The sequence below is a fragment of the Miscanthus floridulus genome, chromosome 10, assembly GCF_019320115.1.
Source record: "Miscanthus floridulus cultivar M001 chromosome 10, ASM1932011v1, whole genome shotgun sequence".
NCBI lineage: Eukaryota > Viridiplantae > Streptophyta > Magnoliopsida > Poales > Poaceae > Miscanthus > Miscanthus floridulus.
The window spans coordinates 140,619,772-140,691,729 of record NC_089589.1 but is presented as its reverse complement, the minus strand read 5'-3'; the positions used below and the strand labels follow the sequence as shown (position 1 = coordinate 140,691,729).

Below are 71,958 nucleotides of genomic sequence, written 5' to 3'. Positions count from 1 at the left end.
CAGGCCTGTACAAGTCGCCGCGGAGTCAAGAGCGTGCAACCAAGAGAACGGCCGGCCCTACGCGGGAGCGCAAGTGGGGCGGCTCACGCTCAGTCGCTCAGTTCCTTACATTTGGTTTTCAGAGCTTTGTATGTTCGAGATCCTTTATTTTTTCCGGTGAAGAGTCTGCATGCTGGCGCTGTGAAGCCACCAAGGAGGCTGAGCAAGGTTGAGCAGCAGATGGCGTCGACCATGGAGTGGGCCTTGCCATCGCGAAGGTGGAGCTCAATAAGATAGGCCATATTCGCTGGGCTGATAAGCCATGGCTGAAAGTACTGTTGACTGAGTTGTTGTGAGAGAAAAATATTGTCCATTGGCTGAAAAAGTACGGATTATAAGCCAAGCAAACATGATATCCTTTTTTCTGTGCTTCTTGTTGGTTTTCATCTGTAGCGTAGCCAACTTTCTTGGGATAAAGGTTACTATAGCATGCGTGTGTGCGTGTAGAGCCATTATCCTTTCAAGGGTGGTAGTGTGCATGCACTTGTTTTCTTTTGCAGTGTTCTGTGCCTGCAATTGTTTTCATCAGCTAATAGCTATGTTATGCAAATCAGTGAGTTGGTGGTATCACCCTTAATTAGTCGTTTAAACCTTAGTCATGTGAGCATCAGTTTTGGTACTTGTATGGTTCAACTTTGTGCTGCTATTCTATTTATAATTTGGTACTTTAGTTCTTTGACGAAATATGGACATATTTCTATGCCTGAACTATTTTCACTTGCAACTGGCATAAATGATTCGGGCTGAGGCTAAAATCCCCCTTTATATGTTGTTGTTCAGTTTTTAGAATTTTAAACTCTGAACTCAGGAGTGAACATATTTGTCTATGTGGGAACTGTATAACATTTGCAATTTCGAAAGCTAACTGATCTAAACACATGAAACGAAGTAACCTAATAGATATTCAGACAACCTTAGTTATGGGAGTTCTGAGATGTAAGACCTTTTCAAATTTCCTTAGATGGATATATAGCTGGCTGTTAGATTCAGATGTGAGTTTCTGCTCAAGAAAGAAACACATTGGTTTTCTATATATGTCCATCTTTAGTTCTTCAGCGTTTGCAATCTAAATTTATTTCAAAATTGATGTCAGCTGCAACATTTTTTATCAACTTTGCTGCAATCTTTAGTTCTTTAATCAATGTCTAGTGCTATGAATTCTTAGTTACGTGTAAGGATGCAGCCTTGCAGCCACTTCATTATGGTAACTAGCTTCTTCCTTCATTGTGGCACAGAGATCTTTCCTATAATGAATTCTCTGGACCAGTTCGTCTTACTATTGGTGGTCTCAAGCATCTTCTTGAATTGTAAGTCAAGATTAACCTATTTGCTTGATTGTTTGTTGTTTCTATCCTGTTTGAACCCCTGTTGTATGAGTATGAGATAATTGTCAGTGTTCACTTTGCTATTTCGGCTAGCAAAGCACGCCGTGAAGCAGAAATTGTATTTTTTAAAATCTTTATATATGTTGCTTGTGTCCTGTATGGATATTTTTCTGACTGAACTGATATCATCACTTCCCTAAAATTCCAAATGGTGGTGAGAATGACTGGGCAAACCCCTTCTCTGCCTTACTGCACCAATGCTTGCAGTTGAGGGCGTTTGGCTGCAGAGAATGGTGGGGAGACATTTTCGCTGCTTGCTACTTAAGTGCTTAATCTAGCCAAGCCAAATTTTGGATGCTTTATTTTACCAAGCCAAACTTTAGTATAGTTTGTGTTGTTATGCTTTGCCTATGCTGCTACATGATGTGGTGTCGATTTGCTTGATTGGTAAAATCTTCTAACGTGAGGAGGTCATAGGGTTAGATATTGGTGGTGTTTATGTTTGTTGTGTTGGGTTGAGCGAGCTAGCTACGGCCCTTGCTGCGCACCATGGTGTAGCAGTCTGAGTATTAGGGCGATTTGTTATTGTTATTTGTGTGCAATGATTTTTATGGTCAGCAATGGTGCTTGCTTTTCTTTGCTTGGGTTAGCTCAGCTATTGGATCTTATTGCTATTTTTTTGACCGAAGGATCTGATTGCTCTTGATCTATAGAACTGGTTTTTGCTTGTGATGCTTGTTCAATGGTTTATTTGATCTATAGTTGAAGAGAGGACTATACCACAACATATTGAAAAATCGAAAAGGGCTACTCTCTACCTGAATGTGCTGCTTACTGATCTATTATTGGTTTTTATCCTTAACAAAATGCTCTGCAATATAGACTATCATCATATATGTGTGAGGACATTTTTTACATTTACCAATGCTTGTGTTTTTAGTTTCATTTTTTTTCAATAGTCAGATTTCTTGCTTTTGGTTGGTGGTCTAGCCATGATTTATCCTTGTGCAGGTCCTCTACTGAACCTATTTCCTGATCTATCTAAATAAATTATTGGTGTTTCATGTACATGCACAGTTTATTTCAAAATTATTCCTGATCATTAGTTTTGTATTGTTAGGCTATCTTGTGGCTGTTGTAGTAGAATAGTAGGAGCTCACATCTTTTAACTGTGTGCTGCATATACTGCACAATAAATATGTGTGTAGTATCCATTTCTTGATTGCACATTTATAAGTAGTAAATTGTACACTTAAATTACTGCAATTATGGTGTTTAACATGTGTAATATCTAGTCTTTTAACTATGTGTTCCATTCTTTTTTGTTCATTTCAGATTCAGATACTAGTTCTGATTTACAGTAGTTGTTCGATAACTTGATCAGTTTTAATTTTTCTTTTTGTATGGTAGTGAATTTCCATCAGAGTACGGTTCTCTGTTGAGCCTAAAAAAACCCCAGAATTTTGGTAGTACAGTGTCATGTCTAAATTTGGTTTCTTTGCCAACTAGTTTAATACATACAAGAATGAACCTGAACTTGCTATTCTGCTAAAAAGAGCTGTGCGTGGGAGCCATGCAGCCCTCCAGATATTTCATTTATAATTTAAGATGTTCAACCTCCAGAACTAATATTTACATTCAAACTGCTTTAAAGAATCATGCTCCTGCTTGGTCTGTAACCGAATTGTCTTAATGCATTTGAGTTTGTCCAGGTATGTCAATGATGAAAGCCCCTTTGGCAAAGTACCTTCCGAGTTATGGTTGTGTGTTTATATGGTTGCAGATTGGCGCGAAGGCATTACTTGTGGCGGGCATTTGCTCATTACCTACCAGTGATTTATGCTCTCACCCTACCTCAGGTGCAAAGGCAAAATTGCAACTAAATTTGTCTGTCACTGCTACTTTTGTTGACATTAGAACTAGAAGGCTAAATTGCTATTTGACTTGTCTATCTTACAAGTAACATGATCTTGTGGTCAATGGCTGTTTGTTAACAAATCAGTAACTATTTCTAGGTTAATGGATGATTACAGATTTAGTAAGAATATTTCAACTAATTGCTATCTTACTAATTTGCTAAATTGCAGACTTATTCACTGAAAATAGGCAATAATGTGCTATCTTACTAAATCTGGAATATTCTTATAAATAGCTACCATGTTCAATGGATGCCCCCAAGTATTTATGGAAAATCTAAAATAGGCAAAATAGTCATATTGGGAGTTTGAGATGTATAGGACAAGTGGCAACTAACATTATCTTTTGTTTTCCTATATCAAGTTACCACATCTAACACTAGTCTGTAGTAATTCTGACTGAATGAATACAATTTTTGGTTTTTTGAACTTTCCGTTTCCTTGTCAAACAGTAATGTGTGCTTACTGATTTTTCAACTCAACTTTACTGATTTTTAACTCAACTTTACCTTGTAATATTGTAAGAGCAGAAAAGAACTATTTCATCTTATATGAACAGTCCTTTCGCAGGTTGATGATGTATTGGAGTCAAAGTTGGATAGAAGATTTGAACTTGTCATGGATGAAAGGACTCTTGATGCAATTGGGCTCCATCCTGATGAACCTATGATGAAGAGCTAAATGCATGTTTCCTGTGTAGATCTGGATGTGTTATGAGACCACCTTCTATGGTTTTCTTACATGTCAAACTATATAGACATGTTGCTATTTATCTAGGCAACAAGTGTAAAAATGACATGACACCAGAAACATAAAATTCGAAAACCCAAATTTAGATATACACTCTTGCAATTCTGAAAACCACTCCTAGTGTAGAGTTAAGTTCAGATTTAAGTTATCAAATAATCTTGAATGGTGAGACCACATGTAAAATCTCAGGTCAATCGCATTTAGTTTGATTTTTGGAAATTTCTCAGAGGGGCTGCTTGTTTGTTTATCATTCTGTGTGACTTCTGTCTGTCGGGCGTGCTCATGCTTGTTTTCTTTTTTGCTTTTGAATAATTGTATAGTGACAGTTTCCTCTTGTTTTGGGCATCCATTTGGTTTCTACAGCAGTTCAGTCGAACTGTTGTAGCTAGTTGACAGTTTTTAGAGTAAGTTATCAGCTTGTGACTTAGCTCTTGTTGCCTTGTTTTCCTAGTTCATGTAGCTATTCTGTTTCTAAAACTCCTATAATCCAGAGCAGCAATAGCTCTGCTGCAATGTGTTTCAAAGTTTCAGTATAGAGCTTCAACAGCATCTTATTTTTTCAGTTTTCGAGAGCTTGGCTTGACTGATTTGTACAGGGACGCAACCTTTTCGGTTTGGTCATCATTTGATCTTGTTAAGGTGCTAGCACAAACCACATTTTTGTCCTTGTCCTTTCATAGAAAAAAATTGTTTCTTGTGTTTTGTGCTAACACTCATTTTCATCTGCTTATTGTGATTTGTGCCTGTCCACACCAAGTTTTTGTCCTTGTCCTTCCATAGAAAAAAATTATCTCTTGTGATCTGTACTAACTGCTAACTCACCTTTTCCTTTTGTTTATTGTGGTTTGTGCTTGCCCAAGGCAAGTTTTTGTCTCTGTCGTTGTTTTGGAATTGAGAGTTGTGGTTTGTGGTGCGTGTGGATGCATGGGTGACGCAGTCTGTTGATGCCCACTTGATTGTACTGGGAGAATGGTTGGGTTATGTGTTCCGCCTATGATGATTGAGTGCCAAGTGAAAATGAGGGTCTCAGGCTGTCTAGAATTCATATTGCTTGTCTATAAGTCTGGATACCTTGAGATTGGTCTGGTTGATTTTCTTTATCGTGCTAAGGAAATAGTGAATTCTGATAAGGCCCGATGGTTATACAATTGCAGATTGCAGTTGATAAGTTAATTCATGTGTGACATATATGTCAGCCCCCCCTCTCTTTCCTGGTTTCTCTGCATTGTATTCTGTTCTAGAAAGATTGTCAGAAAAAGGAAATTTTTTGTATTTTACTGTTGAACCCTTTCAAAATCCAAGTGACCACATGAGGGGTTTATGCAGAACTCTCCTTTGGGTTTGTTCCATTTTGTGCTTTTTCGTCCTATCTACCAAGTGCTAACTAATAGGCGCATTCTACCATAGTCTCATAGCCATATATAGGCATGGTGCGGTTAACATAATAACAATTTGACAATGGCAGTGGCATTTGACAAGTGCATATATGAGGTGAAAAGTTCATAGCTGTTGGATTGTTCCTTTTTACGCTCTCATATCCTTTTTTGAACTGTCAAAAATATCTTCATGAATCATTACGTGTGGCATAATTTCTGTTCTTTAGGTACACAGGGTGAATGTTAAAATTATGACAAACAAATGCTCTTGTTTTATTATGGCAAATTAATAGCTTCTAAGCACATTTCATGTTACAATTATACTGTGTCGAAAGAGTGTTGCTTGCAGAACTGAATTGCAGTTCTAGAAACTACTAATTGATGCATTTTCTTCTGCAATTTGTCCTTTGCTGTTGTCTCGAGTAGAAGGTACGTTCTCTATGCAACACACTCTTTGAGAAAACTGGTGTGATGCTATCTGATCTATCAAACTAGTTCACACATTGTGGGAATCTAGAATAGGAAAATCTAAATTTACTTATTAATTGAATGATGGCTTTGCTTAATTGTTTCATTGGTCAAGTATGTCGAGCTGAACTGAAAATTTTACTTCTTTATATGTTAATTTCATCCTTAATATGCTTTAGCTGTTGCTTCTATGTATTGACCAGTACATGTTTTTTAGTACTAACCTGCTGGTATGGCTACAGACATGTTGAAGGATATCAAAGATTTTGCCTCCCAACATGCATTTGCATCCTATGATAATTTTTAGTCAACCGTAGATAATTGCATAGAAAATTGTACACTTTAATTGTACCATCAGTAGGCTCCTCATTCATGAGCTGGATTCTGTATATATATACGTATACTTGTATTTATATACATATATAGTATAATTCCAGCAACAACTTGTAGTATTTGCACTATTTGAAAAGTGCAGTTTTCATATTCTTGTTTTGTAATTTTTGAAGACGACGTGCATTTTTGCAGCAGTAGAATAGAAATTGTACTGTGTTAATTTTGATTTGTGTTAGAGTTTCTTTCTACAGTGGCAGAGTTGTTATTTTGTTAGTAAGCTTGTAAGTGTGTTTACTGGGCCAAACGAGCACCAATTCAGTTAGCGGGTCCCGGATCATGCGCCCGTTAAGGTTTGGCGGGCCCGGTAGCACCTATAGATGTTCATGCAGCCTGAGGCACAATGGCATGTCACGAAGCCTATTTTTTTAGCCCGGCACGAGCACGGCCCGGCCCGAGGCAGCAGGCCGTGCTTGAGCCGCACCCCAGGCACGTGGGCTGGCACGGCACGGCCCAAAATTTAGTGTCGGCCAGGTGTCGGCCCGCTGCTGGCCTTGGCCTGCTAAAGGCCCACGCTCCCACTCCCCCCAAAACCCTATCCCGTCTCCCTCCCGGTCTCCCCACGCGCCGCACTCGCGCACCGCGAGTCCGCGACTCGCGCACGGGCGCCGCACTTCCCACTCCTCACTCCTCACCCGCACTCGGCCTCGCTCGTCGCTCCCTCCGCACGTCCGGTCGCAGCTCGTGCGCGCAGCCTCCGGCTTTGAGCGCGCCGGCAGCCGGCCTCCTCCTTCACGACCCGACCCCTCGAGCGGCGACCGCCTCCTCCACGACCCGCGCGGCCGCACCGCAGGCGCCGGCATCGAGCGTGGTGGCGTCGAGTGTGGCTACCGGCCGGCCGGCCACCTCCTCCTCCACGCCCCCGCGCGGCCACACCGCAAGCACTGGCCACCTCCGCCTCCTCCACGCCGCCAGTGCGGCTCGCGGGCGCGGAGCTGCCTGCTGCCTCCTGCTCTCCCGGCCTCCCCTTCCCACTCTCTTAGTGGGCCTCGGGCCGGCACGGCCTGCTAAAAAGTCGGGCTCATCGGGCCGACCCGGCACGAAAAGTGGCCCGACAGGCCGTGCTTGGGCCATCGGCGAGGCACGAAGCCCAGGGAGGCACGGCCCAGAGGCACGCCGGGCCCTATCGTGACGTGCATCATCGGGCCGTGCCTAGCACGGGCCCGTGCCGGCCCGTTGGCTAGTAGCACCTGTTATTCCAAAACGAGTATATTCGCGGGCCCGGTAAGGTTTGCTAGCGTACAGAAACAACTAAGACAGATCCTGAGCGTTGGATGGAGATCTAGTGGCTGTAGCCGTCGCCTGAAAAAAGGCTATATTTTAGACACCTGAAATATAGCAACTTCCAATAAATTTATTATGAAATTATATTGTATAACTAATCTAACCGTACTTATTTTGTTTTATGAGTGTTTGTACTTTTTCATATAATTTTAGTTAAAGTTTAAATTGTTTCACTTCTCAAAATATGATAATTGCATTTTTTTTATAGAGGGAGTAATTTATTTTGGGGCCGAGATTCGACTGTGACATGACCATAGTCCATAGGTACCAACGCCGATGCTGTGAGAAGTGTCTGTTAGGGCCCATGTGGCCATACGACCTTGCGCACGGAGTATAGTTTAGACACAGTCGGGATATGCCTTAACTGGCGCAAGGGCATTTTTGTACCCAAAAATTGTGTAACCGTACCCCTATAAAAGGAAGACCTCGAGAAAAAGAGAGACAACTTTGGCTGGATAAGAAAACAGAAAAAAAATATGTTTGCAGAGATCTTCTATTTAATTAGATACAGTAGATATCATTAACGTACAATTACGTCGATTGACACCTCGTCTCGTGCTTGTCTTCGCTTGTTGCTGTAATCTGTGTAACACGAACGCGGCTATCGCAGTGCCCGTGTACCTAGTACCTACCACCATCATCAGAGTCAGTCATGTTGTGTACAGTGCGGAGCTCGGAATTTGCAGCTGGGTATGCCACGTATAAAAATTTTCGAAGCAAATATACAATATAATAGATGATAATTTATAATGTCCATAACAAATCCATAATAATAACCAAAGTACAAGTTCTAAACATAGTGTCATTGTCTCTAATAATTAAGGAATATTACAAAATAGTAAAGGCAACTAAAATATAACTCTACGATCCCCTTGTTGGAAGAGATTGATGATATCTTTTTCTACACTATACTCAAGCAATTTATGTTCCTTAAACCAAACAGGCCCTAACTCAATAAATCTCCTCCTAACTCTATCATGGTCATTGACAACAAACCTTGAGATGGGAATCCGCTTCCCAGGATCATGTTCAAGCGCTTCCAAATCTGCAACTTCACCCTCTTCATCAGTTGCATAAATATGCTCACGTCCTTCTTCTTCTTCGTCTACATTACAAGAATTAAGAATACAATGAAAAAAATAGAAAAAGAATTTATTTTTCAATGTTTCACGGAGGAGTGGATCTAGGGTGTTCTGGTCAGCTCACCATGCTTGAAGCCGCCGAGGGGTAGCTGGGGAGGGCTGGTAGGCCGGACACGGACGCCGAAGGGTGCTGCCCAGCAGAAGGGGTGCCGCCCGGCCGCCGGTGTCTAGCTCCTTCGCGCTGGAGGAGGCAGCAGCCAGTAGGGAAAGGGGCAGGGGGCGAGTCGGCCAGACACCAGAGTGGGGGAGGTGTGAACCTCGGCGCGGGTGGAGGTTGGAGGGTGAACCACGGCGCTAGCGGTTGGCCGTGTTCCGCTTTCGGCTCGGAGCGGAGGAAATCGCTACGCAGGGAACGGACGGGACACGGGAGTCACGGCCTCACGGGACGGACATGAATGGATGGTTTCTGCCTTTCTGGGCTTGGTTCCATCGTGGGCTGCCGTAATGGGTTGTTTTACTAGGCCTACGAGCCATTGCACAATACCACGTGAATGCATCTATATATATGTATAAATCTCTGTATACATGTTTATTTTTTCGCTCAAATCTTGGGTATGCCTAGGAATACAGGGGCATACCCCTGCCGCCGCCCATGGTTGTGTACGTGAGGACTCAACATGCCCAAGTACAGAGAGAAGGAAGCAGGACGTATGGACCGGACACGCGGAGCTAGTGCGAGCTCGAAGTCAAGTCATGGGCTACATACCAGGATTGTTTGGTTGTCGGTCACAGTTTGCCATGCCTAAGGTTAGGTACAAGCCACACTTGTGGCTTGCCACATTCTGTGGTAAATTAGGTGTGTTTGGTTGACAACTAAGATATGGCAAAAATAGTGTGGTTGCTGTTTGGTTTATTGCTATAAATGTTAGGCAAAAAGTTGTGGTAACCGTTTGGACTGCAGCCTTGGTTAAAATGCCCCAATTCCATTCATGAGGATAACTGTGACAAATATTTTGACAATGGTGTAGGTAAATAATCATAGTGTTAAGCATGTGCTTAGCTCTCAAGAAATTATAGAAAACAAATCATCCTATAAAATAAACAAATATTTTGTTGGAATGGATGTTTGGATTAGCGTAGAAAAACTACAGAAAGGAAATCTCACTTAGGAACCATCGATGGAGAAAATAAAAAAATTACTTAAAAAACGGAAAACCGCAGGAGTGCTCTCATCCACACACCGTTCGCTTGGAGGAATTTTGGAGGAATCTGAATGAATCTGGAGGAATTTGTGAGAGGAAAACGCTGTTCCAGATGAAAAAAGAAGCGGATCAAGCTGAGTTTAAGGGCACGCGAACGAGGCCAATGAAACCCCACCCACTAAGGCACTGAACCTCCCGTCCACAGCTGAGCGCACACCTCTCTCGTCTCTATCCCCTTCCTTCTCAAAGCTTCCCTTTGCTTCCCTGCCCACTTCCCTTTGCACACCGCGCTATACAGGCATGCAACAGTCAAGCCATGGGCCTCCGCCATGGACGGCCTCCGCTCAACTCAAATCATGAGTCCGACCTCCTCCGACGACCACCACGCTCGTCGGCCCCATGCTCGGCCACCACCAGGCCCGTCGTCTTCAACTCCGCCGACCATGGTTGGGCGCGGTAGCATGGCGGCGCTAGGGCGCATGTCCATAGGGACACGGACGAGCAGCGGGCACGCCAGGACCCAGCAGCAGCCGTGCCCCGCAATCATCTTCAACTCCGAGCATAGCATAGCTGGGCACGGTGCCATGGTGTGACGGGCCCTGTGCAGCCAGTGGTCGCCGCGGACGGGCTTGTGGTGAAGGGACGAGCGGTGATGGTAGGGTGCCACATAGCAGGAGGAGGGGTGGCGCTGTGGCAGAGTTTGTGGCAAGGCGGAGGCGAAGGAAAAGCTCGCTGCACATTCGACGTAGGGCGCGTTTAGTTCCGGCCGGATTCGGCATTTGCACAGTGTTTGATGTGACGGCAAACACTGTAGTAATTTCGTTTGTGTTTGTGAATTATTGTCCAAACATTGACTAATTAGGCTCAAAAGATTCGTCTCGCAAAGTTCAAGCAAACTGTACAATTAGTTTTTGATTTCATCTACATTTAGTACTCCATATATGTACCGCAAGTTTGATGTGACGGGAAATCTTCTTTTTACATAGTGTCAAAGTTGGGAGTTTGGGAGAACTAAACAAGGGCGTAGAAAACGGCGGCGAGTACTGTAGCTGGAGCGTGGCAAGACTTGCTTCGGTTACAAACCAAACACCCGCCTAAGGCACCGTGGCGAGCCTAACTTTAAGCGTGGCAATTCGTGGCGGGCAACCAAACAGCCCCTTTAAAACACCAGTCGTCAACTCGCCATCAGGCCAGTTTTCAATTGTGTAGAATAACACGACCTAGACACGTCAAAAAAATTAGCGACCTAACAACATATATATGGTGACCATCGTTACGTGCAACGTACACGTGTGTGTTGTGCGCCGAGCAATTTAGGGGTGAAACTGTGTGTCGTTCTAGAGATGGGCACAAAGACCAATGAGCCAAGCAAAAGACTACAACACCCCTACATCCGTTCTCTCATCTTCTTCCCCATTCTTCCCGTTCACATCAGCGAATCCAGCTCCGGCGAGGTCAGGACGGGCATGATTCCGACGAAGCCTGGCCGGATCCAACGAATCTAGCTTCGGATCCCAGTCACGGCTTGTGGGGACCGGTGAGGTCTCCTCCTCGCTGGCGTGCTGAGGGTGAGCTCTGGTATCAGCGGTGTATGCTGATGGCGCGACCCGCTTGGGTTATCCTGGCCGGCTCGCCGTCGAGCCGCTCCACCTCTGCACTAGCCGCTCCGCCTGGGGACGACCGCTCTGCTCCGATCCGCATCGACGCCGACCCGCTCCAACTCGATGCCGACGGCCTCCGCCTCAGCGCCGCATGTGGAAGAGAAGAAGAGGAAGAGAAGAAGAGGACGGGTGCGGTGGTGCAGGTGGGAGGGGGGCGGCGGTGGGGTGGGAGGAAACGGGGGGCGTTCATGGGGATGGATGGAAGGATGGGGACGAAGAGATAAGGTTGTAGCCTCCTACAGCCTTGGGCAGGGAGGAAGCAGTGTGTAAAACCACACGTACTCTTTGCGGAAGAACATTTGAACGCCAAAACGACTCCATTTCTGGGACGGAGGGAGTAACAAGCAAGTATGCACGGCAAGACCCGAAAGGTAGTTTGGCAGTTCGCGCCCGTATCTGTGTCGTCATCCGTGCAGACGGGTGGTGCCGTGCCAACGTGTGTGCGGTCATCAGTTCTTTGTGTTTGCTTCTCTCGGACGGTACGCTTTGTGGATCTCCATCTTGATGTTCGGCATGGATGGATTATTGCTCGCACTCGCAGCGTCCCACTCCAATTTAAATAAAATCTGTACTGTACAATCCTTTTTGAGAGTGATAGCTAGAAGCAGTACAAATGCTTTGCAAGATGGTGTCTGGCAACAAGTCACAAAAAAAGAAAGAAAGATGGTGTCTGGTCAACGCAGCCCGGCCCGTGTTTGCGTACAGATGCTTTGCAAGTTAGTTTGCTTGCGCCCATACAGGCACCAAAGGCCGAAATAAAAGCCCAGCTCTATCCAGCCCATCCCACTGCGTCGGCCCAACCTCTCCGTCAACACACCCCCACCGTGGCAACTGCCATTGCCATCTCCATCTCCAAGCTGGCCGGCTAGCTAGTCAGAAATTCGATCAGTATCCGAAGTGAACAACAGAACAAAACCAGAGATTATCCGGATTCATTCCTCAAACCGAAGAAGGTACTATTATCGACGGGAGAAAATCGACCGCTGAGCTCAGCGTGCGCCAATAATCGACGAACAAGATCGATCGGACGGCTGTGACGATGAATGGGCATTCTTGCGTAAGCCAGTATATATAGTTTCATTAAGTTTATTTTAGCACAGGAACAAACGAAAGCAAGCGTGAGACGAGGCACGTAAAACGGTACTCCGTTCCAAATTATAATTTTTTTTTTGACCATAAGTTTGACCACTCGTCTTATTTAAATTTTTTTTGTAAACATAGTCAAATTTAAGTTATACTTGAACTTTTGTTAATAAAAAAAGTCACAGCAAAAGAATTGATACTTTGTACAAATTTTTGAATAAGACGAGTGATCAAACTTAGAGTAAAAAAAATCAAATGAATTATAATTTTGAACGGATTTAGTACATTATTATTATTATTATTATTATTATTATTATTATTATTATTATTATTATTATTATAAATAAAAATCCATCCTCTAGATATATATGGTGCGATCGATCGAGCTATAGGATGGATATCTCACATAGCATCACTCATCATAGTAAACGTGTCGGATGCGCGAGCCGTCCATGATGGAGTCCGTGTTCTTGGCGTCCATGAGCTGGGTACCGCCGAGGAAGAGCTGCATGGAGGCCACCGGGACGTCCTTGATCGTGTAGGTCTTGTTTGGATGCGTATGTATTCATCTCAGTCCATATGTGTTAAGTGAATTGAAGTAGAATTAAATTAAATTTTATTCCATTCCACTCTAACACACGTGAGTTCAAATGAATACACATCCATGCAAACAAGACCGCAGATGGTCACGTTAATGGCCCTTTGTCTGCGTACGGTGGTGCTGGCAGCTAGTGTTCCACTCGTCCCGCATTCGTCTTTGGTACCTATATATATACTCCGTGGATCGTTGGAGCGTATGGTAAATGTAAGACCGTAAGGATCTGAATATTATGGTAAGAAAAATATATGGAAAGATTATTCATTGATTGGAATTCGCAATCTTACGTATGGTCATTTTTAAAAAAATGATATACAATTCCATTTCCACATATCTATGCTTTTTATATATGATCATCAACAAAAATAATATATCCTTGTTTAAATTAAAATAGCAGCCCCGGCCCGCGTGTGCATGCATGCACGTTAAGTCTGCTTTGGCCCATACGCATATAAGGCCCAATCCAATAGCAAAACTGACGAACCCCAACTTTCATCGTGATCCGATTTATCTCCCTCATTTATAAAACCGGTTGTTCCCCTCAAAAAAAATTTAATAAAACCGGTTGTTTGACCTCCTTCAACTTTTAACATCCTTTTTTATTTTGATGGTGGTATTGTTAATGTGGCACCACATCAGAGAGAGAGGTAAATTGGACTAGTTAAAAATTCAGGGAGGCAAATTAGACTTATTTTTAAAAAATATAAAAAATTATAAAAATAATTTCAAAAATTTATCCCAATGTTTTTGCATGGAAAAAATAATGCAAGTAAAAAATCATAAAATTTGGCTTACTCTTAGAAATTTCATATAAATTTTGTTTTAGCTTAAAAATTATGAAACCGATTTCCGTTTTTTTCTAAAATAATGCTCTATCTTATGGTGCCTAGTCAAAAATGCTTGAATCTTGGTGGTCTCATTTTGGTACTTATTTGCTAGTACAATCCCTTGTTATTATCTATTATAATTAAACGATGTTGATTGTCTAGACTACGTAGAAGCTCTGGGGAAACTTAATTAAATTCAATAGTTTGTAAAGCTTAATTAAATATATTAAACGAAGGGTGCATTCAAGCATATACATGGCAGGGTGCATGCATCAACGCAAGCTGACACGACTACTTTGAAAATTCAATAGTTTGTAACGACGCACTATTGGTGCTTTTACTTAATTCGAACAATCTACGTCATCCAATCTCTATATAGGAATCCTGCCTACAAAAGCGAGCTAACCATCGTGCCACGTCGCCCGTTAAGCCGTAAGCCATCGGATCGAGCAATCAGGCGATCTGGACCGTCCGATTGCGGGTCAGTTCGGGTGTGGACCCATCCGTTCGCCCGTTAAGATGGAGAACCGGGCGATCGCGAATCATGGCCTCAACGAGGCCAGTACCGAGTACCGACGCCTCCGCCGCCTCCTCCGGCTCCGGCTCCCGCGTGCCCACCGTACGCGCGGTGCCGTGCCGGCACGGGAGGGGCCCGCCGGTGGCCGCCCCCGGCCCTTGCACGGCCGTGCCCCCTCCCCCTCCCCCTGTGGGTGACGCGCGCCACCGCGCCACATCCGCCGCTACCGAGTGTCGACGCGGCCCCCGCGGTTGCCGGCCCCTGCCACGGGCGCGGACACATCTCCCCATCATGGCCGGCTCCCGGCAGGGGCCCTGGGCGGGGCTGCCTGCCGCGCGCCCGCGCCAAGGTAGCAGGGGCCACAGGGCCCCCTCCCATGCTGACCACCAAGCCAGACCTGCGCCGCTTCGGCTCCACCTCATCCCGTTCGCCGCACTGGCCACTCGACGCCTGGCTCCGGCCTCGCCGTGCGCGACGTCAATTGAAGCAAAGCGCTGGTGCGTCGGCCTTGCGGCTCCGGCAACAGATGTGGCGGCAGCACCCATCCATAGGGACTTGAACCTCCGCTGCAACCCATAGAAAAAACAGAGCAGGGCCACCGCGAAGGAATGGCACAGGAACATCGGATGGCCGCCGGCGCAGCTCAGCAACCCAACGGAGCACCGAGCCGCCCGTGGCGCCATGGAGAACAGTAAAGCCCATGACAAGATACAGCTTCCTGCGTCGCAATGGAACGGGTTAAAGATTAAAAAGTCCATATAATCTGTAATTAAACTAGGATTCCTGATAATCTAGGTTTAAAGCTTCATTTTTTTAACAAGGAATGAATCCTTTGTCGATAGTTCAGGATATATGATTTCTATTCTTGCCTTCCTGTAGAAGGTTCTTCTTGCATAGCGACTATTCGTGTTTAGTGATACTGACAAAGCCTCAGGTACTCGATTGGGCATAAGCATGAGTTGTTTTTAATATCCTTTTTGCATATAGCCTTGCAGGTTCAATCATTGCCATGTTTCTGTCTCCTTTTGTTATCAATATGTGAATTTAGATGTTTGTCTTCTATCATACTGTGTAATGTCCAAAAATCGGCAGCTCGCTCATTTTGCAAACTTATTAGGTTGGTGCAAATCTGAATAAAAAAATGATGGTAATTTGAGATACAGTAAAGAAGGATTTGTGCCATCGCCATATGCAGCAATTTCATCAGCCTTCTCAGCTCTCCTGTGTATTCTGATACTTGACAATAGAGGCATCAGAGGTCTGTATTCATCCCTTAGGCCTTTGCAAACTCAAATGTGTTTACATTTTGTGGTTCCTACTATTAATGGTCTAATCAATGTTATGAAATACGATTTTGTCTTACTGATCTTTAAAGCAATACACCCATAACCATGCAGAGGATGAATTGTAGCACTAATCAATACTAGAGACAACTGGAGTCTCATTTGAAGTGCACATGCCATGATCTGTCATCCAGCTGTGTTAAGTGTCATCACTCATGCATACTAGGAATGTTTACAGGGTGTCCTACCGATTGCCCAAAAATAATTTGGTTTTGCTAATGCTTACGCAGGAGTTGTTTGCAATATTCGTTGCAAGTCCTATATATAAAGCATGACGTGTCAAAAAACTTACAAAATATATGTATATAGTGTGTATTCAAAACATTTTGGTAAATCCACCTTATTGTGACCAACATCAGTTTGGTCTGTACCCAACTTCCTGTAATTAGGTCTTTTCCTAAAGGGCGTACCCAGTGCAGAGAGCTCCCGCTCTGTGCGGGGTCTAGGGAAGGGTGTTAGTGGTAAACCTTACCCTCGCCAGTGCAATGCGAGGAGACCGCGACTCGAACCCGGGACCTTTCGGTCACAGACGGTAAGACTCTACCGTTTGCACCAGGCCTGCCTTTCTAATTAGGTTTTTTCTTAAATAAAAAAAACATGAGAAAGAAAAAATAGCTTGAAGCGCAGTTTCCTTTGTCCTTGTTTTCAAGCTTATATATAAACTAAGAACTCAAGTGATTTGTCCATTCAAGAAAAGTATCTTATTTATCGGTGTGCCTTAGATACTAATTTTGCTTTCCATAGGGTCTCAAGCAGTTATGTTTTCTGGATGGCTGAATTATGACAACACTTCTATTTATATCTTTTTTTTCTGGAGGAAACAATCTGATCAAACCACATAGAAGCCATTAGTTTACAGCGTCATGTAACATGATGACCATTTAAACAATAAGCTAGTTGTACTAATTGTCCTGAAAAGGCCTAATCTTATTTATCGACTTCAATTTGAATGTTTCTTAAGCAACATTTCCGTCAATTATAACCTAGAGCAGCTATTTTCCCGCATCCTCCAAACTAATTTCAGATTTGAAGTCCATAATTTTAATTACTTATGTGCTTCCTGTTTGCAGGTTCAAACGCACGCCATGCACTTTTTCAGAATGCTATGGTTCAAGTAAAATAGCTACATAGTACTTCTAATTAAGCAATACGATAAAAAAGGGGAGCCACAACCTCCCATTTGGCTATGAAGTTCACAATACAAGCTCCCATTCTAAAATATAAAACACAAGAAAATACAGTAGTTTTTTTTCAGTTATGGAACATTTGTCCAAAAGTGTAAGCTTGTATTTAAGAAAGGTTATTCAATTGCATTGGTTGACCTGGAGTTATACTGTTAAATGGTTGCCACTATAGCTTCTTCTCTGGCTGATCTATTTGGCCATCCTTCTGTAAGAGGCAACATATACTTGCAAGATCTCAAGGCCTGGCCCGACATTATGATTATCGTTGTATTCTTGATTCACAGCTCCGTTGCAACAAATGGAAACTTTGGCCTAATCCAAAGCCACTTATGCCTAGACTATAAAAACCTTTTGACAATTGAGGAAGGCTTCAGCAAGACGACGGCCAAAGAGACACCAAGGACGACAAAGATGCGCTCGAGGTCAAATACTGGGCCTGCGCGGCAAGGCCGCGCAGCACTTTCTAGTTACAATATATAACGAAAGCTTCTTAGCACCAAAATTAGTCCATCGAGATTTAAAAAATTTCAAGCTACGCATCATAAGATGACGCACCAAAATGCATCATGCTAGAACCAGAACCTTTTTCTCAACCTTAAGGGTTAAGGAAAAAAAAATAGTGAACAGATTAGACTCTGACATTTGATGACCCATCCACCGTACCATCAGGCTCTAGGAAATGGCAACCCAACGATAAACGCAAGGCTCCCCACAACTGCTTCCATTGATCAAATAAACTTGTTTCATACTTAGAGCATCTCCAAGAGTTCCCTAAAACCCCTCCTAATCTTTGGTTTTTAGAAAGATGAGAAAAAAAAACCCTCTCCAACAACTCCTAATCTTAACTCCTAAAATTTATACACTTCGGAAAAACCGAGCCAATCCGCGTAACTTTACACGCTCCTCTGCCTCCGCGTATCCTTCTCTCCGTTTTCTTCGCGCCGTGATTTGGCGCAGCTTCCCTCCCTTCGCGCCCTTCTTTTGCCGCGCCTTCTCTCCCTTAGCGCGCTCCTCCATCGCCAGCAGAGAGATCGCTCCTCCATCGCCGCACCAGAGAGATCGCTCCTCCAGTTCCTCGATCAACGCCGCCGCGGAAGAGGTACGTACTCCGATCAAACCGTTTTTCCATGGGGTTTCTGCGCCGCCGCCATGGCTTCGTGTCGGCCTCTGCTGCCGCTAGGTTTTGCCCGTCGCTAGGTTTTGCCATATCTAGGTTTGGCCGCTATGTTTGCCGCGGATGGCTGCCGGCGTGCGGTCAGGCGGTGCTATCCTGGTGCATGCGGTAGCTGCTGATGGTGTCGCGCGGTGCTATCCCTGTTAAAAGGAAAAATAGCAATGCGTGATGGGGTTTTAGGGAACTCTTGGAAATGCTCTTAGCTCATAGTTAAAAGGAAAAATCCTTCTAACCCCGTTCAACTGTTAGGGTAGTTTGACTTACCTCCTTCAACTAGAAATCAGATCCTCAAATTATTGAAACCATCTAAATTAAAGAAACCCTATGATTTACACCTCTGAGGCCTTCCGCGGTGTGTAGGCGATGCTCAAAAAATAATGGGCCCCACAACCAAGAATAGGCACCGGTGCTTCCTATCTTGCAGTGCGGTGCAGCTTGTGGCATCACTTATAGGGTCCACTAGATATAGTAAAAAAATCAATAAAGAAAGGTTAAGGACATCGGATTGGTGGTTGGTAGGAAAGAGGCATGCAGAGTTTTCACTTGTTTAATCAGCAGGCACCGGTGCTATCCTGGTTCACTTGGCGATGGCATTTTGGAGCACCGATCTTCTTTTTCTACTTGGGGCATCACTTGAAGCTCACAATGCGGAAGGCCTGAGCGGTCCTGGCTAACGTCACTCACGCCAACCATCCTACGTGGTGTCACGTCAGCCACGAGGGAGGTAAATCGGATTTTTAAAATGAATTAGGAGGTCAATTATACTTTATAAAAAGGTTATATAACAATTTTTCAAAAATATTATCCAGATATTTTAATATATGCTTGGATGACCATCTTACTAGTAATCAAATTACCAATCCTAGGTATAGATGTGGGCCCAGGGCTCGAAGATTTTTCGGAAGTAAAAGCGGGGAATGCAATAATTTAGTTACAAAGCTGATCGGTTTCACCAAATCATAACGATATCCACGAGGGTTTGTTTGGAAGCAAAATCCTCTGGTCAACAATATTTTAGGAGAGTCCGCGTAGCACCCGCAACTCTAACCATTCGCCCATGTAGACAGGCGAACGCGGTGAGGGCGGCGGCTGCGTCAGGAAGAAAAGAAGCACGGACGATGGCGATGGCGATGGCGAGAATGGCCCAAGAAAGAGATGCCGGATCGCCGCCGCTTCAACAGTGGACAATGGCCAGACTGGAGACGACACGGGACATTACATCATAAACGCTGACGAGATCGACGATAACGGCGACTGCACCGGTGAGGATTTGATCTACTACTACAGCGATGATGACGCGGAGACGGAGGTCGACGATGCTAATGCGGTGGAACCCGCCGAGCTGAGGTACGTACATCGTTCTGAGCCAGGATGATTATGAGGATTCATTCCTCAAACCGAACAAGATACTATTATCGTCAGGTGAAAATCGACCGGCCCGAGAGCGCAACGTGCGCCAATAATCGACGAACAAGATCGATCGGACGGCCGTGACGACGAACGGGCATTCTTGCGTAAGTCGTATGGGGTTTCATTAAGTTTATTTTAGCACAGGAACAACCGAAAGCAAGCGCAAAACGACGCACGTAACGGTACATTATTATTATTATATTATATATATGATATATATATATATATATATATATATATATATATATATATATATATATATATATATATATAAAATAAAAATCCATCGTCTAGATATATATGGTCCGAGCTAGACGATCGATATCTGACGTGTCATCACTCATCGTAGTAGACGAGTCGGATGCGCGAGCCCTGCACGATGGAGTAGTCCTCCGTGTTCTTGTCGTCCATGAGCTCGCTACCGCCGATGAAGAGCTGCATGGAGGCCACCGGGACCTCCTTACGCTTGCCGATCGCCTCCTTGATCTCCTTTACCGTGGCGAAGTACCACACCTGGAGGGTGAACTCCTCCACCTTCCCGTCCCTCCTCGTGTAGATCGTCACGTCCATCGATCGCCCTTTGGCTACGTACGATGGTAGTGCTGGCAGTGTTCTACTCGTGCCCTCCATGCGTTTTTGGTACCTATATATATACTCCGTGGAACGTTGGAGCGTACATGGTAAATGTAGGACCGTAAGGATCTGAATGTTATGGTAAGAAAAATATATAGAAGGATTATTCATTGATTGGAATTGGCAATCCATCTTACATATGGTAATAATTATTGTACTCTGCTTGTGTGCATTTTCTAGATCGTCACGTCCGTCGCCTTTGGCTACATTGGTGCCTGCGCGCATTTTGGTAAGTAATTGTATATGGTGCCGTGCCGTGAACCTTTGGTGTGTATGGTAAGTGTAGGAAGGATCAGAATGTTATGGTAACAAAAATATATAGAAGGATTCGTTGATTGGAATTCGGAATCCATCCACTACATGGTAATTTCAAAAATAATATACGATTCCAATTCCATCTCTGTACTTTTATTATTTATGGTCATCGACAAAAATAAATAAACTTTGTCATCAAGTTTTTTCTATATATATATAGAAGGATTGTTCATTGATTGGAATTCGCAATCCATCTTACATATGGTCATTTTTCTAAAAAAAAATAATATAGGATTCCATTTCCATATATCTATACTCTTTATATATGATGATCATCAACAAAAATAATATATTTTTGTTTAAATTAAAATAGGAGCCCGGCCCGCGTGTGCATGCATGCAAGTTTTTCTCAACTCAGGCCCAATCGAAAAAGCACAGCATACGAACCTGTGATACTTCAGGCCACAACCTTTTTCTCAACTCAACTCAAATATGCATGCTGGAACCAAAAACTTTTTCACAACCTAGGTACAAAAAAAAATTGCGTATAGATTTCTCTGTGACATTCGAATGGCAACGCAACAAGAGAAGCGAGGCCCCGCACAACTGCTGCTCATCATAGACCATCCCCTGGCGTCCGCAATACTCACGCTTTGCCAGGTAGCCTCGCGACTCGCTTCGCCCACGGAGAGCCGCCGCCGCCGCCGCCGCCGCCACCGCCACCGCCACCGCCCCCGCCTCCACCACCGTTGCTTCCCCTCCCTTCCCCCTCCGGCATTTTGCCGGAGGCTGGAGAGAGTAGGGATCCATCGTTTTAATAAGTTTTTCTAGTAAATCGAGTCATTTAGGGTTAGGGTTTCTCCATGCTAAATTGCTTGGTACTGGGGATTTATCTCCTCCTCTCCCCCGGCGACGAAGAGGGGGCAAGATGGATTCGTTTTCTCCATGGCGGCTCTGTGGAAGATGAGGGTGACAATGGCGTCAGTAACTTCCTCGGCTTGATGACATGGAAACTTGGCTTTCTGGACGACGACATCAAGGCGGAGATGATGTCGCCGCCATGGAATAATTTTCTGTGTTCTCTTCTCCGTTTTGTTGTGGTTAGATCTAAGCACGATGAAGGACTAGGGAGAATAATTTTTAACTCAGTCTTCCTTATTCTTCGGTGGCAGAAAGAAGAAGTTTCTCCACTTCGCCTGCAGGAATGTTGACCATCGTTCGTTGGGCATCTGTTCTCATGCCTTTTGCTGAGTATTTGCCTGTGCAGTCATCCATACAAATCGTCATACATGTTTGGAGTTGAGATTTTGAGCTATACAAAACGTGGATACAATTTAGTTGATCAGTTTCAGGATATACATAGTGTATTCCAGAGTACTTTGTAACGTGATGATGATATCCTCACCTATAATCTAATATAATTCTTCTTTCATCTAAAAAATTGCTGCTCATCATAGTTAAAAGGGGGAAATCCTTCTAACCCTCACCTCCAAGAAACTCCCTATATCCTTTCCATTTATGGACTTGCTAGCGCTTGGATGTCCGATCCGGAGTGCTAGCGTCGGATGGTGCCACTTGCACAAGACAAATGGAGCCCGCGCCTCCTGTTTTTCGCGCGCCCCACCACATGGGCCCCCACTCCCGCGCCCGTCTACACTCGGACATCACCCAGCAGTGGGCCCACGCCGCCTGGACATCACCCAGCAGCTGCAGCAGGTAGGTTTCATTGCAACATGTGCAACACCGGATATACTTTTGCAACACCCAGGTGAAACACTTGCAACATATGTTCGAAATAACTAAAATACTTGCACCATACGTCTGAAACACTTGCAAAATATGATAAATAACCTGAAACACGTGTGAAGCCACTGCAAACATATGCAACACTCAGATGAAACACTTGCAACATAAGTCCGAAACAGCTAAAACACTTGCAACATACGTCTGAAACACTTGCAAAATATGAGAAAAAACTTGCAAACACGTGTGAAGCCTTTGCAAACATCCAGATGAAAAAGCAACATACGTAAGAAACACTTGAAACATAAGCTTGCAACATCCAGATCTACTTTTGCAATATCCAGATGAAACACTTGCAATATACGTCTAATACAAATGAAACATTTGAAACATACATGTATAGCCATTGCAACATGTGCAACATCCGGATCTACTAATTCACAAAAAAAACATCCAGATCTACTTTTGTAACATTTCGATCTACTTTTGCAAAATCGATATAAAACACTTGCAACATACTTCTAAAACACCGAACATACATTTGCAACATGCGCTTTCAGTGCAACATCTCCTTGCCGCTTGGGCGAATGGAGGCTCGTCGGCACGTGATGGTCATCAGTGTGCTCGCCGGCCATGTAGTTCTAGGCAGCGGTGCACAGAGGGTGGGTGTGGGAGCGGCAAGGGACGGTGGTGGCACAGATGGTGGGTGGGCTGCGCGTGGAGGTCACCGGTGTGCTTGCCAATGGTGTGGAGCTCACCAGTGGCGCAGAGTGGGTGGTGTGTAGCTCGCCGGACGGCCACACGGCGCGATGAAGCAGTGACGGCACGAGGCGCATTTGGGAGACAACTGTTTTTTGGGGGGAAGGCGGCGTCCGGACGGACAAGCGCCCACACCACAGCATTTCCGTTCAATTTACTAGGAATAGAGATTTTGGTGAAAAATACTATCCAACGGCTTCTTTATTTGTGTATCAAAATATAGCATCTTCTATTCCGGAATCCGGATTTCTCGCTAGCCAGAAATAGAAAACAAGAATGTAGAAAAAAAAAACCTTGGAGATGCTCAGGGTAGTTTGATTCAACTAGAAAACCAGATGTTTGTTACTCCTCCAATTATTGAAACTGTCTGAGCGGTTTTGGCTAATGTGATCCACGTCAACCATTCTACGTGACGCCACACCAGCCACTAAGAAGGTAAATCGGACTTTTACGATTAATCTGGGAGGTCAATTAGACTTTATAAACAGATTATAGATATAAATTTTCAAAAAAAATATCCAAATATTTTAATATATATTTGGATCACCACTATACTAGTAATCAAACAATAGATTTTTACTCACATGCCGTTATCCATAATTCGCTTTGAGTTTACCAATCCTAGGTATAGATGTTGGTCCAGGGCTCGAAGATTTTTCGGATGTCAAAGCGGGGAATGCAATAATTTAGTTACAAAGTTGATCGGTTTTCACCAAATTGTAACGATATCCATGAGAGTTTGTTTGGAAGCAAAATCCTCTGGTCAACAATATTTTAGGAGAGTCCGCATAGCACCCGCAACTCTAACCATTCGCCCTGGCGGCGCGGCATGTAGAAAGGCGAACGCGGTGAGGGCGGCGGCTGCGTCAGGAAGAAAAGAAGCACGCACGACGGCGATGGCGAGAATGGCCCAAGAAAGAGATGCCGGATCGCCGCCGCTTCAACAGTCGACAATGGCCAGACTAGAGACGACACGGGACATTACATCATAAACGCTGACGAGATCGACGATAACGGCGACTGCACCGGTGAGGATTTGATCTACTACTACAGCGACGATGACGCGAAGACGGAGGTCGACGATGCTAATGCGGTGGAACACGCCGAGCAGAGGTACATCATTTGAGCCAGGATGATATTGGGGGCTGCTACGGTCCGACGATCGGACGATACCCCGCGCCGGCAAAAGCGCGCGAAAAATAATTTTGGAGGACAGTAGCGCGCACTAGGGGCCAGATGCCTGGGATAGGCTGTCCCATCGCGCAGGCCCACGTCACTCTCAGCTTGCGTACGTATGCAGCGACTTTCAACCAACTACAAAAAGTCATAAATTCTAAAACAAATATTCAAATTAAACTCCGATTGTACCATCGAGTTTCTTGTAATAAATCCTTCAAAACAAGATCTCATATGAATATATATTTAGATAAAATTTTATTAACGAACATTTGTCTTACGAAGATTGAACATTTTTCTTTTATTGAGCAGAGACGATATTCTAGATTCACGACCATCTTCGTAAGAAAAATGTTCTTAGTTTAGAAGAACAATATTCTAGTTTAAGGTTCATGAAATTGATATTATATTATACATAAAATAAATAAATATGTACAATACATAAATAAAAAGTAGTAAAATATAGAGCAAAGCATAAGAAAAAAATAAAAATACGTAATAGAGAAAAATTTTAAAGAACATCACATAGATACTTTTTAAACATTCTAAAATATACTATAGAATATCACAAGTATGCTAGATGAACATCACTAAATACATTATAGAACATCGCATATATATTACGTGAACATCACTAGATACATTATAAAACATCACATGTATACTACGCAAACATAGCATGTATATTACGTGAACATCACAAAATATATCACAGAACATCACATGTATACTACGTGAACATCATAAAATACATCCCAAAACATCACATATATAATACGTGAACATCACAAAAAATATCATATAATATCGTGTGTATACCATGTGAACATCATATGTATATTACATAAACATCATGAAAATATAATAGAACATCACATGTATACTACGTGAACATTACAAAATACACCATAGAACACCATATGTATAATACGTGAACATCACAAAATATATTATCGAGGATCATTATATACTACGTGAACATTACAAAATAAATGATAGAACATTTAATGAAATAAAAAAATTAAAAAGTAAACATGAAAAATAATTAATAATGATAAAATAGAAAAAGGGAAAATAAAAAGGCTATAGAAAACATAAAGACAAAAGGAAAAAAGGAAAAAGAAATAAAAACAAAAAGAATAAAACATAGAAAAAAGTAAAATAAACAAAGTAATTAATTATAGTGAAAGCAAAACACAAATAAAAGAAAGATACAAATAAAAAATGAAAATTATAATAATAATTCACATAAAACAAAAAGAAAAATAAATTATGGATGAAAAGAAAAAGAATAAGAAAAAATAAAGAAAAGAACAAGAAAAAAGAAAGAAAAAGAAAAGAAAAGAAAAAGAAAGAAAAATGAAAGGAAAAAAATGAAAAAATATAACAAAATAAAAACATGATTAGAAAATAAACAAGAAATAAAAAGAAGCTAAATAAAAAGAGAAAGAAAACATATGAAAGGAAAATGAAAAAGATAAAAAGAAAAAAGGAATAAGAAAAAGAAAACAAAAGAAAAATAAAAAGAAATGAAAAATAAAATAAAATAAAATAAAAAGAAAACATACGTACTTACCAACCTACGCTGGGAAATCAAAACAATCGCGCATTCATGTGGGCCACGGGGGCTCCGTCCGCACAGCCCGCCGCGAGGGAAAAACGCCGCGCGGGAAAATCATCGGCCGACGGTTCTTTGGATGATATCCGCGCGCAAAGGGAGGACAAGGCCAGCACCGGTCGTCCATCGACGAGAGCGGCGGCAGGGTCATGTGGTGCCCCGGCCGCGGGTGCTCCCGCGCCGTGGAGTTTGTCGGCTGCACCGGCGACGCGACGGACGTGTTCTGCGAGTGCGTGCACGGCTTCTGCTGGAGCTGCGGTGAGGAGGCGCACCGGCCGGTGTCGTGCGACACGGTGCACGCGTGGCTGGCCAAGAACATGTCCGACTCAGAGACGACAAACTGGGTGCTGACTAACACCAAGCACTGCCCCAAGTGCCGACGGCCGATCGAGAAGAACCAGGGGTGCAACAACATGACATGTAGGCCCCCCTACAACCACCGTTTCTGCTGGATCTGCCTACAATCATTGGGACGCAGTCACATCGTCTGCGATGGCAACCGGGCACGGCCGGACAAGGTCAACGCCGGCGGCGGCTGTTGAGGTATGATCCAAATTCAAGCTTGGGTCAAAGCGAAGCGGCCTATTAGCGTTAAGAGGGACTACACCATCTATTAGTTCTGTATTGCTAAAAGACGAGGGTGTGGGGTTTTTCGCATCTATATATATTTTATGTAAGCCATCGTCTTGGAATAAGAAAAGTTGTAAATCCCCGATGTTTGTAGCCTCACCCGATATAGTGAAGATTTACTGGCTGGTGCCCTTGGTTTTTTCCCTTCCACCTTGGGTGGGTTTTTCACGTTAAATCTCGTGTCCCCTGTGCTTAATCTACTGTTCTTCGTCGTTTATATTGCCTATCATTTCTAACAAGTGGTATCAGAGATTGATTTGACCTTAGGGTTTCACGATGGCATCAATGAAGTTTGATCTACCGCTGCTAGATTACAAGATGAGATTTGCACTGTGGTAAGTCAAGATACGGGCGATTCTGGCACAATCTTCGGATCTTGATGAGGCGCTGGACGGTTTCGGAGGAAAAGGACAGAAGTCATGGACCGCTGAAGAGAAGAAGAAGGATCGTAACGCTCTGTCTCTGATTCAACTTCATCTACATATTGATATTTTGCAAGAAGTGTTGTAGGAGAAAACTGCTGCAAAACTTTAGCTCAAGCTGGAATCGATCTATATGTCCAAGGATCTAACTAGTAAGATGCATGTGAAGATAAAGTTGTTCACGCACAAGCTGCAAGAAGGTGGTTCGATGATGAACCACTTATCAATCTTTAAGGAGATAGTTGCCGACCTAGTGTCGATGGAGGTAAAATAAGATGATGATGAATTAGCTCTTCTATTGTTATGCTCACTGTCTACTTCGTTTGCAAATTTTCAAGATACCATACTATTAAGCCGTGATGAACTAACCCTTGCGGAAGCATATGAGGCCCTCCAGACGAGGGAGAAGATGAAAGGTATGGTTCAGTCTGATGTGTTGCCCTCCAAGGGTAAAGTGTTGCAGGTTAGAGGTAGGTCCAAGCAGAAAACCTACAACAGCAATAATAATCGAGACAAGAGCAAGAACGGTAAAGGTCGTTCGAAGTCCAGAGGCAGGGATAAGTTCTGAAGGTATTGTAAGAAAAATACTTATGTTATTGAGGATTATTGGAAGCTACAGAATAAGGAGAAAAGAAACGGTACGTATAAACCAAAAAATAAATCCGATGATGATGGTACGGCCTCTGTTGTCTCCATTGTTGATAATTCTAATTTAGGAGATGTTCTGGTTGTTTTTGCTGGTTGTGTTGCTGGTCGTGATGAATGGATACTTGATTCGTCGTGCTCGTTTCATATATGCTCTAACAGAGATTGGTTCAATTCTTACAAGTCTGTGCAGAGTGGAGATGTCATGCGTATGGGAGATAACAACACACGTGAGATCGTAGGCATTGGCTCTGTTAAGATCAAGATACATGATGGCATGATACGCACACTGAAAGATGTGAGACACAAATCAGAGATGGCCAGAAATCTCATCTCCCTTAGCACACTTGATTTTGAGGGGTACAGACACTCCGGTTCTGGTGGAGTGTGTAAGGTATCAAAAGGCTCTCTCATTCATATGATAGGTGATATGAATTCTGTAAAGTTATATGTTCTTAGAGGAAGTACTTTACATGGTTCCGTCACTGCTGCTACTGTTTATAATGATGAACCAAGTAAAACTAATCTCTGACATATGCGTCTTGGACATATGAGTGAACTTGATATGGCAGAATTGATCAAGAGAGACTTACTGGATGGCTGCACTATGGGTAAGATGAAGTTCTATGAGCACTGTGTTTTTGGTAAGCACAAGAGGGTAAAATTCAATGCATCTGTTCATACCACCAAAGGTACACTTGATTATGTACATGCTGATTTGTGGGGGGCCATCTCGTAAGCCCTCTTATGGTGGTGCTCGTTACATGCTTACCATTATTGATGATTACTCTAGAAAAGTGTGGTCTTATTTTCTGAAAAATAAAGATGATATTTTTGCTGCTTTTAAAGAGTGGAAAGTTATGATAGAAAGGCAAACTGAAAAGAAGGTAAAATTGCTTCATACTGACAATAGTGTTGAATTCTGTTCGGATGCTTTTAATGATTACTGCAAGGAAGAAGGCATTGTTAGGCACCACACCATCCTATACACTCCTCGGTAGAATGGTGTGGCTGAGCGCATGAACCGAACCATCATCTCGAGGGCTCGTTGCATGCTGTCCAATGCTCGTATGAACAGGTGTTTTTGGGCTGAGGCTGCTAACACCGCCTGTTACTTGATCAACCGGTCACCTTCTATCCCACTTAATAAGAAAACTCCCATTGAGGTATGGTCTGGTATGCCTGCTGATTATTCACAGTTGAGAGTTTTCGGTTGCACTGCTTATGCTCATGTTGATAATAGAAAGCTAGAACCTAGAGCCATTAAGTGTCTATTTCTTGGTTATGGTTCTGGAGTTAAAGAATATAAGTTATGGAATTCTGAAACTAAAAGGACTTTCATGAGCAGGAGCATTGTTTTCAATGAATCTATTATGTTTAATGACAGCTTGTCCACAGATGTTTCACCAGTTGGTTCTGATGAGGAGCAGGAACATGTTAGCGTGCAGGTGGAGCACGTAGATGATCAGGAAACTGAAATTGTTGATAACAATGTTCATGATATTGTTCAACAATCACCTCCTGTTTTGCAGCCTCAAAATCAGTCTATTGCAGATCACAAAACAAAGAGGAGTTGTGGACCTCGTCCACGTTTAATTGAGGAATGTGATATTGTTCATTATGCCTTTAGTTGTGCTAAACAGGTTGAGAACATTCATGAGCCGGCTACGTACACTGAAGCTGTTGTTTCTAGTGACCGCAAGAAGTGGATTTCCGCTATGCAATAAGAGATGCAGTCACTTGAGAAAAATGGCACATGGGATGTTGTGCGCTTGCCTAAACACAAGAAGATCGTTCGTTGTAAATGGATCTTCAAAAGAAAGGAGGGTTTGTCTCCTAGTGAGCCTCCAAGATCTAAGGCAAGGTTAGTAGCAAAATGTTTCAATTAGATTCCTGCGTTGATTATAATGATGTGTTCTCTCCAGTTGTAAAGCATAGTTCAATTCATACATTTTTCGGTATTGTTGCTATGCGAGATCTTGAGCTTGAGCAGTTAGATGTAAAAACTGCGTTTCTACATGGATAGCTCGAGGAGGAGATATACATGGACCAGCCAGAAGGGTTCATAGTACCTGGTAAGGAGGATCATGTTTGCAAATTAAAGAGGTCCTTATATGGTTTGAAACAGTCTCCTCGTCAATGGTATAAAATGTTTGATTCTTTTATGATGTCACATGGTTTTAAGAGGTCTGAATTTGATAGTTGTGTGTACATTAAATTTATTGATGGATCACATATATATTTGTTGTTATATGTTGATTGCTGCCAAGAGCAAGAAAGAAATCACTATGTTGAAGAAACTGTTGAGTAGTGAGTTTGAGATGAAGGATCTTGGTGCTACTAAGAAGATTCTAGGTATGGAAATTACAAGAGACAGAAATTCGGGTTTGTTATTTCTTAGTCAGCAAAGTTACATTAAGAAAGTTCTTCATCGTTTCAACATGCATGATACAAAATCTGTTAGTACGGATGAGGATTTTGAGTACATGTCAAGAGATCCATATTCTAGTGCTGTTGGTTCTTTGATGTATGCCATGGTTTGCTCGCGTCCTGATTTATCATTTGCTATGAGTTTGGTTAGTAGATACATGGCTAATCCTGGTAAAGAACATTGGAAGACTGTTCAGTGAATTTTTAGGTACCTTCGTAGCACAACAAATGCTTGTTTGAAGTTTGGCAGGACTAATAAGGGACTCACTAGCTACGTGGATTCAGATTTTGGTGCTGATTTGGATAAGAGGAGATCTCTCACGGGTTAAGTGTTCACTGTTGGTGGTTGTGCTGTGAGTTGGAGGGCAACATTGCAGCCCGTTGTTGCCCTATCTACCACTAAAGCAGAATACATGGCTATTGCTGAAGCATGTAAAGAATCAGTTTAGTTGAAAGGTTTGTTTGCTGAGCTTTGTGGAGATGATTCTTGCATTAATTTATTTTGTGACAGTCAAAGTGCTATATGTCTCACTAAAGATCAGATGTTCCATTAGAGAACGAAGCACATTGATGTCAAATACCATTATGTTCGCGCTGTGGTCGTGTAAGGTAAGCTAAAGATATGCAAGATAAGCACGCATGATAATCTTGCTGATATGTTGGCAAAGCCAGTTCCTGTTGCTAAGTTTGAGCTTTACTCAAGCTTAGTTGATATAAATGTTTAGCCCAAGAGGCTATTTGGCACCGAAAATATTTCTTTGTTGTTTTAGGGTGAAGGTTTATTTTATGCTATAACAAGGAATTTGTCTTAAGGTGGAGTTTGTTGAGCTATGATCCAAATTCAAGCTTGGGCCGAAGCGAAGCGGTCCATTAGCGTTAAGAGGGACTACACCAGCTATTAGTTCAGTATTGCTAATAGACGATGGTGTGGGGGGTTTTTTCCATCTATATATATTTCATGTAAGCCGTCGTCCTGGGATAAGAAAAGTTGTAAATCTCTGACGTTTGTAGCCTCACTCGGTTTTCCACGTTAAAATCTCGTGTCCCCTGTGCTTGATCTACTTTTTTTTGTTGTTTGTATTGCCAATCGTTTCTAACAGCGGCAAGGACGAGTGACGGCGGGAGCAAGCCAAGGCGTCGTTGGACAGGTACCTGTACCACTACGAGCGCTGGGCGGCCAACCACACGTCGCTGCAGAAGGTTTTCAAGAACATGGCCGACCTGGAGCGCTCGGGGCTGGAGAAGATGGCGGTCAAGATGCACGTCCCGGCCAGCGATCTGGGGTTCCTGACCAAGGCGTACGAGCAGGTCGCCGACTGCCGGCGAGTCCTGCGGTGGGCGCACGCGTACGGCTACTTCCTGGACCCCAAGCGTGACGCCATCAAGCGCAACCTGTTCGACCAACTTCAGAAAGACGCCAACATGTCGCTGGAGCGCCTGCACGGCTGCACCGAGGTGGAGATGATGGAGCTCTACGCCGGCGACGCGGTCGACGTCGCCGAGAGGTACAAGAGCTACAAAAAGAAGCTTGAGAGCCTCACCCAGGTGGCGCGGCACTACTTCGAGAACCTCGTGAAAGCGTTGGAGACCAACCTGGCCTAGGTGGAGACGGCCGAGTAGGGCATACCCATGCTATCTTTCATCAGATTTATCGCATTCAAGACTTAATTCGTGTGTTATTCAGTTTACCTTCATTCACTCATTCTTTTGTGTCGTTTTGGAAAAACTAGAAGCATACCCCCACGCATTCCCACGGAAATTGCAGATGATTTAGAGTTTCATTAGACTCTCTCTCTCTCTCTCTCTCTATATATATATATATATATATATATATATATATATATATATATATATACACACACACTTATACGAAGGAATAAGCTATTATAAATTAATTCTAGTGGATAAAAAAAATACTTGTGTGTCTTGCTGACGTGGACATCCAAAATTACATGTGCTAGTGGGTTTTAATCAAGGTTTTAAATCTCCGGCTAAGCCTCTTAGCTGCTGACCTCCTCAGCAGCTAAGCGCAGCTATAGTCGGAGATAGCTGCAGTGTTTTTGCAAAAAAAAAAAAACACATGACCTTGGCATAAGTTGATAAGCATTAGTAATTGATTCATAATCAGTTCATAGGAGTACATCGTAGCCTAACAAAATATGGAAACATCACCGTTGGTGCTGAGCGGAGGAAGGATGTGACTATGTGAGCACTGAACAGAGAAGAAGCTTGCCAGATTGTTGTGCCATGGTGTCGCCGTTGGTGCTACTACTGCAGTGCTTCCACGCTCAGCTACCTCCAAAGCCGCTGCCGCCGCCGGTCGGTTTCTCCGCTCAAAGCAGCCGCCGCCGGCGGCCTCTCCTCTCGACCCCCGCTGCCGCTGCCAGTCGCCTCCGCGACACCGCCGCTCCTCTTTTCTGTGGAATCGGAGAGCGAGCGCTCGATACTGGATAGACTGGAGAGAGATGCGTAACTGTTGACTAGCTAGGGTTATGTATTGGTCCTCGTCTCTGGTCCAGTTGGGCCGGCTTGCTTCTTGGGCCAGGATTTGCACTTTAGCGGCTGCACTGAAGGCCAGTTTAGTGGCTATTGCCGGCTAAATGGCGCTATTAGCGCCTAGCTTTTCTTAGCGCTAAAAAATGCATCTCTTAGCTTCGTCCATCCCTAGCAGCAATCTTCGGCTATAGCGGCAGCTATAGCCGGAGGATTTAAAACTTTGGTTTTAATTACACGTGACAGTACATTGTGAGATACATTGCTAATGGGATTTAGGATTATAAGAGATAGTGTAGAACTCCCATACACATCCATGTCATTGCTTTATTCCCTACGCTTACGAGTGACCGCAAATCTCACTCTAATCGACTAGCCAATAGTTTTGATAGTGGCTTTTTGCCGTATATACTCCAACGTACTACTAAAACTAAAACGTTCTCCAAATATAATCCATAGCACGTGGATGTGGATCCACGTATTCTATTCCCATCTCCTTTCCCCCCGTCCCCTAAAGCATTCTCTTTGTATCATCCATCACATCTGGATCTACAGATTCTATTCCCCTATATCCTTTTGAAGGACGAATCGTGTGACCCTTCTTCCTTCTCACCCGTGTCATCCACACCCTCATTGAACTCGCTCATTCACTCCTCTTCCTCGCGCAACCCACTGCCGCCGCCGCCCCCTCCCTTGCGCTTCCACTACCAGCGACCGTGGCTCCAGCTGCCTCGCCACTTCATGCACCTCCCACTGCTGTTCCCTAAACCCTGCCCTCCCCAAACCGTTGTCTCCCACTGCCATGATGGGTGGCGCACCGCCACCCCAAACCCCCTTCTACAGTCGTTGGTGGTGAGTAGATCCCCTAACCACCCGAACTCTAACTCCGGACAGCTCCTCGTCTCCGACGATGGCGGCAGGGCAACATCGGCACATATGGATTCCAAACCCATGCTGTCTTTCGTCATATCTATACCACATCAGATTTAAAAACTATGCAACAGATTAAACCTAGGTACCAGAAATTTCGGTCCTCATTGTAATTTTCGATCACTGAGAGAGGTGAAAAAAACCTTGGATTTATGAATTTAACCATTGCACTTTAGATCTGATTTTACAATACATGTAGGGGAGTATGGTGACTAGATTCCACACCAAGCTTTGCACCAAACCCTACACAAAAAAATAGATCAGGCCAAAACAAGAGTAATCTATAATAAAAAGAGCTAAAGAACACAAGCACATGTAGACACAAGATTTAACCCGAGGTTTGGCCACACCACAAAAAAAATGTGTCTATGTCCCCATTGTTGAGGCGCCCACAAATGTGCTAGCCCCAAAAAATATCAAAGGATTGAATATCACCAAAATAATCCTCCCAAACTTCTTCCAAAAACCTTTTGTGACCATAAACATACCATGAACCTTCAGTGCATTCACCTTGTGTGAGCTCGAGGCAAAAATATCAATGCATTATAGATCTCTCTCCAAAAAATGAAGAATGAATAAAATAAAGTTGTAATATGAGAGAGCAAATAAGTGCGAGCCAATTTATAATGATAGATGGTAAATTTCGTGTTTGGCATGTGTCAAATGGCTAATATCACACTAGTTCAGTGTCTAGCAGCGAAATTTGCTTAAAGAAAGGTTGTACCCCAAAAGTTTGTTCAATGCTATATTCCTAGCTCAATTGGTTGGATCGAAGGTGTAGTCACCGACCACTCAAGTTCAAGTTATTCTCATCTCGAATTTGGTGCCTATTTTCTTTTCTGACGAAAAAGCGCATAGTTCCTCATAGGTTGGTCCGTACGTTTGTTGGCACAATTCTCTGACTGGTGGGCCCATCTGAATGTGGGTTGATCCCACCATCCGCACCTAGCTAACTGTTCGATCAAATTAGGTGGGTGGAAGGTGTGGTCTTCACCCAAGCACCCATATTCGAGTCATTCTCATTTTGAATTTGGTGCCTACTTTCTTTTTGACCAAAAATGGCTAGTTTATTTCCCCTAGCTAGGTTGGTCCCTTTTTTACATCCATCTATAAAAAGTATTTTAAATTTATATGATACACCTAATGCAATATTAAAGCATGAAAGATTCTTCTATACGTCAGTTAGCACTTTTCTCCGACTTGTGGGCCTGTCTAACATGTGGGTTGATCCCATCATCCACACTCTAGCCAACTGTTCGTCTGATCCTTTCTCTGAATAATTCCACCGCCCGCACTCGATCCACACGCTAATGCCTGCATGCAGATGAGGCCTGGGAGAGGAGCATGTTGGCATTTACCAATAGAATCAAGGTGGATGGAACGGGAGGAGGTGGAGGATAGCTTAGGCGTCTGCTTGGACTTATGTGAACAGAGTGTGTGTGTGGCCAGGAGATAGAGTATCGACAGGGACGACATAGCGATGGGATAGACATCTTCTTGCACTAGACGAGGTCAGTGCATTGGCGCTAATGGTGGCCTGTGTGGTTGCTAGGGCGAGGGTTGTAGACTTCTGGTGCTTTTGTGTGAGCAAGATGTAGAGAAGTACAAGGCAAAAAAAACATCAATGGGGACATGTGGCATTACATGTAGGCTATGCCAGGAGGTGGGGGAGACCACCAGAGCAAGTGATCGAATGCCCCCCTGGACTTCGATCTCGACGTTGGGTTGGCGATATTCAGGCTCCTAATCCTGATTAGGGCTTGTTTGGATATTCATGAATTGACATAATCAATCCATGTGGGTTGAAGTGGTTTGGTGTGGATTTCACTCCAACACATATAGATTAACATGGATATATGGATATCTAAACAAACCCTTAGGTCATTATTAGGGATGCACGCGAAGGCCAGGGGTGTCAACAGCGTCGCTGTCTCTAACGTCGTCGTGGAGCACTGTAGCTCCATAACTGCCACTGAAGATCCATTTTTAAGGGCGGTTCCATTAAGAAATCCGCATCTAAAAATATGTCCATTTTTAGGGGCGGTTCCGTTAAGAGAACCGCCTCTAGAAATACTATTTTCAAGGACGGTTGCTTATGTCAACGTCTCTGAAAATAAGTGAGATTTTCAAGGGCGGTTGACTAAGTCAAACGTCCTTAAAAATAGCTGCAGCACAAATAAATTCATATCTTTTTTAAATGAAGTCGGATGAAGACAAAATTTATATCAAAATTATAGAGTTTGACGAGATTTAAAACTTTGTAGTTGATAAATTTTTTGTTTGAGATCGTTTAGGGTTCCAAATATATAAATTAAGTCTCAAATTTTTTATTTTAAATTTTGAATTTTTCAAATGGCCTTGGATGAAAAAATATCCTATATGAAAGTTGCAGTGCTCAAGGAGATTTAAAACTTTATAGTTGAAATTTTTTTCCATTTAAGATCATTTAATAGTCCAAATATTGATTATAAGTTTTATAGGTATTAGTACAAATGGATAGCATTGTATATCTCAACACAAGTGACTGTGTGATGTAGTAGTAGGGGATAGAGCATGCATGGCCACACTAAATATTTTTTCTTATTTTTATTAGACTCTAAATAATTTTTAAAAATTTCTAAAAATTATTTTTAGGATGGTTGACTTAAGTAAACAGCCTTTAAAAATTGATTTTTAGGGGCGTTTTTCTTAATAAAATTTTTAGAGACGGTTTAAAAACACCTCTAAAAATCACTTATTTTTACCATCGGTGGGATTGTAGCGGTTTTTTAAAACCATCACTAAAAAACCGATTTTAGCCGTCTCTAAAAAAAACTTTTGTGTACTAGTGTGTGGGCACCGCTTCCCAAGCATGTTGGCAATAAACTGTGGAAGGTACCAGTTTGTTATGTTAGGAGAATGATGAGCTCTTCAAACGAAAATATCGCTATTCCAGAGAGTTTGTTTACCAATAAAATTCGATTAATAAGAATATAGGAGATTGCCATTTGCCGTCAAGAATTAGCCGCCCTGAAATACCGCTAACGCCCCGCCGCTACGGATCCAGCTGGCATGGCAACAGGCGGCGGTGACGACGACGACGTTGGCTTCTGCCACCGCAAAAAGAGGTGCCATGGATCTGGAGGCGACGGCGGCGGTGGTGAGAGAAGCAGAGTTGCCGCTGGCGACTTCACGTATGACGACGACAGCGAGAGTGGTAACGACGGCCTCGGTGATTCCATGGAGGACGATGACTACTGCTACGATTATGAAGCCGACGACGACGACGGGGGATGCATCGGCGAGGTCGCCGATTCCGATGACGAGTACGCAGTGGAGGAAGAAACGAGGGTCGGCAAGCCGACGTACAATGTGCTCACCGAGGACATCATCCGGGCGTGGCAACAGAAGGACACGGCGAACGTGGCCGAGGTCCTGTCGATCCCGCCAGGCTTCGCGGCTGTCCTGCTCCGCCACTTCAAGTGGCGAACCAGCCAGGTATAGGACGAGTGGTTCACCGACGACCGGCGCATTTGCGATGCCATCAGCCTGCCAGCGCCGGCAGACGACGACGGCGACGTCCCCGTGGTGACCATTGTTGGTTTGATCTCCCAACCACAGTGGCCCAATGGCCACTTGGGCCTTGACCTCGCGCCCTGATCGGGGGCGCCCAGTCCATCTATGGCTGGTGGGCCCCCGTCACACTGCGCATTAAATAGAGGTGGGGTCGGCGGCTCTCAGGACGAGGTCTGCCTGAGCCGTACGCCCCACCTAGAAACCCTACTCCGATCTAACAGAGGGGCGCAGCCAGTGACGGGAAGCACTGCCGCCGCCACTGCACTGCGCCACCACGGTCTTCACTACGTCGCTCTCTCTTCTCCGACCGTCGCTGCCTAGCGTAGAACTTCACCGATGAACCTGATGGCCGGATCCCCTACTCAATGGATGGTCAGTGCCTAACCCTAGCTCCTACATCTCCCTCTCTCTCTTTGTCTCCTACTCCCGAAGGAAGCTCTAGGTCTATTTGATTCAACTAATAAAGAAATCACCCACTGGATCCACACCTAGATGATCCAAAGTAGCTAACAATGGTATCGGAGCCATCGATCTAGTGTGTGGATCTTGTCAGGGGCTAGAAACCGATTAGAAAAGAAAAGATAGACTAGATCCGTTCGGATCTAAATAGAGAACGAAGAACCGCGTGGGGACGATGAACGGGTTTTTAAATCGGAAGAAGTAGAAACCCTAATCCTAGCAAAGAATAGCGAGAAAGGGGAGGGGTACCCATAACCCTAACCCCAACAGAAGGGAAAAGAAATGGACAGCGGTCCGGGGGAAGTCTTACCAAGGCTTCCCTGCCGCCATCACTACCGCCTCACGCGGGATGGAGTACCCATCGCCGGCTTGCTGACGCACGGGAAGAGAATCAAGAGAACTGCAAAGAAAAGAACAGATTAGATCCTTTGGATCTGAGTAGACAGAAGGGGTTCCTTAAGGCTTGGCCTCAAGATCGCTTGATCCGAACCCTAAACCCATGACTCGAACTAGGGGAAGAAGAATAGGAATCAAAACCCTAACCCTAGATCCAATCCCCATCCCCAAATCGGTCAAAACCGAGAGAAGCAAGATCCAAACAAGCAGAAACACAGAAGGGGAAAAAGAAAAGCAAGGCCGGTGGCTTACCTCACCGCTGCCATCTCCACCGTCGTGAGGGAAAGACCGGACCGCGCCGGTGTTCGTCGCCGAGGTGCATCCGCTCGGGTACGGGTACAGGGCGCCGACACGGAGCCGCTTGACGGCGGCACGCTCTCCGACGCGGCTCGCTGTCGCTCGAGATGCGTCGCGCTGCTGAGAGAGAGAGACGCGCGAGAGAGAAAGGGAGAAAGAAATGAGGCTAGGGTTCTGGGGTTGCCGGCCGTGACGCCGGGTTTTGTTCGGGCGAAGAGGCCGGGCGACCGTCGGATGAGCGCGGACGGTGGAGATGAAGCGGGCCACTCAGCGGCCCAGGCGGGCAAGCGCGCCGCGGCGCTTTGCCGGCCCAGGCCCACGTTGTGGCCTGAGTGGCTGCGCGCGCGCATGCCGAGTTGGGCCGGGCCATTTTGATGGTTGGGCCACAGCGCAGTTAAAGTTTAAGCCATTTTCTTTTTCTAATTTTTCCAGTGATAAATGGCTCAAAGAAAATTGGAAAAGAGAATTTTCCTGTGAGTAAAATTCAACAATTATGTTCATAGTTCCGCTGCAAAGTTAAAGGTTTATTGTCTTCTAATTTGAAGAGCAATTATAGTTATTCAGTAAATGATGAAAAGTTTATCCTCCAGTTAAAATTGGAACCAAAGAGAAGAAAAAAAATTAATTGGAGGAACAGTCGGTTTATAGATAAGATGAATTATAATATTATTATTTTCTGACCAACGTTGATGATAACAATATTATAAGTTCATTTATGAGTTTAAGCTTAAAGTTAAATTATGGTATTGTTATTTTCTGACCAACGTTGATGATAACAATATTATAATTTTATGAGTTTTATGTTTAAAGTTTAAATCTCTGATAATTTTGCATCAAAGTGACCAATTTTCAGAGAATAGATAAAGATCAAAGAATGCTCTTAAACTAGAGAAATGTATTTTCATGTTTCCGCTGCAATGAAGTTGATTGTCTTCTAATTAAATTCGAACCAACGGGAGAATTTAATTTTGAGGAGCAGTTCTATGTTTTCAAGATTATTGAATTTCTATACATTAATTCCATTTCTGCCCAACGGTGATGTGGAATTAATATAGAAGAATGATGTTTTATTCTATTTCTGCCCAACGGTGATATAGAATAGAATATAAAGATTTTAAAGTTTAATGAGCATTATTGTTGAATACTTTTTTTAAGACAAAAGATCTCTATGCTTTCATTCTTGAAAGCAGTAAAAGAAATGAACTAGGTACTTGTGACTCAGATGATAAAATGCCTAAGGGCAAGTTATGTATGAAAGAATGCCATTACTTAAGGGACTGTGTTCTCTTTAAAGAATGGCTTTAAAAGAAAAGAATTCTAGGATATTGATCCAAAAAAAGAGATAGATCAATGAGAGTCTTCATTGAGAAATGTCTTTTATGTACTCTCTGTGAAGAAGAACTTATTTTCAATTTCACTTATGAGAGTTGTAAAAGTCATATACATGGATTAAACATGTGTGTTAAAAGAATATTCGGATTTATTTCTAAATTTGATGATTGAACACGAGCCAATCCTGGCAATTATGTCCGTTCAAGGGAATTATCTCGCATGGCGGGAAAAGGTTATGATAGTACCCGCATGGTGGGAAAAGTTTGAGAAAATACCCGCATGGCGGGGTGAAGTTGGCATAGTACTTATCCCGCATGGCGGGAGAAGGATATGATGACTCATGTGCTCTAAGTGTATTCCGCACATGGAGAGAAGTTTGGGGTAGCTCTTATGCTATCCTAGAATTGACCGTACACTCTGATTGTGTCATGGTCATTAAGTACTCAATGAGTTTAAGAATAAAAGAAAGTTGCATGTGAACCAAAAGATAAGAATGATATATAAGTGTGACTTGTAGAAGTATTGATAATAATAAATTATGTTGAGTTTTGAAGTGTAATGAGGAAAATATACTCCCATACGAATTTTATTTGCATGATGTAATCATGTGGATGAAGTAAGTAATCAAAGTTTCCTTATTCACAAGAGTTCTGAATATTTTGAAATTGTGGTAGAAAAGTTCATACCACATTTCGAGAGGGAGAAATATAAGATTAATTAAGAAAGACAATTAAAAAAGATACTTCCCCATACTTCAGATAATGCAGTGCATACTATGCATTGAAGGTAAAAGTGATCTATAAAAGATGAATGTGATCGTTGAGGGAGTAAGACGGTCATAATAACGATACCCCTAAAGTAAAGAAATAGCTAAATTCCTGGACCTTTTACAGTTCCAATAGGAAGATAGCATAGTCGGCTAGTATTCATACTGGACGAGTTTAGAGTTATCAAGGCAGTGCTAAACGCGTCATATGAGTTTTTAGCAGATTAAACCCAAAATAAGAAATTTGAAGATACACCATCTTTACAGAAGATGGAGTAATCTGGGGGAGCATGGTATGTAGATACCTAAGGCTTGAATAGAAGTGGGATTACATATCCACTACAGTGTTTTTAGAGCAACAAATTGCTTTATACATGCTGATGTTGTATGACATATACAACACCAGATGTTAGCTCTTAAAGAAGATGAATAAGTAAACAAGGATCTTGTGATACAGGAGGCTATAGAACAATTGCCTTTTGGCAATGAAGAGTAACAATAGCTCCATATGAAAGAAGTGCCACGAGGCCCTAGAAGGTCTCAAAGAATAAGAAAATCAGATATTTCTGATGACTAAGAAGTAAAAGTTAAGAAAGAAATTCAAATAGAGAGTGATTCCACCTCATTTGAAGAAGCCATGAGAGGTGTTCACTCGTCTAAATGGCAAGAAGCAAAAGAACATGAAATGAAATCGATAAATACCAACGATGTTTGTGACTAAGAAGAAATTTCTAATGGAGCCAAAATAGTAGGCTATAATGGGTTTACAAGACAAAGGTGACTCCAAAGAAAATATAGAAAGATATCCAAAGAGAATATGGAAAGCTATAAAGTGCCACTTGTGGTGAAATGATTTACATAAAGAGAAGGAATAGATTATAATGAGCATGCAAGGATTCTTTTAGAATCATAATGGTATTAGTGGCACATTACGATTTACAGTTACATCAGAAGGATGTAAAGACACATTCCTCAACGGGGATTTGTATGAAAAAGTTTACATGGCATAACTCAAAAGGTTTTGTCGTAGAAGGAAAAGAACGTAAAGGGATGTTGCCTAAAGAAATCCATTTATGGATTAAAGCAAACTTCAAGACAATGATTCTTGAAGTTTGACAGTACAATAAAAAAGTTTGGGTTTTAAAGATAATGTAGAGGACAATTGTATTTATGCAAAGTTTAAACATGGGAAATTTATTTTCCTGATCCTGCATGTGGGTAGCACCTTACTCGCCAGTAGTGGTGTTAATCTACTGTTGGAGAAGAAGCAGTTCTTGTCCTCAAGTTCAATGAGAATGGTCTTGGTAAAGCATCATTCGTTCCAGGAATTGGAACTTACCGAGATAAAAGGAAAAGGGGTATTAGAACTGTCTCAAGTGTATACTTAGAGAAGATTCTAAAGAAATAAAGTATATATGTGAATAAACCTGCGCCTGTTCCTATAGTCAAGGATAATAGTTTTTGGAACTTTCAGTGTTCCAATAATAAATGTGAGATCGATCAAATGGACGTCCTATATGCTTCAGCTGTTGGAAGCTTACTGAATGCTTATAAGCAAGAACTTACCCTGACACAGTTTATGTATCCGGGATATTTTTGGCAGAAGTCCAGTCCAGATATAGATCACTGGAATAGAGTTGAGAATGTTTTGCAATTGTGCAAAGATTTATAGGCCTCATGGTGAGTAAGAAAGAATAAGTACTCTCAAATAGTTGTGGGTACAAAAGTTAAATTTTGGCGAGATGTTTAGTGAAACCCACATAGTAGCTAACACTCGCAGTTAGAGTTTTATTGTGGAAAAGCTCCAAAGAAACAGTTATGGTGTCATCAAAGATGCATATCCATGGTATAGCTTGTTATGAGGCTTAAGGACAGGCGAAGTGGTTAAAAGAACTTACACCCGGAATTGATAATGGTATACAACAGCAATAACCATTTAAGTAGTTCGCTCCTATAACAATGGGTCAAGTGTGCTGCCAAACACATTGACGTTAAAGTTGTACGTTGTGAAGGAGAAAGTCCGCAATCATACTAAAAGTATTGAACATATAAGTAACAAGCAAGTGCTTGCGGATCCACGTACAAAAGGCTTACCACCCAGTGTGTTTGGAGAACACACAGTCGACATGGGTTTATGGTATAGCCCATGATTTTCGGACAATAAAGGGCCCAAAGTTAAAGAATCTGTTTCAGAACAGAGATGTGTATTGTAGCTGTTAAGTCTATCGGCGATTGACTGTGACGATGAAGCATGCTCTATGCACTAATCTGTGATGGAACAAATAAAAGTGAAAATGATTAAAGTCAAAGTTTAAAGTTAAAGCATGAGTTGAGATCAAGGGGGAGAATGTTGGTTTGATCTCCCAACCACAGTGGCCCAACGGCCACTTGGGCCTTGACCTCGCGCCCTGATCAGGGGCGCCCAGTCCATCTATGGCTGGCGGGCCCCCGTCACACTGCGCATTAAATAGAGGTGGGGTCGGCGGCTCTCAGGATGAGGTCCGCCTGAGCCGTACGCCCCACCAAGAAACCCTACTTCGATCTAACAGAGGGGCGCAGCCAGTGACGGGAAGCACCGCCGCCGCCACTGCACTGCCCCACCACGGTCCTCACTGCGTCGCTCTCTCTTCTCCGACCGTCGCTGCCTAGCGCAGAACTTCACCGATGAACCTGATGGCCGGATCCCTACTCAATGGATGGTCAGTGCCTAACCCTAGCTCCTACATCTCCCTCTCTCTCTTTGTCTCCTACTCCCGAAGGAAGCTCTAGGTCTATTTGATTCAACTGATAAAGAAATCACCCACTGGATCCACACCTAGATGATCCAAAGTAGCTAACAGCCATGGCGCTCAGCAGTCGGCGGCTCGTGTGCGGCATATGCTTCGTCAGGTTCAACGCCGGCTGGACGAGATCGGCCGGGTGCCGCTCGCACTACTACTGCGACGCGTGCTGGAGCGGGTACGTCCACGAGGCCGTGGGCGACGGCCCGCGCTGCCTGTAGCTGCGCTGCCTGTAGCTGCGGTGCCCGGACCCGGCCTGCTCGGCGGCCGTCGTCGAGGACCTCGTCAACGCGGTGGCCGACCGCGCGGACAGGGACCGGTACGTGCGGTTCGCGCTCCGGTCGTACGTGGAGCAGAGCGGCGGCGGCGTCAAGTGGTGCCCCGCCGCCGGGTGCATGCGCGCCCTGGAGTTGGACGGCGCGGACGTTTTCTGCGTGTGCGTACGGCCGGTGTCGTACGGCACGGCGCGCGCGTGGCGGGCCAAGAACGTCTCCTATTCGGAGACGGCCAACTGGGTGCTGACCAGTGACGGACCTAGGTTTTTACCTCTGGGTATGCGCAGCAAAAAAAATTTCTTATGCAATTCGATGAAAATTTCATTTTTTTTATTTTTTTTTACATTGAAAATTTCTACCTATCTCTATGACTGGCGGACCCCAGGGTATGCGGTGGCCCATCCTGCATACCCTGTGGGTCCGTCCCTGGTGCTGACCCACACCAAGCACTGCCCCAAGTGCCGCCGGCCGATCGAGAAGAACCATGGCTGCAACCACATAACGTGCAGCGCCCGCCGCCCCCTGCTACCACCAGTTCTGCTGGCTGTGCTTCGACCCATGGCGGCGCCACTTGCGCTGCTCGCGTTTGATTACAGTGATTACCTTCAGCAGGACGTGGACGGTGACGGCAGGGGCGGCGATGTCTCTAGCGAGGAGGAGAGGCGGCAGCGAAGGCAAGCCAAGGCGTCGCTGGACCAAGGTTTTCATTTTCGAAAATTAAAATTTATCGGGGGTCACAGATAAAGAGGATAAACATGATATATTGAAAATATCGGACCAAATTCAAATAAAATGTAATTTGAATTTAAGTAAATTTAAATAAATTTAAACAAAATTTGTACGAAAAAAATAGATATTTTCTTATCGGCACCAACGGATAAAAAGGATATATCGGAAAAATCAGGAGATTTCGGCCAATAAACTTTTCCCTGCGCTGGACAGGTATCTGTACCACTACGAGCAGTGGGCGGGCAACGGCAAGTCGCTGCAAAAGGCGCTGGCGGACATGAACGAGCTGCAGAGCTCGGGGCTGGAGAAGATGGCCGCATCGCTGTGTACGAGATGATCGCCTACGGCCGGCGGGTGATGCCGTGGGTGTACGCGTACGGGTACTACCTGGACCCGGAGCGCGACGTGTGCAAGCGCCACATGTTCGGCCGGCTGCAGGACGACGCCAACCGGCGGCTGGAAGACCTGCACCACTCCGCCGAGGTGGAGATCAGGATGAAGTTCCGCGGCGGCCAAGGCGGATCCGCAATGAACGAGATGTACAGGGCCTACAACGATCAGCTTATCGGGCTCACCAAAGTAACGCGAAACTACTTCGGGAACCTCGTGAAAGCATTTGAAACCGACCTGCCCGAGATCAATTCAGTGATGAAGAAATAGTTAGCAATCCTGGGATGGATGAATTATTCGCTTTGCTCCTTCATCAGATTTTCTTTTAATCGCCTTAGTATATTGCCCGTGCTAACGCTACGGTGATAGAACTTGATACCACCGACAATCAAACAAACAAAATTAAAATAAACACTCCTTTAAACACGATGCAGAACCCCCTTAGGGCTCGTTCGGTAAACAAGATTCCTGCCCAGGATTTGTTCCACCTCATCAAAGTTTATATAAATTAGTCTATCATTCCTAGTAGGAATCATTCCAGGGCATCATTCCCTATCAACCGAACGGTGCCTTAAGGTCACCAAATTAGATTACAACCAAACTCCCTCAAGCTCAAGAGTTGTCTCACTCTCACCATGACGCTGATACTATTTTCCACTACCAGATTGTTGTCTGTTGAACCATGATCAGAATATCCAATACTAAATTGTTGTCTGCCTTCTTGCTAGAAACATGTGTGCTTGTGCTTGCATCCGTAGGTTTATCTCAGACCGGGGGGCCTCATCTGAAAGTACGTACTGTGGGCACCGGGAACTCTCCAGCCTTCTAAAGCCTGACTTGTGCAATGATGCGTTATAGATCAGTAGATAGCAAAACCGATTCTGCACAAACCTGACTACGACACCACTCTGTACGAATTGAAGCAGCTTCTTGAATCCCTAGTTCTTCCTTTTCTTCCGGGATCATGTAAAGCAATTCAGTTGCACTCTCATATGTCAACATGTAGGTAGGTTTCAGGACTGAATTCTCTATAAATCGCCTCGAAAATCGCCAACCCCTTCCGCAGCTCCGCTTCACCTTCACGAAGATGCGGAGTCGTTTTTCCTACTGGGCCATTTATGGGCCTGGCGCACTGCCAATTCCAGCGCACAGAGATGGCCTAGCTCATCTTGCTCGCCATCGGATGTGTGATGGATGGGTTCCAGCTTCCGGCTTCCTATCTCCCAGCATCCTCATAGCATCTGCTGCACCCGAGAGAATCGGTTCGCAATCCCGAGATATTATACGTCGAATCGAATCCCTTCAAATAAGGAACTGACTTTGCGATAGATAGAGAACCCCTCGTCTAAACCCTCCGCCTCCGTGAGAACTCATCGGCGGCACAACGATGCGGACGGGGCACGAGTACGACGAAGACATGGCCGGCGACGATGACGGCTACGGCGAGGACGACGACTACACGTTCGACGACGACAGCTGCGACTACGACGAGGTAGAAACCACGGAAGTGAATGCCGCCGACGACGGCGAGGAGGCGGAGCAGAGGTACGTCGTGCTCACCGACGACGCCGTCCGCGCGCGGCAGGAGGCGGAGACGGCCAAGGTGGCCGAGATCCTGTCCATCCCGCGGGGCTTCGCGGCCGTCCTGCTGCGCCACTTCAAGTGGAGCGCCGGGCGGGTCCAGGAGGAGTGGTTCTCGGACGATGCCCGCGTCCGCGCCGCCATCGGCATGCCGGCGGACGACGGCGGCGTCCCCGTGCCCACGGCGGTGAGCCGGGCCGAGATGTCCTGCGCCATCTGCTTCGTCAACTACCCCGCCGGGAAGACGAGGTCGGCGGGGTGCGCCCACTACTACTGCGGCGAGTGCTGGCGGGCCTACATCCGCGCGGCGGTGGACGACGGCGCGCGGTGCCTGGCGCTGCGGTGCCCCGACCCGTCCTGCCCCGCCGCCGTCGTCCAGGAGCTCGTCGACGTCGCCGCTGACAAGGCCGACAGGGAGCGTTACGCGCGGTTCGCGCTCCGGTCGTTCGTGGAGGAGGGCGGCGGCGGCGGTGGGCGGATGAGGTGGTGCCCGGGCGCCGGGTGCACGCGCGCCGTGGAGTTCCTCGGCGGCGGCACGGGGGACGCGCACGCGGCGGACGTGTTCTGCGCGTGCAGGCACGGCTTCTGCTGGAGCTGCGGCGAGGAGGCGCACCGGCCGGTGTCGTGCGACACGGTGCGCGCGTGGCTGGACAAGAACGCGTCCTACACGGAGACGTCCAACTGGGTGCTGGCCAACACCAAGCACTGCCCCAGGTGCCGGCTGCCCATCGAGAAGAACCAGGGGTGCATGCACATGACGTGCCCGCCGCCGTGCGGACACGAGTTCTGCTGGGTCTGCCTCGACCCCTGGGACAACCACACCGGCTGCGCAGGCTTCCCCGTCGCCGCCGACGGCGATGGCAATGGCAGGCAGGAGGAACGGACGAAGCGGCAGCAGAGCCGGAGCCAGGCGGCCATGGACATGGACAGGTACGTGTACCACTACGAGCGGTGGGCGGCCAACTACTCGTCGCTGGAGAACGTGTTCAAGGACATGGCCCATCTGGAGAGCGCCGAGATCGAGAGGATCGCGGCCGTGGTGGGGCAGCCGACGGCGAGCTTCGCGTTCCTGAGCAAGGCGTACGAGCAGATCGCCCACGGCCGGCGGGTGCTCAAGTGGGCGCACGCGTACGGCTACAACCTGGACCCGGTGCGCGACGCCGCCAAGCGCGGCCTGTTCGAGGACCTGCTCGACCAGGCCAACTCGCAGCTGGAGCGCCTGCACGCCGCCGCCGAGCTGGAGAGGAGGGAGCTCTTCTGCTCCGACGCCGAGCCCGCCGTTGTCAGAGACCTGCTCAAGTACTACAAGGACATGGTCGAGAGCTACACGGCGGCGACGCGGACCTTCTTGAGGAACCTCGTCACGGCGTTCGAGACCACGGACCTGCCGGAGTTCAAGTCTCTGAAGTAGACAGGCAGGCATATGCCTGATGCATGGATCCTTCATCATCAGAATCACTCCTTATTTAGGACTAGTGTGCTTGAGTTTTACTCCTACATTGGTAAAATCTGTGATAGACAGCTTATCTCATTCTTGACGTTCTTCGACATTGGTAAAATCTGTGATAGAGAGCTTATTTTGGATCATCTTTGGCTAGGGTTAATTGGTTTTGGTCACACCCAATCATACATTTGTTTTATCGATAATGCTTAGATGTAGGTGTCTGTCCGGATGCGTCTGCACCCCTCGACAGTTGCCCACTCCTCGCTCGTCCGTCGTGGCTTCAACGCGTCGTCCGCCTGCCTCCACTCCTCTTGGCCACCTTGGCCATCCCCCGTTGTGCCCCAATCCAAGCTGCGCCCCCATCCCGCTTCACGCCCCACTCCGCCTTGCCTGTTGCGGCGGCGGCGTCCACCGCACCACCACCGCACGTCACCAGGAGAATGTCGCCCCCGGCCGAAGAAACCATGATGACAGCGAGCCGTGCCACCACCGACCCAAGCTTCCTGCCGTGACGGGCCGTGGTCGCCGGCAATGCTGTGTTTCAGGTGTTTCAGACGTATGTTTTCATCTTGACATTGCATATGTTGCAATGACTATATACGCATGTTGCAAGCGTAAGCATATGTTTTAAGTGTTTCAGGTGTTTCGAACGTATGTTTCAGGTGTTTCATCTAGATGTTGCATAACATGCATGTTGCAAGCGTATGTTTCAAGTGTCTCAGGTGTTTCATACGTATGTTGCAATTGTTTTATCTGGATGTTGCAAAAGTAGATCTATATGTTGCACACGTTTTTAATGGCTACACATGTGTTTCAAGTGTTTTCCATGTGTTTCAGACAATAATTAGACGTATGTTTACAAGTGTTTCAGCTGTTTTCAGACGTATGTTGCAAGTGTTTTACTTGGATGTTGCAAAAATAGATCTGGTGTTGCACATGCTGCAATGGGACTCACCTGTCATAACCGCCTACTGTAGCTGTTGGGGTGCTACCGTGGGTCACCGTGTGGACGCCTGAGGACGACAGACGCATCATGGGCAATCCTACGTGCGCGCGCGAAATAGAGCGAGCATGACAATCAGGGCAGGAAGCTACGTGGGGTCCACACAGTGGGCGCAAAAATAGGCCGCGTGGGCTCCTTTCGCGGGCTCCTTTCGCGTGCGGCGCGGTCTCCGACCTATTAGTGCGAGCCACGTCCGTCCGGACATGGAGCACTAGTTATTCCCTTGTTTTATACCATACCATTATTATTTGGAGGTACTGTGTATATGGCTGTTTTTACACGTATTCCTACTTGGAGGTAGCCATACTAAAAGAAAATTCTTGGAGGTGAGCATAGATTCGGTACTCTCTACTTGTGCTTTGGTGGTACCAATTGAGATCTGCTAGTAACAGTAAGAAAGGCCTGTTAGTATATCATTGAATGAAGTACGTGCTTTTCGTCTTAAAGATAAATCTTAGGGAAGATTTTTGCATAAGCACTAGATTTCTTTGTGGCAAATGCAACTATTTGCAGCTTCAAAGTGACTCATGTCTACAAATTTGCCTTTTTATATATCCAAATCTCAACAGAAGTCTTGGTGGACAATTTTTTGTTAGTAAAACTATTGAATAATTAATTGGAGGATTTTGGTGGATATGCATATCTATAAGAGCATGCCCAAGAATTTTATATAGTATACTTGCTAAACTAATAGATCTAGCAAGTTTTTCTTTTCAGAGTAAATTAAATAGATCTAGCTAGCAAGCTAATAGAAAAAATAGCGACCTTAAATTTTATCCTTCTCGAACGGTTTTGTATAATAGCTTGCTAAACGATTTCGCATCGGGAACTCTGAACTATTTCTAACCAACCAAACCTTTTTTAATAGTTTCTTTGTTTCTTACCGCTTTTCTCATCTAGAATCTTTTATTTTCTTAATTTACTCATGCGCCCAATTTACTTTGATCTCCCGAGAAAACGCCAAACATGATGGAGAGAATATTTGGCAACTATTATTTTTAAGGAGCACTTTTACCAAACTGGTGCAATACACTTTTTTTTACCTTTTTCCTTAAAATTAAAATAGGGAGTTATTAAGTCCTCATAGTTACTTTTCTATTTGTATAAGACGCACCAACAATTATTACGTTTGGTGTCAGAATAAAAGATTACATTTTTAATTTGACACTATATCTACCTATAATCTATATCTAACTATACCTAATATTAAAGAGAGAAAAACTACACTTTTGTGTCCCGCATGTGATCCAGACTCATAGCACGAGCTCATACAAGTTATAACCATGCACATCCAAGGATGTTATGAAGTTTGATTCCAAGACACGTCAAGTGGTGGTATGAAGTTTGATTACAAAATGCATTAGAATTTAGAACACGTGAGGATCGTTGAACAAATCAATAAAATGAGCTGCAAATCGTTCAGTTGACTGCACAAGTCGTTGTACGTTTAGTTACAACGCACCTGGACATTTTTTTAGTCTATATTTGCATTTATACTTAATATTAAATCCAAAAGTTATTCTTCTGATCCACGTCAACGAAATCAAGCTTTGAAACCACCTCAGGAGGTTATTTAGATAATTTTCAGTAGTTTAAAGTTAAAATACCTGATTTTATAGGGGGTGCGTTAAAATAGACGACCACCAATAGTTACGGTTTAATTAGATTTTTTCTCTTAAATATGCTAGAATTCACATTCTCCATAAATTCTTTTCCAAAGGGGTTTCCTGCATGAATGAATCCCAAAGGTTCTGTGATTCCCAAACGATGCTTGACGAATATATAGAAAGTAAAATTACACAGCTTTTATGTCCTTCATTGAAGGTGTACTTAATAATGCAGCGGGTTCATCCTTGGGGAGTAAATATATAAGAAAAGATTATTGCTACTAGCCTAGTACTAGTACCAGCAAAGTTAATTCCACGGTTCTTCACAAAACGATGTCTTATTTTCAGCCGAAATAGTATTTTTCTCTCACATAAACCAGTCAGCAGTACTTCTTCGTAAACCAGTAACGATACGAACCAGCCAACCAAACATGCAGAAGAACACACAGCGTACTTTGATCTTTTGTGCTTGGCGTGCGTGCATGTGTGCGCGCCGCGGGCTGCGGCTGCGCGTACTTCGATCCGCAAGCCCGCGGAAAGTGATGCTGGTGGCCCACTGTGTTTGTGTCGCCGGCTTGAAGCGCGTATACATGTTGAACGACGGTGATGTTGTGATAGCGCCATGGCCGTGTACAAGAGGTCTATATATATATATATATATGCAAAAAAAATCTACTCGCGGTGAGTAGTTTCGACCCGTTAATTCGACCAGTCCTATTTTTTCTGATCTAAACTACCGTCTTAGTCCGTTTTGAATATAAAAATATTATATACAACTGAAATCCTCGTTTGCGGTATACACGCACGGTATACACGCACGGCGCAACCTGGAACCCGGCGAGGCGCAGCGGGCTCCCACGGCGACATCGCCGCAGGGGCACTCCGTCGGCGTGGCCATCCCCGCGCGCACGGCACCCCATAGCGGCGGTGCGGCCCTCCCAGCGCGCACAGCACCGCCAGCCCGTGCGGTAGGCATCCCTGGCGGCGGCGGCGGCGCTCACGGCCATCCCCGCGAAGACAGCGTTCCTTGGCGGCGGCGGGCTCCCTCCCCTGCATCCGGCCGCGGCACGGCCATCCCGCACTGCGGCCCTTGGAGGCGGCGCGGCCCCCACACCACAGCGGCGCGACCGGCGGCGAGCCCCCTCTCCCCACCCCTGGCGCGGCGGATCTGGAGCAGACGGGGGCCCGTGAAGGTGCTTCAATGGCGCCTCCTTCCTCCGCGCATAAACGGCAGATCCGAAGGCTCGGAGTATCGAAGACGGAGGGCGGGCGGTGGCATGCCCCTGCGCGGAGCCACGGATGGCGGCCGGCGCGCGGTCGCGCTGTGCTTTCCTGTGCCTGCGGTAGCTGGTGATGGTGGCCGGCGGCCTGCACGGTGGCGGGCTGGGAGTGCTGCGGATGACGGCTGGCGCAGGTCCGCCCCTGTCAACAGGTATATCAGCACACTAGTTTCTTGTTTTTTTTTCTTATGAGTTTTTTTTCTCGATCTCCTTGTCACGCATCTGCTGTCGTGAATAGAAATGCTTGTGTTTTAACACGTGTGTTTTAACATGAAAAAACACATGAATTTTTTGCGCAAAGAAACGCACGCGGCAGCGCGCTTTCGCTTTCTGCGCCTCGACTGTCGTGTGGGCAGCGCAGCTCCAGCAGCCAGCAGCGCAGCACCAGCACCTGCACGGCGGCAGCGCAGCACCAGCAGCGCACGCGGCACGCGTCGGCAGCAGCACCAAGTGGAACCGACCCTCTGTACATGACGCGACACCAGCAGCCCCTCTGTATTTTGTCCTTCCATATAAAAAAATTATTTTTTGTGATATTTTATTTGTGATATATGGATCTATAATTTTATAATTGTTTTAAGGTAGAAGAAGACTAGAAGTAAAAGAAGGATGAAGGCTGTTGGATCTTAATCTTATAGTGCAAAAAAATTCATGTGGTAGAATCGTATAAAACACATGGTTGTACAGTACACAAACTCTGTCGTGAAACAGGCTGGTGATGATCGCGATCCAGATATTTTTCAACCGAGTAGCGCGTGCGTTCATCTTCGTCAAGTTAATCGGCACATTTGACCCGCCGCCTCGCCGGGGTGGACGAACTGCCCTGCTCATCTCCAACCCGTCACGCAGTTCATCCGGCAAGTAAACGCGGTGACTAGGGTCTTGTTTAGTTCCCTTCAAAGTTCTAAGTTTTTTCACTCTCTCTCCATCACATCAATTTTTGAACGTGTGCATGGAACATTAAATGTAGGTGAAAAAAATAACTAATTGCACAGTTTAGTTGGAAATCACGAGATGAATCTTTTGAGCTTAGTTAATCCACGATTGGACAATATTTACCAAATAAGACGAAAATGTTACTATTTATCGGATTGAAATTTTCTTCAATCTAAACAAGGCCTAGGTAATGTCCTTTGCCTCCGAATCTTCTCAAATCACTCCTATGAAATTATATGCGCATGCCTGCTCTGATCCTTTTACCACAGTAGCCCTATATCCAAATACTCCATCTGAAGCTGCCAACTTGTACCCAGCAGTTCAACAGCAGAGCGAGAGGAGCAATGGCGCCTGCAATTCTATGGTTCTGTTCTCCGGATGAGAGTATCATCTGATACTTTTTAGACTAGAGTATCCTTGGATACTTCTTCAGATTACATTAGATCTAGCATCACTTCATGATTTTTTTTATGTCGTGGTACAGTTGATACAAATTTCTTTTTTAGAAAGAGGGAGGAGACTACTCCAATCTAATGGTATGAAAATGTAATCCTTCTTAAAAGAAGTATGCATACATACTCCTTTTAAAAAAGTATGAATATGTACTCCTTTCATTAAAAAAAGTATGTATATATACTCCTTATAAAAAGTATGAATATATACTCCTTTCATGAAAAAAGTATGCATATATACTTTATTTAAAAAAAGTATGAATATGTACTCCTTATATCATGAAAATAAAGTATGAATACATACTTGAAAATAAAGTATGAATGCATACTTTATTATGCGTAAGCCCGCACATACCTACTTTAGTATATGTATACATACAAACTCTAAAAGGTTACGTATCTGAGCATACCCACCAGCAGCAGTAAAAAACGGTTTGTAGTAATAGGATGAATTTTTTATAGGGGCGGTTGGTGATGGAGCCGCCCCTACAGTGACGTGCTTAGGAGCCCAGACAATAGCCATCCCTACAAATGGAACAGCATGGGCGGCTGGTGATATGAGCCGCCCCTACAAATGGGTCTAATTTATAGGGGCGGCTCAATCACTAGCCGCCCCGGCGTTTCTATTTGTAGAGGCGGCTGGTGATTCAGTCGCCCCTACAAATGCCCTCGTATAAATATATCCGATTTGTAGGGGCAGCTCAATCACCAGCCGTTCCTACAAATGACCCACATATAAAGCAAACTGCAGCACCTTCTTCCTCCTCGGGTCACTCACTCCAACTCGTGAAAGAAAGGTGGGGAGGCCTTGGGCACCTCCTAAAAATTGCTCTACTAAGGGGGAAGGTTTTGGTCTCAAATCTTTTGGTTGAGAGGTTGTAGAAGATAAAAAAATATTATTCCACGCTTTTTTTTTGAAGTTTTAATGGTTGATTAGTGAGTAATTAGAGTTTTGTTTTTCTCTCTCTTCTATGGTGCTTGAGCTACTTATGAAGCAAATTAGACTCAAGTTTTGAATATACTAGGGTAAATTAGGGAGGGGAACAAGATCATACCCTTATTTAGTCCATGTTTCTTGAATTTAGTGAACAATTAGTTAGTTTTATGGATGTTTCATATGCATGTGGATCTAGATCTAGGATTTGGTTTTTTTATTAATTTTATTTTTGTAAATTTATGTTTGATGAAATTGGACTAGGGTTTGTTTGAAAGATATTGGGTAAAATATAATTGTTGCTAATTGTTGTCTTTGAAATTGTTTATTGTAATCAACAAATATGTATTTTAATTATTTATGGATAAATAGGCCATTAATTAATTTTCCTCTACCATGGGGTGTTTGTATGCTTCATGTAATTATATTAGATTTATATTCATATATATCTGAAGTATATACAATTAATCTCAACTAATTAATAATTTGATTTATTTTTATATATATCTGAATAAGTAGTCCTTTAATGTTTGTTTTGTTGTTGTTGTAAAAGATGGAGTATATGAACTCTTGGATGTATGGTTCATTAAGGTTTAAAGCAGGTTTTCGTGAAGAGGTGGATAAATTTAATGAAGCCACAAAGAAGCATACAACGACATTGAAAGAGAATAAGAATACAATTATTTGTCCCTATAAAGATTGCAAGAACTATATGGCATAGACAGATGTGACTATCATCAGATCATATTTGATTATGCGAGGATTTGTTGAGGACTACATAGTGTGAATTCATCATGGTGAAACGGTTATTGTTAACGACGAGGATGAGGAGGAATACGACGACAAAACCATAGAATCCATGTCCCAATATTCAGGAGAGCTTGATGCACAAATGGATTTCAAGTTTGGCAATGAATAAGGTGATGATGCTGGTGGTTGGGATGGTAACGACGAAGGTGAAAGCTCTAGTTTAGTTTTGGTGAATTGATGAAACCCTAAGTACTAACCTAGTTTATCAAGTGATCATGAGATAGGTAGCACTCTCCAAGTTGCGAAGCAAACAAAGATCATAGCATGATAAAGATGATGCCATGATGATGATCAAGTGCTTGGACTTGGAAAGAAGAAAGAGAAAAGCAAAAAGCTCAAGGCAAAGGTATAAACCATAGGAGCTATTTTGTTTTGGTGATCAAGACACTTAGAGAGTGTGATCACATTTAGGTTTGATAGCAGTACTATTAAGAGGGGTGAAACTCGTATCAGAATGCGGTTATCAAAGTGCCACTAGATGCTCTAACTCATTGCATATGCATTTAGGATCTAGTGGAATGCTAACACCCTTGAAAATATTTGTGAAAATATGCTAACACATGTACATAAGGTGATACACTTGGTGGTTGGCACATTTAAGCAAGGGTTGAAAAGTTAGAAGTGAAATGGAGTTGGTCGCAATGATGCTGGCGTCGGTCAACTGACCGGACGCTGGGTCGCTCTGCAACCAGACATTGAAGGGCTGCGTCCAGTCGTGGTGTCGGTCGGCACAGTGGTTAGGGTTAAGCACCAGATGCTGGGTTGTGTCCGATCAAGCATGACCGGACGTGTTCGGTCGGCAAAAACTCAGTGTGGACCCTTACTGTAAACGACCGGACACTGAGGGTTCAGCGTCCGGTCAGCTCTATCGGAGCGTCCGGTCAATATTTCGACCGTTGAGATCAAACGTTCATAGTTGAACGCAGGAGACATGTGACCACCATCGGGCAACCGGACGCTGAGTAGCAGCGTCCGGTCAGTTGGACCAGAGTGTCCGGTCAGCCCGTGTTATGCCCAGTGAAGGAGTATAACGGCTCTATTTCGTGGGGGCTTCTATTTATGCTCCATGGCCGGCTGTAGCTCACAACTTTTGGCCATTTTCATTGACATAGCAACCTTGTGAGCTTAGCCAAAATCCTCCCACTCATCTTCATCATTGATTCATCATTTTTATGAGATTGGGAGAGAATCCAAGTGCATTGCTTGAGTGATTGCATCTAGAGGCACTTGGTGTTCGTGTTTCGCTGCGGATTTCGCTTGTTACTCTTAGTGGTTGCCGCCACCTAGACGGCTTGGAGCAGCAAAGATCGTTGAGCGGAGGGTGGTGATTGTCTCCGGCTCCGATCATGGTAATTGTGAGGGGTTCTTGACCTTTCTCTGGCGGAGAGCCAAAAGGTACTCTAGTGGATTGCTCATGGCTTGTGTGATCCTCATCTTGTGTTGGTTGTGCGGCACCCTATTTAGGGTTTGGCATGTGAAGCCAATTAGCGCGTGAACCTCCAAGTGAGTGAATCGCCACAACGAGGACTAGCTTGCCGGCAAGTCAGTGAACCTCAGTAAAAAATCATTGTGTTCATCATTGATTCCGAGGTGATTGGTCTTCATTGTTATTCATCCTTGTGATTGATTGGATCTTTCATCTACACGGCGGTATAATCTTCTTAATCACTCCCTTTACTTTACCGCAAACTAGTTGACAAGCTCTTTAGTGTAGCTAGTTGTGAGAGCTTACTTGCTTGGTTGGTGTGGCTCTTTAGTTAGCCTTTGAGAGCACACTAACATAGGGTAGTGTCATAGGTCTTGTGTGAATCGACACTATCTAAACTAGAATTATGGTAGGTGGCTTGCATTTTGAATAGGCTAGCGCAATATTTGCTTCGCCTCATAATTGTCTAACTACTTTGTTAAGTGTTGTTGTAAAAATTTTATTAGGCTATTCACCCCCCTCTAGCCATTAGGACCTTTCAAGTGGTATCAGAGCCGAGGTCACCGTTATTTGAGGCTTAACAACCTTCGGTGTTAAAATGGCTCAAATCAACAACACCAAGAAGCCACCCCAATTGGATAGCTCCAACTACCCCTATTGGAAGGCCAAGATGACAACTTATATCAAGTCAATCAATAGGAAGGTTTGGAAGGTGGTAGAAACAAAAATTGAGATTGAAGATCCAGAGAATCCCACCGCGGCCGAAGAAGTGCTTCTCCAAAATAATGACATTGCTCTAAGTGTCATTCATGATGCAATTGATGTGAGAACATTTGAACAAATCAAGAATATTGAGATGGCTCATGAAGTTTGGAAGAAATTGAAAGAATCATTTGAGGGCACTCAAGCCATGATGGGTGCAAAGGCATATATTCTCAAAGAGAAGTTTGTAAGCTTCAAGATGAAGGAAGATGAGAGTGTGCCAGACATGTTCCATCGGATGGAAGTGATTGTCAATGATCTCAAAGCACTTGGTGAGAAGATAGAGGACAAGGACTTCTCCAATAAGTTCTTGAGATGTTTGCCCGCAAGATTTGGCATGTTGGTCACCTTACTAGTGAGGACCGGTTTGAACACTATGACACCAAACTAAATCTTGGGAGATATCATGACCGATGATGCTTATAGAGATGATAATGAGAAGGAAGAAAAGAAGGAGAATAAAAATGACAAGAAAGATGACAAGAAGAAGAGCATGGCATTCAAAGCCACATCATCCAAGGGCAAAGCAAAGCATGACACATCAAGTGAAGAAGATGAATCTTGGGATGATGATGATGATGAGAAGATGGCTCTCTTTGTCAAAAGATTTGGCAAGTTCACGGTGAAGAAGGGCTACCGTGCAAGAAGAAAGAAATCTTCATTCAAGAATAAAGAAGAGTCAAGAAGGTGCTTCAAATGTAGAAGCAAAGATCATCTTGTTGCTCAATGCCCATACAATAGCCACAATGATGATGACAACAAGAAGAACAAGAAGAAGGATAAGAAGAAAAAGAAAGAGAAGAAGGACAAGATGGCATTCAAGAAGAAGAAGGGTGGTTCATATGTAGTCACTTGGGATAGTGATGCTTCCTCAAGTGATGATGATGATGATAGTGATGATAACAAGACCACCAAGAAGAAGGTTTTTGCAAGCATTGCTATCAATGAAAAGCATTCTCTCTTCGAATCTTCATCATGCTTCATGGCTAAGGCCACTAAGGTACAATCTTGTGATGATGAAAGTGATGAAGAACATGTTGATGATAATGAACATGAAAATGAAAATGATAGTGATAGTGATGATGATGAACCTACTAAGGATGAATTATTTGACATGCTAGAAGATGCTAAAGAACACTTTGACATTAAGAGAAGGGAATGCAAGAGCTTGAATAAGGAGGTAAAAGCCCTTAAGCAAGCCCTTGATGAGCTCAAAGCAACTCATGAGAAGTTAGAGGATGCCCATGAGAAGCTTGGCAAAGCTCACAAAAAGCTTGAAAAAGCTCATTCTTCTTCGCTTAAAGAGCAAAATAAAAAGAAGCATGTTGAAACTTGCGATGTAGGTTTAACTTGTGATATAATTGATGAATCACTATCTATGCCTATCATTGTTGCTCCCACTAACCCTTCTTGTAGTACTTCCACTTCTACCTCATCTAGTAGTGATGGTCTCACTTGTGATGCCTCACTAGTGGTTGAGAATAAGAAACTCAAGAAGGAGGTCACTAAGCTCACTCACACCTTAGCTAAGGCTTATGGTGGTGAGGACCGCTTACTTATGTGCTTGGGTAGCCAAAGAGCTTCTCTCTACAAAGAGGGATTGGGCTATACCCCCAAGAAAGGCAAGGTGGCCTTTACTCCTCACAAGACTAGTTTTGTGAAGAACAATGGTCGGTTTTGCACTAGTTGCAAGCAAGTTAGTCATAAAGAGCATGAATGCACCAACAAGAGCAAAAATACTAATGTATCCTCCCTTAAGCTTGATTCATGCTATATGCTTACTAAGGGTACAAATGGTGTAAAGGCTAAGTTCATTGGTAAACCAAGGATGGGCTCAAAGAAGAAAGCAATTTGGGTACCAAAGAGCTTAGTGACTAACCTTCAAGGACTCAAGCAAGTTTGGGTACCTAAAAAGAATTGATCTTCTTTTGTATGTCAATTACAAAGCCGGAGGAAGGCATTGGGTTCTTGATAGTGGGTGCACTCAATACATGACCGGTGATGCAAGAATGTTCAACTCAATCAACACCAATGGTAATGATGGTTATGATAGTATCACATTTGGTGACAATGGCAAAGGCAAGGTCAAAGGGCTTGGTAAGATTGCAATATCCAATGACATGAGCATATCAAATGTGTTGCTAGTAGAGAGCTTGAACTTTAATTTGCTATCCATGGCTCAATTGTGTGATCTTGGATTTAAATGCATATTTGGGGTAGATAATGTAGAGATCATAAGTGTAGATAGCTCTAACTTGATCTTCAAAGGCTTTAGATATGAGATTCTATACTTGGTTGATTTCAATGCTAGTGAAGCTAGACTATCTACATGCTTGTTCACTAAGTCTAGCATGGGTTGGTTATGGCATAGAAGGCTTGGTCATGTTGGAATGAAACAATTGAATAGATTGGTTAAGCATGACTTGGTTAGAGGCTTAAAAGATGTTGTGTTTGAAAAAGATAAGCTTTGTAGCTCTTGTCAAGCCGGCAAACAAGTTGGAAACACCCATCCTAAGAAAAGCATGATGAGCACTAGTAAAGCATTTGAGTTATTGCACATTGATTTGTTTGGGCCAACACAATACACTAGCATCGGTGGTAATAAATATGGCTTTGTGATAGTGGATGATTACACTAGATACACTTGGGTATTCTTTCTAGTGGACAAAAGTGATGTGTTTGCAACATTCAAATAATTTGTCAAGGGCATTCACAATGAGTTTGAAACAACCATCAAGAGAGTTAGAAGTGACAATGGTAGTGAGTTCAAGAACACTAGAATTGATGAGTTGTGTGATGAATTTAGAATTAGACATCAATTCTCGGCCAAGTACACACCCCAATGAAATGGCCTTGTTGAGAGGAAGAATAGAACACTCATTGATATGGCAAGGTCTATGCTTAGTGAGTACAATGTGAGTCAATCCTTTTGGGCTGAAGCTATCAACATGGCTTGCTATTGTAGCAACCATCTCTATTGTCACCGATTGAAAGAGAAGACACCATATGAGCTCTTGAATGGTAGAAAGCCCAACATTGCATATTTTTAGGTCTTTGGTTACAAATGCTATATCTTGAAGAAAGGCACTAGATTGGACAAGTTTGACAAGAAATGTGATGAATGATTTCTACTTGGTTATTCCACTACAAGCAAGCATATAGAGTTTAGAATTTGAATAGTAGTACTCTTGAGGAAGTTCATGATGTTGAATTTGATAAAACCAAGGGTTCACAAGTAGAGAATGAGAACTTAGAAGATGTTAGAGGCATTCAACTTTCAAATGCCATGAAGAACATGGATATTGGTGAATTGAGGCCTAGGCAAGTGAATGATGATGAAGATGATCAAGTACAAGTGCTCTCCAACTCAAATATGCAAGATGATACAAATCAAGTTAGTGCAAGTGGCTCTCATGATAATGAATAAGATCAAGTGGCTAGTACATCATCTCAACCCAATGATCAAGCAAGTGCAAGCAATCAAGTTCCAATCCTCCAACCAACAAATATTGCAAGGGATCATCCATTAGACACTATCATTGGTGATATTTCTAGAGGTGTACAAACTAGATCAAGATTGGCATCATTTTGTGAGCATTTCTCATTTGTGTCATCCATTGAACCAAAGAAGATAGATAAAGTTTTGAAAGATGTTGATTGGGTGAATGCTATGCATGAAGAATTGAATAACTTCACAAGAAATCAAGTATGGGAGTTGGTAGAAAGTCCAAAGGGACACAATGTGATTGGAACCAAATGTGTCTTTAGAAATAAGCAAGATCAAGATGGGATAGTGGTAAGGAACAAAGCAAGATTGGTAGCACAAGACTATACACAAGTTGAAGGTCTTGACTTTGGAGAAACATATGCCCCGGTTGCTAGATTGGAAGCAATTAGAATCTTGCTAGCCTATGCTTGTGCCCACAACATCAAGCTCTATCAAATGAGTGTTAAGAGTGCATTTCTAAATGGCTACATCAATGAAGAAGTATATGTAGAGCAACCTCCCGATTTTGAAGATGATAAAAAGCCCAACCATGTATACAAGTTGAAGAAGACATTGTATCGCTTGAAGCAAGCACCTAGAGCATGGTATGAGAGATTGAGGGGTTTCCTACTCTCTAAAGGGTTTTCAATGGGCAAGGTTGACACCACTCTTTTCATCAAGAAGATTGGAACAGATCTATTTGTCTTGTAAATCTATGTTGATGATATCATATTTGGATCAACCAATTAAGATTTTTGTGATGAGTTTCGAAAGATGATGGTTAATGAGTTTGAGATGTTCATGATTGGAGAGTTGAGTTACTTCCTTGGTCTTCAAATCAAGCAATTGAAGAATAGTACATTTGTGAGTCAAGGCAAGTACATTAAGGACGTGATCAAGAAGTTTGGCATGAGTGATAGCAAAGTCATTAGCACACCAATGGGAACCAATGGCAACTTGGATAGTGATGCAAGTGAAAATATAGTGGATCAAAAGTTGTATCGGTCTATGATTGGAAGCCTACTCTATATGACCGCATCAAGGCCGGATGTCATGTTTAGTGTATGCATGTGTGTAAGATTTCAAGCCTCACCAAGAGAAAGTCATTTGAAGGCTACAAAGAGAATATTAAGGTACTTGAAGCATACACCAAATGTTGGTTTGTGGTATCCCAAAGGAGCAAAGTTTGAGCTAGTTGGTTACTCCGACTCAGATTATGCGGGATGCAAGGTTGAAAGGAAGAGCACCTCAGGCACATGTCAATTGTTGGGAAGATCACTTGTTTCATGGTCATCAAAGAAGCAAAATAGTGTTGCATTATCAACCACCGAAGCCGAATACATATCCGTCGGTAGTTGTTGTGCACAAATACTTTGGATGAAGGCCACTTTGAGTGACTTTGGAATCAAGTTCAAGAAAGTGCCATTGCTATGTGACAATGAGAGTGCAATCAAGCTAACCAACAATCCGGTTCAACATGCAAGAACAAAGCACATTGATGTCCGCCATCAGTTCATAAGAGATCACCAACAAAAGGGGACATTTGCATTGAGAGTATAGGCACCGAAGATCAACTTGCCGATATATTCACCAAGCCATTAGATGAGAAAAGGTTTTACAAGCTAAGGAATGAGATGAACATATTGGATTTCTCAAATATGTGTTGATGCACCCCCCACTCATATGACATGCCTCTCCTTCGAGCAATTTAAGGTAAAAGTTGATTGGCATGGCATACATCCTTGCTAAGGACATGATTAGTGTATCTAGTCACATTTTCAATTTTATTAGGATCTTTCTAGTGGTTCTATTTTATTAGGCTCATTCATAAAAATTAAATGATTTTGATGTTTATATGATATCACTATTGCTTCTATGCTTGATTTGATCTAGTGATAGCATATGACAAGTTTATGGGCTTGTAAACCTAGTGTTTGATCTAGAAAATGAGCTTTAAGTATTTAACTCAACATGGTACAAGATAACCCTTATTTGGAGGCGTGAAGAAGCTTATCCTTGGATCAAACCAAGTTAAATATCTTTGGCAAATAATCTAGAATAGACCAAATTTGAAAAAAAGATCCTCACCCCATTGATTGACATTGATAGTCTCAACCCTACAAGTAATACTATTTATATTTTGAACCTTTGTGGTCATTGATAACAAAGGGGGAGAGAAACAAAGATAGTAGCAAAAATAGTGAAAAAGGGGGAGAAATATCATAAAAGGAGAGAAACATAAAGATATACTTGATATATGACATAGGGGGAGAGATGTGACAAAGGAAAGGGATCAACTAAAATTTTTGAGCACACAAGTAGGGGGAGCAAGCTCATGAACTTGTATGGTGCATTTGGATGTGCATTTCATATGTTTGCTTGCATAGCACAAGTTTTAAATTACAAAATCCATGCTTGTGTGATGTATGCTAGTTGTAAGATTGAATGATGAAATGAAATCATTAGATTACTTTCTTTTTCAAGTAAGTTTTTACAAGTGGTATCTTTTCAAAGTATGTTTCCAAGTGGTATAGAGCTAACCATGGTGCTAAGGATGGTATAATGGTGCACTCTGATTGGTATCACGCTTTAAAGGTCCATCTTTTATACCTTAGCATCTTTTGGTAGACATTGACTCCTATATTTCCTATCTAAGCATATGTGCAAACTACAATCCAAACTCTTAGCACATATGTAGGGGGAGCAATTGCTACCATTTGGGGTTCATGAAACTTGTCCATATCCTTTTACACTTGGTAAATATGCTTGGGCAAGCAACATGGATTCAATTGAATTTTAATTCATATCTTTGTGAAAGGGTTATCATCAATTACCAAAAAGGGGGAGATTGAAAGCTCTAGTTTGGTTTTGGTGAATTGATGAAACCCTAAGTGCTAACCTAGTTTATCAAGTGATCATGAGATAGGTAGCACTCTCCAAGTTACAAAGCAAACAAAGATCATAGCATGATAAAGATGATGCCATGATGATGATCAAGTGCTTGGACTTGGAAAGAAGAAAGAGAAAAGCAAAAAGCTCAAGGCAAAGGCATAAACCATAGGAGCTATTTTGTTTTGATGATCAAGACACTTAAAGAGTGATCACATTTAGGTTTGATAGCTGTACTATTAAGAGGGGTGAAACTCGTATCGAAATGCGGTTATCAAAGTGCCACTAGATGCTCTAACTCATTGCATATGCATTTAGGATCTAGTGGAATGCTAACACCCTTGAAAATGATTGTGAAAATATGCTAACACATGTGCACAAGGTGATACACTTGGTGGTTGGCACATTTGAGCAAGGGTTGAAAAGTTAGAAGTGAAATGGAGTTGGTCGCAATGATGCTAGCATCGGTCAACTGATCAGATGCCGGGTCGCTCTGTGACCGGACGCTGAAGGGCTACGTCCGGTCGTGGTGTCCGTCGACACAGTGGTTAGGGTTAAGCACCAGACGCTAGGCTGTGTCCGGTCAAGCATGACCGGACGTGTCCGGTCGACAAAAACTTAGTGTGGACCCTTACTGTAAACGACCGGACGCTGAGGGTTCAGTGTCCGGTCAGCTCTGTCGGAGCGTCCGGTCAATATTTTGACCATTGAGACCAAACGTTCACAGTTGAACGTAGGAGACACGTGGCCGCCATCGGGCGACCGGACGCTGAGGAGCAGCGTCCGGTCAGTTGGACCGGAGTGTCCGGTCAGCCCGTGTTATGCCTAGTGAAGGGGTATAACGGCTCTATTTCGTGGGGGCTTCCATTTAAGCCCTATGGCCGGCTGTAGCTCACAACTTTTGGCCATTTTCATTAACATAGCAACCTTGTGAGCTTAGCCAAAATCCTCCCACTCATCTCCATTATTGATTCATCATCTTTGTGAGATTGGGAGAGAATCCAAGTGCATTGCTTGAGTGATTGCATCTAGAGGCACTTGGTGTTCATGTTTCGCTGCGGATTTTGCTTGTTACTCTTGGTGGTTGCCGCCACCTAGATGGCTTGGAGCAGCGAAGATCGTTGAGCGGAGGGTGGTGATTGTCTCCGGCTCCGATCGTGGTAATTGTGAGGGGTTCTTGACCTTTCCCTGGTGGAGAGCCAAAAGGTACTCTAGTGGATTGCTCGTGGCTTGTGTGATCCTCATCTTGTGTTGGTTGTGCGGCACCCTATTTAGGGTTTGGCGTGTGAAGCCAATTAGCGCGTGAACCTCCAAGTGAGTGAATTGCCACAACGAGGACTATCTTGCCGGCATGCCAGTGAACATCGGTAAAAAATCATTGTGTTCATCATTGATTCCGAGGTGATTGGTCTTCATTGTTATTCATCCTTGTGATTGATTGGATCTTTCATCTACATGGTGGTATAATCTTCTTGATCACTTTCTTTACTTTACCGCAAACTAGTTGACAAGCTCTTTAGTGTAGCTAGTTGTGAGAGCTTGCTTGTTTGGTTGGTGTGGCTCTTTAGTTAGCCTTTGAGAGCACACTAACATATGGTAGTGTCATAGCTCTTGTGTGAATCGACACTATCTAAACTAGAATTGTGGTAGGTGGCTTGCATTTTGAGTAGGTTAGCGCAACATTTGCTTTGCCTCGTAATTGTTTAACTACTTTGTTAAGTGTTGTTGTAGAAATTTTATTAGGCTATTCACCCCCCCTCTAGCCATTAGGACCTTTCAAAAGGTGGTGCCAATAATGATGGTGGAGCATGTGTCGGGGATGAAGATGATTTGGAGGACATGATTCGAGCCCTTGGACCAGAGATTTTACTAAATAGCCCAAAAGGTCTAGAAAATTTGGAAAGGGTGACAAAAACATTGAAGGAGACTGTGTATGGTGTTGAAAAGGGTTGTCCGACACATTGAACATTGCTACATTTTGTTCTTGTGCTACTCATCCTAAAGGCTAAGTACGGCTGGTCAGACTGTAGTTTCAATGATCTATTGCATCTCCTGTCATGGGTGCTGCCACAACCAAACTCAGTTCCCGCCAACACATACCAAGCCAAGAAGGTCATAAGTCCATTGATAATGGGGGTTAAAAAAATCCATGCATGTCCCAACCACTGTATACTTTTTTGTGATGAAACGTTCAAGTCACTGGATAAATATCCCTGGTGTGGGGCCAGCCGGTACAAGAACAATGACCTTTAGGGTGGGGACGAAGCCGGTACTGGAAAAAGAGGAATAAGAAGGGTACAAAAAAGGTGGTACAAGAATCTCAGCGCCCAGAAGACACTCCACTAGGCAACGATGCAAAGCAGAGAAGAATTCCTGCCTTGGTAATGTGGTACCTGCCAGTGATCGACCGCTTGAGACATATCTTCCTAAACCCTAAAGAAACCACACTCATGAAATGGTGGGATGATGAGCGCAAGGTGGATGATGATAAGATTGCACACCCGCTGATTGTAGTCAGTGGCAAAGGTTCGATGAGAAGCACAAAGAATTCAGCGATGACCCAAGGAATGTACGTTTTGGCTTGAGCACCGATGGAATGAATCCCTTCAATGAGAGGATGAGCGACCATAGCACTTGGCCAATGATCTTGACTATGTACAACATTCCAACGTGGTTGTATTAGAAGAGAAAGTACCTTCTCCTCACTATTCTTATTTCTAGCACTAAACAACCAGGCATTGACATAGACGTGTTCCTCGAGCCTTGATGCAAGAAATGGAGAGGCTATGGAGGCATGGGGAGCCAATGTACAATGCGTTCCGAAAGGAGGACTTCATATGTAGAGCATTAATATTTGTTACTACCAATGATTACCCCGTGTTGTTTGCTTTGTCTGGACAGATCAAAGGAAAGATGGGATGCTTGGTTTGCTTGGATGGTACTACATGGGTGTACCTAGATGCATCTAAGAAGATAATTTACCTAAGGAACCGACGCTTCTTAAAGACAAGTCACAAGTACCACAACAAATTGTTCTTTAGATTTTATGACAACACCTCGGAGATTGAACCCCCTCCAGAGATATGTCATAACGGAGAACACGTGTACAGAATGGTGAAAAACATATGCGTCATCTATGGAAAGAAGAATCCGGATGGGATAAACAGAGATAGAAGCACACCTCCAGTCGAAGGCGTACCTTTCAAGAAACAATCGATCTTTTATCAGTATCTGCCTTATTGGCTAGACTTGGAGGTCCCCCATGCCATTGATGCTATGCACGTGTAGAAGAATGTCTTTGAGAGTCTCATTGCTACCTTGATGGATATAGGCAAGTCAAAGGATGGTCTGAAAGCACGGAAAGACATGGTGCAGCTAAACATGATGCCATAGCTTCACCCGGTACCTGAGGCTAATGGAAAATACACTCTGCCCGTGGTGTGCTTCAACCTAACACCATACAAGAAGAGAGCTATATGCACTTTCCTGAGGGGGTCAAAGTCCCGACTGGGTTTTCAGCAAATGTAAAGAAGCTAGTGTCGATGAAGGACTTGTCAATAACACACTGCAAGGCTCATGATTGTCATGTGATGCTGACAGTGTTTCTACCTATTGCAATCAGGGCTATAAAGCCAGAGTTCTTGAAAATGGCCATCACCCACATGTGTTACTTCTTTTCAAAGATCTCACAGAAGACGATTTGCAAGCAAGAGCTGAGTGATATCTTGGAATGCTTATGACATCAATGGGTATACGTACTATATCCACACAAAGGATAGTAAATATGTGAACCAAAATAGCGGCGTTTGAATAGAGGCTCTCAATGGATTGGGGCGAAAGATCCAATACTTTAGCATCATTGAAGAGATATGGGAACTTGACTATAGAAGGGATATAACGGTGGCCCTGTTTCGATACCGCTGGATCAAACAACACCAACTAAACAAAATCAGAGAGAGTCCTGGATCTCGAGAATCTAGGCTACCAGGATGACCCTTGGGTGCTCGCTTCATGTGTCGCACAAGTTTTCTATATGTCTGACCCACAAAGTAGCATCCCCTCGAAGAAGAAGACAAAGCATGTGGTTGCCTCTGGGAAACAACATATTATTGGAGTCGATGGTGTGGCCGATGTTGAAGCTTACAATAACTACGATGAGATGCCGCAATTCACAGACTTTCCTAAGAAGATCAGTGTTGTGGAAAAGAACCTATCCAAAGATATATTGCCATGGGAACGAAAATATGTCAAGGAGAAAGTCGTTACAGCGGGCTAGCTAGTTATTGAACGTGGAGTGTTTGTGTAAGTGTGTGTTTGTAAGACTTCATTTATGCATGCGTGTAAGACTATATATTTATGTATGTGTGTAAGAATATATATTTTTGTATGTGTGTGAGACTATATTTATGCATATGTGTGAGACTACCCTTTGCAATATCTAGATGAATCTATTTCAACATCCACTCTATTACTACAAAAACTTTATGAAATCACTTAACACTTTACGAAATAAAAAAATGGCCAAAATAAAAGTAAGAGATCTTGATGAGTTATACAACTTTTATATTCATCACCTTTACAGCTGAAATTATTTAGTGGTTGAAAATCAGGTTTGAAGCTGTTATTTTCTGAAATTCAAAATTTGAATTGTTCAAAATTAGTGATAAAGATATATGACTAGACTAAAATGATAGAGCATGATTTTAGAAAATTTTAGGAAAAAACCATCACATTTGGAGTTAGTATGAAGGAGAAAAACTAGTTACAAGTTTCAGCCACATATTAAAAAGAGAAATCACACTTGTTCATCATTGATCATCATGAACAGTTGTGATTTTTCTTTTTAATCTCTGGTTAAAATTTATAACTAGTCTTTCTCCCTCATACTAACTCCAAATATGATGATTTTTCCTAAAATTTTCTAAAATCATGCCCTATCAAGTTAGTGTGTTGATTTGGTCATTCTTTTCATTTGACAAAGTTTGAGCACTTCAAATTTTCAAATTTAAAAAAAATGACAAGTTCGAATGAGATTTTCAACTATTAAATGATTTCAGCTGAAAAGTGATGAATACCAAAGTTGTATAACTCATCAAGATCTATAACTTTTATTTTGATCATTTCCTCATCTGACAAAGTGATAGTAAATATTGTTCACAAATCAACATGTTTCTCGTATAGTTCATGAAACTATGAGTCATATGTGAATTTATGAACAATATTTACTAATACTTTGTCACATGAAGAAGTGACCAAAATAAAAGTTATAGATAGTGATGAGTTCAACAACTTTTATGTTCATGACTTTTATTGTTGAAATTATTTAAGGTTTCAAAATCTTGTTTGAAGTTGCTATTTATTGAAATTCAAAATTTCAACTATTCCAATTTGGTCAAATGAAAATATGATTAAAATAAAAGTTGTACATATTGATGAGTTTTACAACTTTGGTATTCATGAGTTTTTCATCTGAAATCATTTACTCTTTCAAAATATTATTTCAAGTTGAAATTATTTGAATTTCAAATTTTGAATCGTTCAAACAAAGTCACATGACAAGATGACCAAAATAAAAGTTGTACATGTTGATGAGTTATAGAACTTTTATGTTTACAATATTTTCATTTTATTTCATTTAATATCATAAAATTGTAGTCGAAGTTTAAAAATTCAAATTTTTAATTTTTGTTTCTTTGTTTTCTATATTGTTTTGACTACAATTGTTTTTATATATATTTTTGCATATATAGAATAATACATAATATTATATTTGTGCATATATACAATTGTTTTGATATTACTTTATGTTTTTGTGATATAAAAAATATAGAATTAATAATTTAATAAAATAGAAAATATTTATAGGGGCGGCTGGATTAGGAACCGCCCCTAGAAATCGTCCTAAGTATAAATACAAAGGCGCACGAGTGAGAATGGGTTGGGCGCTCTCCTCTTCCTCCCGACGTCGTCAGGTTGCCCACTTTTTCCCCCATGCCCCGCCGCCGCCGCCTCCCGGACCTCTCCCGATGCCCGCGCCCCCTCTCCACACCCCCGGTCCTCTCCCGACGCCCGCGTCCCCTCGTCGCACCCGCTCGTCCCATCTCCACGGCGGCTAGAGTTTTAGAGCCCTCGGCCAGCGGCGCTAGGGTTTGTGACCTTGAGGTGTCGCAGGCTTGCTCCCCGCCCTCCCGTGGCCTAGGTGCGTCGGCGTCCGTGCTCCCTCCCACGGCGAGCGGCCACGGTGCCCGAGGTCTCCAGTGTCCACACTCCTTCCCTAGCATCCACACCTCCAACGGCGGGAGGTCTGGCTACCCATGCTCTCCGGCGTCCGGTATCGGGTATTCATTCATTCCCCTCACCTTCCCTACTACAGTGTTTACAGTCTTAGTGTTCTGTAGCTTAAAGGATTGTCGATTCTTCAATAGCATGGGCGAGTGAAACACCTAAGTTTTTTTATCAGCATCTGTTGTGCTATGAGCCATCACATTCTTTAGATTATGCAAATGGTTGTTTAGGTGCTTTAGGAGGAATACATAGAATTTTAGTGCCATTTTTTGTATTTTAGGAATTTAGGTCATCGAATTGAAGCTAAAGATACACATTACATGTTCCTTCATACTGCTTGTTGCTGAGTTGCTAGTAAATCAATTAGGCGCATTACGTGTTTGCTTCTACCAGATGTTCACATGTATAACATCTGACTACTACTAGTGGCACTTTTGTACATGCACATGAGTGAAATATAATGTTCTACCAAATTTTGTGCTGCTCTGGTGCTTTCTTGCTGCTATTGTAATGCCATGTCAGACAGAAACACCTACAGTCTAACCTCCTGTGTTTGTGAAAAATAGGTCTTTCCATTTGGATCTGTTCCATTGAAAACATATCTTCCAGATTGGTTATATATCGTTGTGGAGTCGTACTTTGGTTACAAATGCACTTATATATTCGGTCTGGTTATCTTTCAGCTCTATTGTTTGATGCTACCACTTTCATTGTGCACATAAATTGCCTACTGTTACATTATTGGGTCCAAAGCCTGCTATCATATAATTTTGGGTTGCTGAAAGCAATTGCTTCATGGAAATGGTTTCATTTAATACAGCATTGTGACACTGTGACACATCATTGTGCTATCTATACAAGTTTATATCATATATAGTACATCACAATGTATGTTATATGCCTGGGTCACTAAATTTGTCATACAAAAATTTGAACACTGTGTAGTATAAATGTATAATTAAGCACCAGCTACTTGTATGATGTCAAGCTAATAGTATGGTACAAGGGTGTATGGAATTGCTATGCTGCTGCTGACACACTCTGTCTTAACTTACCAACAAATTGCCTCCATACTCTGTCTTAACTTACCAGCTACTTGTATAAATGTTATATGCCTGGGTCACTAAATTTGCCAAATGGAGATGTTATATGCCTGGGTCACTAAATTTATGCATTGTGAATTCCAAAAAATGTATACATTTGGTGAATAGAAAACTTGGATAAATATTGCTTAATTTGTTGATACAGAAAGCTTGTATGTTGTTACTTGCTACTAATGCAAGAGACTATTGTGAGCAATATAATTCAATTACTTTAATCTTATGTGTTGACTGTTGTTCCATGTTTATGAGTTTTTTCTTTTCCAAAGTTGCAACCACCGCTTACTGCATTTGGTGAGGTTTGACTTGATAGAGCGAAGTGCAAGGGCCGCCCTTAAACTAGGCCCATAATCTTAATTTAGGTATCATCTATATATATAGTCCAAATGGGCCAATGCGGCTTGCCACCATGGAGCACAGTATTCTGGCCCCATCTATTCCTTCCCTCTCTTCCTCCAACAGCAATAGCACATCACCTCCATTTGTTTCCTCGATGCAATAGCAACCTCTCTCTGATTTTTTAGTCTTCGTTCTCTATCTCCGTTCTCTTCCTCCTATGTCTCCATTCTCTTCCTCCTATTCGCTTCGTCGATCTCCTGTGTTTTGGGCCTGAGCAAACCGGCATAGCAGAGTGCTCGCCCTTGGTGGGCTGCTCGCTGAGCCAGAGCCCAGCAGCCGAGCACGGCACCAGATCCCTCCGCTCCAAGATAGAGCCGGCAGCCATGCAGAGCCGCTCGCCTCTTCCTTTCTGTGTTCGTCGGATTTGACTGGTGATTTTTGGAGCCAAGTGCAGCAGCTCGTTCTTACTTGTTTTTTATTGGTCTATGGCTTAGTGCTTGCATCCGTGACCTACTAAAGCAATCAATCATTGATTAATCTTTGTAGTTTTAATTTTCTTCTTGTCATTTGATTTGGTATCTCCGGTTGTGAGTTGAACTCATTTTCGTTGTCTTGTTCTCGGCGTTTGCAGACCAGCGTTCGAGCTTTCTTTCTCTCTGTCGCAGCCAGTGCCGAATTTTTTACTATTTGGCCCTTTTTCGAAAGTTTCTCTCAAATAGACCCCTGGTGGAAAGAATTCCAGAAATGGACCCTTGGCTCGGTGCCAGAGTGAGTGGCGCCGAGCTCGGCGCCACGGTGACTGGCGCCGAGGTCCTGGCCATGGGTAAAAGGCCTGTAAGGGGCTCGGCGCCAGAGTGGATGGCGCCGAGCTTGGCGCCATTCACTCTGGCACCGAGCTACCTGCATTTAACCCTAGCCCAGCCTTCTTCCCCGAGCGTTCTTCCTCTTCTTTCTCCTCGGGTTTTTTTCTCGCCACTTCATCCTACCTCACGAATCGACATATTGGACCTTGAAAACCTTGATTTGATCCGTAGATCTTCGAGAGCAAGGTATACTCGCTCACCTCCTTGTTTTTCTTGCCTAGATTCGGTACATATTAGTCAGATTTTTGAACCTAAGAATCATCATCACTTAGGGTTTCATTGTATCCCTCAATATATGTATTATACAACCGTAGGTTCATTTCAAGGCGTGGAAAATGCTAGCAAACCAAGCCGCATGTAGTTATGTTATGGGTTTATTGTTGTGGATGAAATGAGAAACCCTAGGTTTAGGGTATAA

At 43.5% G+C, this 71,958-nt stretch overlaps 1 protein-coding gene and 2 pseudogenes across 1 annotated transcript; all 3 read left to right on the top strand.

Annotated features, from left to right (window-relative positions):
* Window positions 1-22,959: 22,959 nt before the first annotated feature.
* Window positions 22,960-31,560, top strand: LOC136489838 (probable E3 ubiquitin-protein ligase ARI7; annotated as a pseudogene).
* A 4,854-nt stretch (window positions 31,561-36,414) lies between these two features.
* On the top strand, window positions 36,415-44,612 carry LOC136489837 (probable E3 ubiquitin-protein ligase ARI8; annotated as a pseudogene).
* A 925-nt stretch (window positions 44,613-45,537) lies between these two features.
* On the top strand, window positions 45,538-47,405 carry LOC136485887 (probable E3 ubiquitin-protein ligase ARI7). Its single transcript, XM_066482697.1, has one exon. It carries the CDS (start codon window positions 45,730-45,732, stop codon window positions 47,332-47,334), a length of 1,605 nt encoding a protein of 534 aa, XP_066338794.1. The 5' UTR covers window positions 45,538-45,729; the 3' UTR covers window positions 47,335-47,405.
* The last annotated feature ends 24,553 nt before the right edge of the window (window positions 47,406-71,958 follow it).

Coding starts and splice junctions, on each gene's coding strand:
- LOC136485887 (XM_066482697.1), top strand. CDS start 45,730: ATGCGGACGGGGCACGAGTACGACGAAGACATGGCCGGCGACGATGAC.